Here is a 72,089-nt window from a genome sequence, read left to right as displayed (position 1 = left end):
GCAGTGGTTCTCAATGGGGGACAGTTTTGGCAATGTCTAGAGACATTTTTGATTCCCATGACTGGGAAAGGAATGTTATCAGCATCTAGTGGATATAGATACGGATGCTGTTAAACATCCTAAAATGCACCGGATCACCCTCAGAAAAAAAGAATTATTCGGTTCAAAATGTCAACAGTGCTGAGGTTGAGAACCCTGATTTAGAAGGACATGCTGTTTAGGCAGTGGTACGTTGCTTTGAACAAATCATAAGCAAAGCTGTTCTTATTCTGACTTTTTTCAAAGATTATTTTTTGTTCACATGAAAACTCTATTCTGATTTTTTTCAAAGATTATTTTTTGTTCACATGAAAACTCTTTAAGATTATCCTATTATGCTGTTATTTATTTCCTTTTATTATTCTTCAGCTTCTAATTGCCATTTTTCCCTGGATATTTTATTCATTATATTTTTAAAGCTTGAGTTGTCTTTTTTATCAGCTCAGGAAAGTCTCCACTGTTTTTTATTCAAATACCTTTCAATATCCTACCTCTTTAAAGACACCTTCCTCTACAGGTTAGTAACCTTTGTGACAACCTCCCCAACCCTGACCTGAATCAAATGTTCATAGCACTCCCTCTTCCCTCATTAACTTACCAAAAGTTACTCCATTTGAGGCCACTGTGTCTCTTGAGCATAGCCAGGATTTTTTTGACCACTTAATGTAAATCCACTCATCTTATTTAAAAAGAAAATGAAAACAGCAAGTTAATAGTAAAACCAAGATGAGACACAATGCTTCCTAACTCCCAGTTGATTATTATTTGTAAGATACCACATCACCTCCTACCTGAGAAAATGTCCAAATGCATTTACACTTCCTCATATTAATGCTTTTAATATAATTAGATCTAAAAGTAATGTTAAATATGTTCATTTTTAAATGTTTTTTGCTTCTTATATTTGTATATTTGCTCTGACACTAAACATATCTCAAGATGTTGTTTACAGAAATCAAAACTACTGATTTTTACTTATCACATTGCGCTACCACTGGCTTTATAGTCAGACAACATGAATATAGCCTTATAAAATTTTAATTGGAACATTTTATTTTTAATATAATAGTATTTAGTAAGCTTGGTAAGGACAGAGAGCATGAAGAAACTCCAGCATCCCAGAAAAAGAATGTTGAGAATTTTCACATTTCCTTTAACCTACTGCCCTGAGTTTTGACTTTAACTTAAATTTATTTGGGGGTGGCAGAAATGACAGGACGGAGGCAAGAAACGGGTAGTGAGGATGATGAAAGAAAAAAGACTGCAGATGAGAAAATCCACTTAAAGAAAAACAGAGGGAAACCAATCTGAGCAACTCAGAAAGCAAATGGCCCCGAATGTGAACTCATCACCACCAAACCCAGGATCTCCAGGTGTTTTTCTTTCCTTTTCCTACAGAGACAAGATTGTCAGAATGTCAAGCACCTGACTGAACTCTGCCGCCCTGCACAGTGAATTCCAGAGCTCTGTGTGTCATTCTGCCCATCTGTTTCTAATTTAACATGCTCTTTCTCTCCAGATAGCTTTACAAATACCTAAGCACACTTAATGTGGTGACCCAACCAGGAAGGATGTGTCAGACTGCTAGCTCTGGTGCTCCTTTCAAATGAGTATTCAGACAGGCAAAACATGACCAGCAGCTATTCCTTGCCAGGGATTTCCATGGCAATGAGCATGTCAAATCTTTATATGCTCTTTCTTGGGACCTTGGCTGCTGTTTCACTGTAATTATCTTAGAAGAACTATAGGTAAAATCTAGTCATCCTCATGAATATGAATTTTTATGGAAATGAACATCAAGTATGGAATGTAAGCATCTGTAGAACAACGAAGAAGCAACAGATGTGAATGAGCGAGAAGGGGAAAACAAGAGGAACCAGATGGTTAACACCCTTATGAAAAATGAAAACGAGATGCAGCACAATTGCCCTCTTGGTAGAAATAGAAAATATTGTAGCCTTAAAGAGAATCTGGTACCAGTTTAATCTTTTCCTGTCTCCTATTATTCCGCTTCTTGCCATTCTACTGTAATGCTGAATGTGAAACTTTTACAACCCCAGAGTGTAATATTTGTCATGGAACACTAAACCACACAATTAAAGAATACACTTAACCATGATGTCACATCATATCTGAACGGTTGGTTGAGCCTAAAAAGAATAGGAGCAAAGAAAAGGAGTAGAAGAAACACGCTTAAAATAATCCCTATCTCTTAAGGTTATTGTAAGGATTAAATAAAATCATGTATGATAAGTTCCTGGCAAAAAATAAAAATAAAAATCCCAGTAAAAAGAATAGCAAATATGGGAAAGATAAATGCACATGGTTTCTCTTCCTCACTTTTGCCATTCTTTCAAAGATATAAGCTATCAGACATCACATAATAAGATTTTAGATATAAAACATCTCATAGATATAAATTAGATATAAAACATCGAATAAGATGGTAATTATATCCGAAAGATCCAACAGAGGTAAATTTTGTTTTTATAAATTGACATTAAAAAGTCCCAAAAATAAGGACAGGGCAGTGGCCTCATGCCTGTAATCTCAGCATTTTGGGGGACCTAGGCAGGTGGATCACGAGGTCAGGAGATTGAGACCATCCTGCCTAACCTCATCTATACTAAAAATATAAAAAATTAGCCAAGCGAGGTGGCACAAGCTTATAGCCCCAGCTACTACTCGGGAAGCTGGGCTGAAGCAGGAGAATCACTAGAACCTGTGAAGCAGAGGTTGCAGTGAGCCAAAATCACACCACTGCACTCCAGCCTGGGCAACAAAGGGAGACTCATCTCAAAAAAAAAAAAAAGTCCCAAAATTGTATAAGGTAACCTCCAACAAATATGCAAACATATGTGTTATTGATGTAAAATCATAATACATAAATTATTCTATGTGTTCATTAATTTAAGATACAACTTTTTCATACTGCAAAACCACTGAGCTTATCATAACTGAGACTAAAAGACATCTTGTGCCTACAGAGTTCTCAAAAAAATCTCGCATGTGCCAAGGTTCCTTATAGACCTAAATGAAGTAAAATAAAATTGAAAGGAGAACCATGAAAGAAGGAACAAAGGCAAATTAGCTTTAAGACTTTTCTGTGATATTAATGTGAAGAGAGAACTTACACTACGTTTATTTAAAAAAAATAACTGACTGGAGAGAAAAGTGTATTTGACTCCAAATGTAATTGGTCTTAGACTGAAAGATATGATAAGGTATTACTTTGTATGACCATTTTAGTAAAGACACTATTTGACTTGTATTTTCAGGGGTGCGGGTGCCAGAGGCCAGTCATTTTTAACCTCAACAGATTTTTCTTCTTTTAAATCTTATTGGTCATATTGTGTCGCATGGCCATTCCTAGTTCTCTGGGAAAAAAAAAAAAAATGAGTATTTGTTTTAATCCTTCATGAGGGAAGGTGGCAACACAGAAGGGGTTGGCAATGGATATTTAGTGAGCCAACAATGTCTGCCACCAGCATCTTTTTAGTTTGCTTTCCAAATGAAGAGGTATTTGTGACCAGTGCTACTCTTCTGTCGCCTTCCTGCTTTGAAAGCAAATGTGATGCCCTGTTGTAGAAGGGACCAATATCACGGAGTGAGAAGACCACCTGCTAAAGAGAGTAGAGCAGAGAGGTGAAGAGCACGTCCGTCTTTACTGATGTCACCAAGCCACGGCACCAGCATTGACTTACTTCTTTCCAGACTTTTTCCTATGTGAGAAAAATAATCCCATATTTATTTTAGCTGCTGTTGCTCCTTTGCATGTCCAGGTGGTTCTGTATCGAATACTTTAACATGTTCCAGGTCAAGGCAGAATGCCATTCAAATGCCCATACACAGAGAATTGGCGTGGGGTGCGGGTGCCAGGGCAATAAGGGAGAAACAAAGTGGAGGCAAACTCCAACTCCCAGGGAAAAACATTAAAGCTAACAATGTACTTCAGGATGAAGAGACTAGGAAATCGGAGGATGGATTATAACATCTGAGGGAAGAAAGAATCCCAAACCACAGATAATTCTGTTGCTTAAATCCCACCATCTCTGCATGGATTTTGAAAATGTCTTATGTGCTTTTGTTCAAGATACCTATACATTAACATTGTGTAAGCAGGGAAGACAAAACAAAAGAAAAGAAAAGGAGATTGTCCAAAGTATTGACCAGAGAATGAGGTTTTATAAAATTACAAACAAAACACCTGAATAATTAAGAAGATTAAATATATGTGTCTCCCATACAAAAAAGGGCTAAAATCAATACAGAAACCATTATCAGGTTTCCGCTGACTAGAGACTATCTTCTGACTAAACTATGACAGGCGAAAGACAGTAAAATACCATCCCCTGGAAAACTCCAATTCTGTTACTGAGAGAACACCCGGTAAAATCCTTTTGAAACAACTAGCATGATATTGGAAAACGAAAATATTTACTCCAACTCCCTTATTTTACTGATGGGAGTTTACGAACTAGAGAGGCTACATTACCAACCAGAGTAAGGCAATTATTTGTGACATTATAAGGATCTTTGTTAAAAATAATAATCAACATTCACAGGTCAGTCACTTTTCTATCCAATTTATTCACATGATCTCATTCAATACTAACAACAACCCTATGACATCATTATCTCATAGTTACCTATTGTGACATCTATTTTAGAATTGAGAAACAGAGGATCAGGAGCTTAATAACTTGCTTAACATAAAACATGGAGTCAACTAAGGCTTCCATGTAACCAGGCTGTCAAACACAAAGCCCTCATTCTTACAATACTCTTCTAATGATAGTTCCATCTTTATGAACATTCCAGGTAATTTTATTTTGCTTTTCACTAAGAATAAAACAAGTTACAATTTGATAGCACAATAGGGTGACTATAGTCAATAACTTAACTGTATATTTTAAAATAACTTAAAGACTGTAATCAGATTATTTGTAACTCAAAAGATAGATGTTTGATGAGATGGATACCCCATTCTCCATGATGTGCTTTCTTTACACTGCATGCCTGTACCAAAACGTCTCATGTACCCCATACTTATATCTTATGCTGACTGCATTGAAATTGCCTCTCATTCTCTATGTATATACTCTCTCTATATATGTATATATACATATACACACATATATATAGGTGTATATACATATATATAGGTAGGTGTATCTGTGTGTGTGTGTATATATATATATATGCACACACACACACACAACTACTATGTATCCGTAAACATTTTTTAAACACCAAGTTACATGTAACACTGTGTCACAGATAATTATGTAATGAGTCACTTTCTAAAAATATAATTTTGACTTAATTTAAATTTATAATTTTAATAAAAGGAAACAAGAGGTTTTGTATGGCCTCATAGACTATCTTATGCTGGACTACTTTAAAATTGTCTTATTTTATTAATGCACTAAGATCTTAGATGAAGCCCATGTTTGTGAAGTTACCTATTAGGTCAGCATTTGTGCAATGGATCTCTCCTGGTAACCTGCTTCAAAAACCTAAGCATTTGTAGCAATCAAATTTTCACCTATTGTTTCAAAATTAGTACCATATTTGAGGATGAGATAAGAAAAATCAAGAATATGGGGTGTCTTCATCTTTCAATCTGAAAACACCAAAGTTGAAAGCCTAGCTGGCAAAACTTTGCATTCCATTACCTCTCAAACCATAAAAGAGCTTATGGAGCTAGGCAATGAAGTCAATTACCAATATCACTAATATAATTCTAACTATTCTGCATGGCAATCACTTGCTATAAGACCATGAATGTCAAAAAAAAAAAAAAAAAACACTAAGTTTAGGATTTGCAATTATCAGGTGCAGGTATGATTGGGTGGGGTAATTGAGATATTAGTACTTAGAGGAACCAACTGCCTATAAAACAATACCATACATTTTGTTTAGGCTATCTCTGAGAAAAAACAGTTAATGTAACATGGAGCTATAATTTAAAGTAGAAAGAAAATGAGAGTGAGAGAAAGAGTGAGAGAGAGGGGAGGGGAGCGAGAATGTACAGACTATGAACAGAAGGTTAGAATGCAAGACATACTGTTTTTGTGTAAAGCACATGTTGACTTGGGAAGAGTTAGTTGTCACCAAGCCACTGCAGCACACTTGTAACATGATGTCTTTTAAAGGGATCTCCCAGAGATGATGCGTAATTTACAAAATGCCACAAAAATACATGAATTGCAAATCAGTCTAAAAATTTAGAAACTTAAAACAGCTAGGTAACGATAGAAAATACAAGCATAAAATATGTCATCAAGTTAGTAAAAGAGGCAATAGCTTTAAAGAGACTCAACAAAGAAGTTGCCCTGGAGAAAAAAAGATAATATACTAATTTAAATATGTATTACCTTTTTTTTCTTATATGTTCTTTCTCTGTCATCCAAGCTAGAATGCAGTAGCATAATCTTGGGTCACTGTAACCTTCATCTCCTGCATTTAAGCAATCCTCTCACCTCAGCCTCCCAAGTAGCTGGAACTACTGGTGTGCATCACCATGCCTAGCTAATTTTTGTATTTTTCATAGAGACAGGCTTTCACCCTGTCATCCATTTCACCTTGTCATACATGCTGGGTGACTTGACTGCACATCTTTTTTTTGGGTAATGTTACTTTGTAAATTGCTTATCCAAAATATATTTGTAGAGCTGCTTCACAGAAAGATTGGGGATCCTTGCCTGTCATCTGATATACAGAGACAAAAATCAGAGTGATTCCTGTTGGGCCAGAAATTTGACAACCCTACTGTGGAAAATTGCTTATTGAAAATCCCAGCAGTTCATAAAACATTAATTGCATGCTGAATTAGATTACTACTTAAAAAATTTTAAACAGAGAATCCCAAAATTAATTCTTTCTGTAAAATGCTAGCAGATTCTCACATGAAATGGCTAGGTGGAGATGAAGAGAAAAGGCTGGTCCCAAAAATTGCATGCATGAGTGTGAATGGATGTCTCTATAGATTTTTTTAACATCTGATAGTCTCACAATTCAATTAAATGAAAAATCATTTAATTAATCACCATGCCTAGCTAACTTCTGTATTTTTCGTAGAGACAGGGTTTCGCCATGTTGTCCATGCTAGGTGACTTGACCGCACATCTTCTTTTTTGGGTAATGTTACTTTGTAAATGGCTTAGCCAAAATCTATTTGTACAGCTGCACACCAGTAGTTCCAGCTACTTGGGAGGCTGAGGTGGGAGAAACCCAAGGGTCAACCCAAACTCAATTTTTTCTTTTTTGTATTCCCAGATGGTCTTATGCTTTGCCACTATGCAAGGACGAGAAAAGGACAGTTTCTTTTTCTGTAATTACTGAAGTATCATTGATGTTGGTATAAAATAAAGTAAGCATATATAAAGTTTACAGGTAATCAGCTGTGGCATATGAATTCACCTAGGCAGCCATCACTACAATCAAAATAGTGAACATAATTGGTTTTCTGTTCCTGTGTTAGTTTGCTAAGGATAGTGGTCTCCAGCTCCATTCATGTCGCTGCAAAGGACATGATCTCTTTAATTTTTATGGCTGCACTGTATTCCATGGTGTTTATGTACCAGAATTGTTTCATCCAGTCTATCGCTGATGTGCATTTAGGTTGATTTCATCATGAGAACACAGGGACACATAAAGGGGAACAATGCTCACTGGGACCTATCATTGGGTGAAGGGTGGAAGGAGGGAGAGGATCAGGAAAAGTAATTAGTGAGTTCCTAGACTTAATACCTGGATGATGAAAAAATGTGTACAACAAACCCTCATTACACAACCTTACCTATGTAACAAACGTGCACTTGTAGTCCTGAATTTAAAATAAAATTAAAAAAGAAAAAAGCTTATCTATCACCCTCAACACTTCCTTTGTGCCTCTTTGTCATCCTTCCTTCCACTTCTCTACTCTCTGTGCCATCCCCAGGCCACCATCAATCTGCTTTCTGTCACTGTAGAATAATTTATATTTCCTGGAGTTTTTTATAAATGGGATCATACACTATATCTCTTTTGTTGACTGGCTTATTTTTTTCATCATAATTATTTGGAGATTCACTCATATTGTGTGTATCAACAGTTTTCTCCTTTTCATTGCTGGGCAGTGTTTCACTACATGGATATAACACAATTTGTTTTTTTCAATCACCTGTCATTGGACATTTAGTTTTTTTCCAGTTATTTGTTATTACAAATAAAGCTGCGATGAACATTCACATACAGGCTTTGTGTCCATGTGTACTTTCCTTTCTCTCAGGTAAATATCTTGGAATAGGATGGGTAGATCATGTGGTAACTATGAGTTTGACGTTTTAGGAAACTGCCAAATAAGTTTGTAACATGGTTTTACTCTTCAAATTCCCACCAACAGTGTACGGGAATTCCAGTTCCTCCGCATCTTTGTCAACACATGCTATGGTCAGTTCTTTAATTTTAGCCATTCTAATAGATGTGTAGTAATAGTATGACATTGTGGTTTTAATTTGCATTTCTCTATTGAGCATATTTTATGTGCTTATTTATTATCAAGGTATTTTCTTTGGTGACATGTCTATTCAAATATTTTTTTTTTTTTTTGAGACGGAGTTTCGCTCTTGTTACCCAGGCTGGAGTGCAATGGTGCGATCTCGTCTCACCGCAACCTCTGCCTCCTGGGTTCAGGCAATTCTCCTGCCTCAGCCTCCTGAGTAGCTGGGATTACAGGCACGTGCCACCATGCCCAGCTAATTTTTTGTATTTTCAGTAGAGACGGGGTTTCACCATGTTGACCAGGATGGTCTCGATCTCTTGACCTCGTGATCCACCCGCCTCGGCCTCCCAAAGTGCTGGGATTACAGGCGTGAGCCACTGCGCCCGGCCCTATTCAAATATTTTATACAGACTTTATTGGTTTATTTTTTTATTGAATTTTGAGTTTTATACACATTCTGAATATAAGACCTTTATCAGATATAAAGTTTACAAACATTTCTCACAGAATATAAATTGTCTTCCATTCTCTTAATGGATTCTTTTCAAAACAGCAAAAGTTTTAAATTTTTATGAAGTCTAATTTATTTTATATAGACTTTACTTTTAGTGTTGTATCTAAGAAATCGTTGCCTAACACAAGGTCATTCTCCTAAGTTTTCTTCTGGAAGTTTTATAGTTTCAGGTTTTACACTTAGGTCTGTTATTCCTCTTCAATTGAATTAATTATAGATATAAATGTGTTATTTTCATGTGAATATCTAAATTTTTAGCTCCATTTGTTGAAATTAAGGTGTTAGCAGAGCAGTTTCTTCTGGAGACTTTCAGGGAGAATCTACTTCTTTGCCTTTTCTATTAGGTTGGTGCAAAAGTAATTGCAGGTTTTGCTATTGAAAGTAATAGTAAAAACCTCAGTTATTTCTGCACCAACCTAATAGCTTCTAGAGGCTACCCACATTCTTTGGCTCGAGGTCTCATTCTTCTGTCTTCCAGCCAATATGCCAGGCCAAATCTTTCTAATATACCGTCTCTCTGGTTTTCCTCAACTGCCTTTCTCTTTCACTTATGAGGCAATTTCTAATTACATGGAGTCCACCTGGATAACCTGGGATAATCTCATCTCAAAGTCAGCTGATTTGCAAATTTAATTTTATCTACATCTTTAATTTCCTCTGCCATATAACCTAACATATTCACAAATTCTAAAGGTTAGATGTGGACATCTTTAGGGAAGGCATTATTCTGCCTACCACATGAATTTAAGTTTGCTTAAATTCATGTTCTCCTATTCTACAAACTATTCTCCATCCTTTACAATAGGTCTACTACTTTTACCAATGATTCTACCACTTGCCAGAAGCTAACCAGTTAGCTTTGCCCTATGGCAGTAAAATGAATATCCTGCTTTAATAAATGAAAGTCAATGCCAATATCATAATATACAATAAACCATGCATTTAACTTGGAAACTCATGCATCTATTTCTATTTTTTGAGAGGCACTATTGAACTAGCTAAACAGCCATCATGATAAATGCATAGGTAAAAACTGACCAAATAGCTATGATAGTAATGTCATTAAAATGTATTCCTTCATTGAATGGATTGTCATAAACATTAACCTTTCATGTAATTCTCAATTTTAAGCATATTTGATTGTGTGAAACTAAAATAATGACCATAGTTACTATTTACTTGGTGCCTTCTGTGTACCAGAGAGTCTATGAAGCACCTATTACTTTAATCAATCCTTATGACAAACTCCAGGAGGTAGGTTTTGTTATCCCCATTAGAGAGCAAGCTGAAGTACAAAGGTAAAGAGATGTTAAATAATGTGCCTATTGAGTAGAGAAGCTACTGCTTGATGTCTAGTTCATATTTTAATAACCATGATACCACAGTGCCCTGTAGGGGAACGCACAGTCTGGCAGGTACATTAGGAGAAACACAGAGACGAGAACTCTGGTTCTTAAACATCATCTTAAACTAGCCCCTGACTTGTCCATAATGTTATTGCTTGCTCACTTTTGACCTTTATTAATCAGCTTTTGTTAGGTTATGCTGCAGAAAAAAAAATGACCTCAAAATCCTTGTAGTTTTCAACAACAAAGATTAATTTCTCCCTCACACTGCATGTACCTCACTGGAAACACCTATCTGGAATAGGCTGATCACCTTGTAGAAGAAGAACAAAGAATCTGCAATGGTTCTTAAAGCTTCTACTTCAAAGGGGCATACATCCACTCCCTTATCTTTGGTCAAAGTAAGTCACAAGGTCAAACCTGATATCCACTAAGCAAAGACATATAATCCTCAAACAGAAAGGGGCAGCAAATTTGGAGAACAATCAGAAAATCTATCACAACCTCTTACTTCAACTTTCTGTTCCTCAAGCTTAATCCTAATCCTCACATTTAGAATCTTTACCCATTGCTTTCTCAGCTCTCAATCTCACCCCCATCTGTCCTTTGTCACACGGTGTACTGCTCTTCTCTTCCTCTCTGTCTTAGCGCTTGCCGGGTGTACATCTGCTAAATGAACCCCTTCAGTTAGGTCTGCAGATTTTCCCCTATAAATGGCTCTAACAGAGCCCCAGTGTCCAGGGATCCACTTCTTTGGCATTAGTTTACATAGATATTTCCTGAATTTACTGAATGACTTCAGTCTGAATCTCAAAAGCACATTCCATACTCAATAGCAGATAGTCTAAAGGAAAAGGGATCTCTACTATATGATGAAAATGTACTCTAGCTTCAGAAAAAAATTAATCATGAAGAAAACATTTTGGGGGCATAACTTCCATTTCTCTCTAATTTCTTGCACCTGCAAATGCTACGGTCATTATTACATATATGAGGAGAATTGCCATTATTGTAACCTGTGCTTTTTATTTTGATAAAAAATAGAATAAACTTATTCTGTGTTACTGAAACTTCTGTTGCTTTCAGTATCAATTTTAAGATTAGTTGTGACTTTGTGTAAGTCTACAGAATCTTTTAAAAATAGTTTATAACACAATCTGGTTTCTTTGTATTGTATATTTAAACTGTTTCAAATTATATTGTAAATTTGTCATCTGTCTGGTCAAGAAAAAGCTTTGATAAAATGTTTTGATAAATAGATGAGCAAATAGATTTAAAAAAAAATACTCCTTAGAGTTGCCCTGTTCAACATGGTAGCCATTAGCCACACATGGATATTGAGCATTTAAAATGTGGCTACTAAGGCCAGGTGTGGTGGCTTACACTTGTAATCCCAGCACTTTGAGAGGCGAAGGCGGTGGATCACCTGAGGCTAGGAGTTCAAGACCAGCCTGACCAACATGGAGAAATCTGGTCTCTACTAAAAACACGAAATTAGCCAGGCATGGTTGCACATGCCTGTAATCCCAGCTACTCAGGAGGCTAAGGCAGGAGAATCACTTGAACCCAGGAGGCAGAGGTTGCAGTGAGCTGAGATCATGCCATTGCACTGCAGCCTGGGCAACAAGAGTGAAACTCCTTCTCAAATTAATTAATTAATTAATTAATTCAATAAAATAAAATTTGGTAACTTCAAATCCATATATACTATATGTGTGAAATATACACTGGGTTTTGTAAACTATATATGGCCAAAAAAATTTAGTGAAAAGTTATATTGATTAAATAATGAAATAATGGTTTATATATATTTGGTTAAACAAAATACACTGTTAAAATTAATTGTAACTTTTTCTATTTGCTGCTATAAAATTTAAAATTACATACATGATTTGCATTATATTTCTACTGGAAAATGCTGCCTTAGAGAAATGGATATAAAGGTTAGCCAGGGCTGGTTAGCAAGGCTAATTACGTTCCAAGATGAAAAGGCAGGAGAGAGCTGTGCCCATGGCAACAATCTAATCAAGGCCTCTTCATGGTCCCATTGCTGAAAGTTGAAATTGGTCAGGAAGACTACTCAGGGTGTAAGAGGAGATATAGCTAATTGTACTATAGACTGAGAGTTTGTCAGATAATTCATCAGCAAAGGAGAAGGAGACACAACATGCCACAGAACTGAAGACGTCCTCAGCATTCATTGCTCCATGAATTATGCCAGTGGAAATCCGAACTCTAGGGGAGGCATGGGAGCACGAGCAGTAAAGTGTAACTCAGAATATAACGCAAACATTCACATAGTTGTGAGCCTGTGCTTACCATTGCCTTGGCACATGGTAGGTGTTCAATTAATAATTGTGAGATGAACAATGAATGAATCAGAGCCAAAGTAGGTCAACAAGGAGCCAGAAGCCTTGGTGAACTAGCAGCATTTAGTTAAATTTGACATAAATTTAGCCTCATTTAGCCTGCTGATTCATTCATTTCTGGTTCTCAAAGGGGCTGCTGTGCTGTGTGCCCAGATAGAAGTACATATGCTGAGGAAATGTTTACACGGGAAAATACGACCAAATTTTAGATCTCCAATGCCCTCGCTAAACTCTTGTTTTATTGGTTTAAGCTGTTTAAGTTTGGGTTTTGTTATTATTTTGCTTTGTTTTGCCTAGTGTTACTTTGCTTTGCTTAGACTTGAGTTCCAAATTCTGAAATTAGATGTGTAATAGTCATGAGATCTGAACAATAATTCTTGAATCTAATAAAGCCTAACTTACCCAGTGTACGGTGAATCTGGCAATGTTAAATATCCAAGAACAAGAAAGTAATCAATCAGTATTTTGAAGCATCAGTAAGGATGTCACAAAATCCATGCCTCAGCACCTATGCATTTAATTCATAGAAGTGAGTATGATATTCAGGTTTCTCTGCTGAAGAAAATTAAACTAAGAAATAACAATAGTTTTTGAGTTCTTACTGGACGAACACTTTATTGTATGAAACTATTATTTTCATTCATGTTCTACAGATGAGGAAACAGGAGATTGAAAAACTCGGCTTTGGCTGGGTGCAGTGGCTCACGTCTGTAATCCCAGCAATCTGGGAGGCCATGGTGGGCGGATCACTTGAGGTCAGGAGTTCAAGACCAGCCTGGACTGTTAGTGAAATCCTACTAAAATACAAATCTACTAAAAATACAAAATCTACTAAAAATACAAAAAACGAAATTAGCCAGGCATGGTTGTGTGTGCCTATAATCCCAGCTACTTGGATACTGAGTCAGGAGAATCACTTGATCCCAGGAGGTGGAAGTTGCAGTGAACCAAGATCACACCATTGCAGTCTAGCCTGGCCAAAAGAGTGAGACTCCATCACAAAAAAATAACAATTTTTTTAAAAATACAAAACCAAAAAAAAAAAAAGGAAAAGCTGGTCTTAAATCTTAAATTCATATGTGCCTGACTCCAAATCCAGTAATATTAAGTGTTATACTATGTTACTTCTTTAGCAGATTAGCAGAACCACTACAAAAGATGGACACACCAGAAGTAGATAAGAAGTGATAGCTAATGACCTGATAGAGCCTCTGCCTTTAAGTCAGGTCAAGTAAAAAACTAACTGCATTATAATGTGACTTAATGTTATGGTAGAGATACATATAAAATGCACAGTGAACTCATGGAGCAGCCAATCCAATCTGAATTTGGGAATGGAGTTGTGTGAAGAGTGGCTTCTTAGAGAAGTCACCTGGATGTGAGATTTGAGAAACAAGTTATTCAGATGAGACCATTAGGAGACAGTTACTCCAGGCATGCACAAGAACACTGGCAAAAGTTCATGGTATGTTCAAGAACTACTGTGGAATAGAATACACTGTACAAGGAAAAAGGAGGCATGAGAAAAGTCTGAAGAGACAAGTCAAGCTCAAGTTATTGTGGCTCTCACATATTAAACTGTATGTGATGGCCTAAAGGAGACACAGAAGCATTTAAAGAAGGTCATATGATTAAATTTGCATTTTCAAAGGATCTCTACATACAGTGTGAAAAAATAAGAGGAGAATGGAAGACTAGAGGCAAGGAGATGACAACAGAAATTGTAGTGTTAATCCAGATAAGATATTGAAAGCTAAACCAGGATTTTGGTAAGACAGATGGAGCGATGTGGATGGACCTAAATGCTACCCAGAAGGTCGAATTCAACCGTGCTTACAGGCATACCCTGGAAACATTGCAGATTTAGTTCCAGAACAACACAGTAAAGCAAATATTGCAATAAAACAAATCAAATGAATTGTTTGGTTTCCCAGTGCACATAAAAGTTATGTTTACACTATACTGTAGTTTAAGTGTGTAATGCCATTATGTATTTTTAAAAGCACATGCCTTAATTTAAAAATATTTTATTGCTAAAAATGCTTTCATCTGAGCCTTCAATGTGTTACAGTCTTCTTACTGGTGGAGGGTCTTGCCTCAATGTTGATGGTTACAGACTGATCAGGGTAGTGGTTGCTAATTGTTGGAGTGGGTGTGGCAATTTCTTAAGACAATAAAGTTTGCCATATCAACCAATTTTTCCTTTCACAAAAAATTTGTCTGTAGTATGTAATACTGTTTGGTAGCATTTTTAAACAGTAGAACTTCAAAATTGGAGTCCATCTTCTCAAGTTTTGCCATTTCCATGGCAGCTACAATTACCTCCTCCACGGAAGTCTTGAACCCCTCCAAATCATCCAAGAGGGTTGGAATCAACTATTTCCAAACTTGTGTTAATATGATATTTTGACCTTCTCCCATGAATTAATTACAATTGTTCTTAATATAATCTAACATGGTAAATCCTTTCCAGAAGGTTTTTAATTTGTCTTGTCAAGATCCATCAGAGGAATCACTATCTATGACAGTTACAGTCTTCTGAAATGTATTTCTTAAATAAGACTTGAAAGTAAAAATTACTCCTTTATCTAGGGGCTGTAGAATGAATGTTGTGTTAGCAGTCATGAAAGTAACGTTAATCTCCTTGTACATCTCTATCAGAGCTCTTGCATGGCTAGGTGCACTGTCAATGAGCAGTAACATTTTGAAAGAAAGCTTATTATTATTATTATTATTTTGTCTGAGTAGTTCTCAACACTGGCCTTAAAATATTCAGTAAGCTGGCCAGGCACAGTGGCTCACACCTGTAATCCCAGCACTTTGGGAAGCCAAGGTAGCTGAATCACCTGAGGTCAGGAGTTTGAGAACAACCTGGCCAACATGGTAAAACCCCATCTCTACAAAAAATACAAAAATTAGCTGGGTGTGGTGATGCATGCCTATAATCCCAGTTACTCAGGAGGCTGATGTAGGAGAATCGCTTAAACCCAGGAGGCTGAGGTTGCAGTGAGCTGAGATTGAGTCACTGCACTGCAGCCTGGGAGACAGAGTGAGACTCCATTTCAAAAAAAAAAAAAGAAGACGAAAAATCAGTAAGCAATGCTGTAAAAAATAAAGTAAAATAAAATTGCTGTCATCCAGGCTCTGCTCCACTTATAGAGCACAAACAGAGTATATTTAACATAATTTAACATAATTCTCTTTTTTTCTTTTTTGAGACAGATTCTCCCTCTATTGCCTAGGCTGGAGTGCAATGGTGCAATCTCAGCTCACTGCAACCTCCACCTCCTGGGTTCAAGCAATTGTCCTGTCACAGCTTTCCAAGTAGCTGGGAGTAAAGGCGCATGCCACCATGCCCAGCTAGTTTTTTTGCATTTTCAGTAAACATGGTGTTTCACCATATTGACCAGGCTGGTCTCGAACTCCTGACCTCGTGATCCATCCTGCTCGGCCTCCCAAAGTGCTGGAATTACAGGCGTGAGACACCACGCCCAGCCATATTTAACATAATTCTTAAGGGTCCTGGGATTTGGGGAATGGCAAATGAGCAGAAAAATGAGATACGCCTGTATTGGACTGTAAGTAATAAGGGAGAAAAAGATGACTCCTTGCAAGATGCCAAAATTTCTGGCCTCAAGATTTCTGTGTTTATTATGATGATATCATAATAAACACAGAGAGAACAATCTGAGAGAGAGAGTGATGAGCTCCCTTTCTGACTCGCTGAGTTTAAGGTGTCTCAGTGGTATCCAAGAAGAGAGATAACCTGTGAGCAGCTGGATAAATAGTTCTTAAATACAAAAAATGCATCTTGGCTAGAGATGCATAGATTTGGAACTATCACAAAGGGGACAAATGCCTAAGGGTTATTCAAAGATGATCATTAAAGGGTATCCAGTAAACCAAAAGATTCTTTCTTCAGAGATACTGTATATACAATGTCTTATTATACACAGCATTACAATTTACAAAGTACTTACATAAACCAATTCATTTGATTCACAACAGTCCCTTGTGGGAAATGATGTGCTGTAATTCTTACATTACAGATAAGAAAATTGAGTTTCAATTTTGTTAAGAGACTCATGAGAGGTTGCCCAACTAAAGTTGTGGAGTCAAGTCAAAATCATAATTTGAAGACTTCAGATGGAGTCTCTTTTCACTAAATCAAATTGCTATTTCCAACATTTAGTACAAATTCCAAGCCAGAGAAAGTATGAATTTTGACCTGAGTAGTGGGGCTGAAACATGTAAATGAGCCTAGAAGTTATCCACAACTAGCCAAATTTAGGGGCCTGTAGCCATCTAGATCAATATTGAAGATACCTGCTTAGACTTTTAGCCTTGTCTGCCAACACCAAAAACTAAAAGTGTATCTGCAGCCAGGCTGTCTTACAGATGAATAGGTCAGGCTGAAACAGCCAAAATTATCAACCTTCCAGGCTTTTTGACATGAAAGCTTTCAGATTTTTTCCAGCAAAGCCCATTAAAAGGATCTTAAGCCCTTGAGGCTGAAAACAAACGTGACATTCTGCTGCATTCAATAACTATTTGCTTCTGAGCATTTGTTTGCCATTATTTTCTGTGGCCCCTTTGTAGGATTTGTGCTGAGATTTCCCGTATTGACAGGCCAAAATGAATTCATCGTAAATTCTTTTGGTGTATGATTAATACTTTTCTGAACAAACTTCAAAATAGGGTAGGGTAAAGATAAGAATAGAAACAATAGAGAAGTTGTATTCTATTAATCATATTTTTGTCAACATGAAATTGGAAGCACAAGATTACTAACAATTATACAAGATTACTATCCCACTTAGAAAAAATAAATCAGAAATATCAGTTTAATTTCCTAGACTTTTTCATTTAAAAAAAATGAGATATCTAGAACAATATTTTGAATGTATGAAGTCCCTGAATTTATCTTTGTGAATTTCAAAGTATTAGTTAAGTAATAAGTTATTGTGGTTAAGCTTATATTGTAATTAATATCCTATTAATATGTCCTAATTAACAACCTTAAACTACTAAGTATTAGAAAATTGGCTGAGCAGCTTATCTCCATTTTAGAAGTTTTATTTCCCTGTATCTAATAACAACAAAATGCTGGATCCGTTACCTTTTTCTGTATAAAAAGAACTCCTCAAAACATTAAAACAACAACCATTTACTTATCTCCAAATTCTGTGGGTCACCTGTGTCATTCTTCTGATCTGGACCAGTTTGACTGCTCTCTCTTAGGTTCTTTTATGAGTTTATGTTTAGCTATTTGGTCTGCTGATAACTGTATAGCCTAGGACCTTTCACTCATAATGTCTGGCAATTAGCAGGCTATCATCCTGGATATTGGGGCAACTGGTTCACATGTTGCTCATCCTCTAATAGGGCAGTCTAGACTTTTACACATAGTGGCCATAGGATTCCAAGAACATCAAGAAAGAAGAGGCCTCACTGCTCAACTGCTTTTTATGCATCTGCTTGCACCATATTTGCTAATATCCCATTGACTAAAGAAAGCAACTGGCAAAGCCCAGATTCAAGGGGTAGGGTAATGGACATCATTTTCTTGATAGGAAGAGTGCAAAGACATATTGGAAAAGGATGCACCTATATGTATGGAAAAAATTTGTGACTGTCTCTTTTTTCAACCTACTACAAAGGCAAAGGCTAATACAGTGTCTTTAAAATCCAACTACAAAAGAAACAAAATGCTGCATAAAGACTCAACAACTAAACTCAACCACCTACCACAATTCACATTGTTGAAAGATAAAGTCCTGCGAATTTGTATTAATGCTCCAAATCTGGATAGAAGAACATTAAATGTGTATCCTTCTCTGTTCTTCTTCTTGTAATGAAATGTGCAGAAAGTTAAAAAATAGTTTTGACTTTCTCCTACAGAACTAAGAATTCTACTCCTCCTCCCAGAAGAGGAATCACCTGAAAGTTCCAAACAATTCAGAAAAGAGAATAGAACCCAGGTGTTCTAAAAGAGACTAAACATTTTCTCCCTCTCTTCTTCTCCTTTTCTGTTTTCCCCCTCTTTCCCATAATTGTAGTTTGGAGAATACAGTAATGTTGGAATAGAGTCAAGAAGTCACCCATTCTGTACAACAGCGAATTGAATATATAGACAAAGCCACCCAAGCATAATCAAATTCCCAAGAAATAACAGAGGAACTTAAAGAAATACAGAGAGGGATTATATTAAAAAGCCACACATGCAGACTGCAGGAAATTATAACTGAAGAACAGAAGAAATATTTTTACAATGTGATAATGACATTAATTCAAGATCATAAAAGCTTAAAAAGAAATAACAAAGCATTAGAATAGCACAGAAAGGAAATTCAATATATAAAATAATGAGGGTAGAAACAAAATATTTTTAGAATTAAAATATAAATTTCAAAGAGCATTGAATTCAGTAGTCACCACTGTAAAGCTAATTATTTTTACAGAGGAAAAGCTTGGGATAATCATGGAGGATGCACGTGGATAAAGAAATAATGGCATTTAGAAAGCAATTAATAAGTGAGAAAGCAAAGATGATTCAATTAAGGATACTTACAAAGTTAAAAGTTCAATAAATGGAATCAAATTTTTATTCACTGATGTCAAAAAAAGTTTTTGAAATAAAAAATTAAATTTTCTATTGGAAAAATAAATGTGATGTGTTCCAGAAATTATAACACTGTTCTCTCTCTCACTCTCTCTCTATATATATGATATATATATATATCATATATATAACACTGCTCTATATATGATATATCATATATATGTTAATATAAATATAGTTAATATATATATCATATATTACTTAATATAATCATATACATATATATATAAGTTAAGGTTAAGGACTTTAAGAAGGAATAAGGGAAAAGCTCTGCAAGCATCCAAGCTTTAAAGCAAATCATTTATAAGGAAAAGAAATCAGGTTGGCCTCAAATGTTTCCACAGCAATATTCTATGCCAGGAGACAACAGAGCACTAGCTATAAAATTCTGAGGGAAATTTGACACAAGAATATTATACTATGTTTAAATGGTGTTTATGTATGAAGGCAATAAAAAGGCAGTAATTCTCTTGAATTCATTGCTCTTTGAAATTTATATTTTAATTCTAAACCATTTTGTTTTTACTCTCAATATTTTATATTTGAATTTCCTTTCTTCGCTATTCTAATGCTTTACTATTTAAGTTTTTATGATCTTGAATTTGTGTTATCACATTGTAAAAATATGAAAAATGTTGGAGAATACCCAATTCATGAACTTTTCAGGAACCTGCTTGACAAATATATCTACTCAGAAAATAAATCTCAAAATAAAGAACTCAGGAATAATGAAGCCCTGATAGTAGTTTAAAACAAGAAATTAATTTTTAAAATACAGAAGTAAGATTATTGAAACAAATGAGTCTTAAATGCCTGGACAATGAAGAAAAACTAGGGAATTTATGATATTGGCTTATGACCAACTCTTTTACTGAAGAGAATCAACTGCTACTATCTAAAATTGAACCAAATATTATAGTTAGAAAATTTTAAAAACGCAAAGACTTCAACTTCTTCATATTCTTTCTATTTTGTTTCCCTATTTTCCTTACCTATTTTAGCAGAATCTTTTAGGAAGAATATTGCTTGTGATGAAGATATACACATTATAACTGTAGACATGTGTATGTATGTGTATACATGTGTGTGTGTATATATCCATATACATGAAGTTTTATGATTTATTTTTCAATTCAGTTTGATATTCTTATGTTTAATTGATTCAAATTAAATATAAATTTTTATTTAAAGTAATATCTACAAAATGATCCCATTTTGATAAAAGTATTTATATCTCTTCATCTCTCTTCTCTACATTTAAGTGAATAAAAAGATGTCTGTAATGTTCATGAAATGTTAATGATGTTGGATTTTGGGTGGTAGAAGTAGTTGAATTTTTAAAAATCTTTTTAAATTTGACTTTTACTGCACGGTTTGAATTCATAGTATGAGTTACACATCAATTCCATAAAAACTACATTGTGATTTTTTTTTGTTAAAACAAAAACCAATAAAAATGCAAAACAAATGCACTAAAATTGTCAACAATGGTTCATTCTTACTTGTGGGAAGATGAATTAATACTATGTTACACTTTTTCTATTGTAGTTTTCTCTAAATTTCTTAAGTTTCTAAAACAATTTTTGTTTTCATTTGAAGAGAAAATGAATATGTCATAAAATCTAATGCCTACTGATGTAAAAAATTGTCCTCTGTTGTAGCTCAACCCTTCAACAAGAATTTGAGTTCAATGTTTAGAATGTTCCTTCTCCCTCTTTGTTTCCAGATACAAAAACTTGTGCGTAAATGCCTAACTCAGCCTCACCAAGAATTAAACCATTGCATGGAAAAAATCTGCTAAACATTTGAAATGTGTCCATGTATTATACAATCTGGTTAATATGAAAAAGTAGAATATTTAGCTCAAAACCCTTTTAAAGAGATTCCTGAAGGCTAAATGATTAATGCAATGTAGACATTATAGGGACAGAAAGACAGATAGTTACTGGCAATATGGAGGAAAATATAAAAAAACTGCATAAGACTTTTGTCAGGTAATAAAATGTCTGTTGCTACAGTGAAATCATAAGCACCCTTGGCAAGATGCTGGAAGGGCAGTATATTAGTCTATTTTCATGCTCCTCATAAATAGGTACCCAAGACTGGGCAATTTACAAAAGAAAGATTTAATTTGACTTTCAGTTCCATGTGACTGGGAAGCCTCACAATCATGGTGGAAGGCAAGGAGGAGCAAGTCACGTCCTACATGGGTGGGAGCAGGCAAAGAGAAATGAGGAAGATGCAAAAGCGGAAACCCCTCATAAAACCATCAGATGTCATGAGATTTATTCACTACCAAAAGAACAGTATGGGGGAATGGCCCCCATGATTCAATTATCTCACATCCAGTCCCTTCCACAACACATGGGAATTATGGGAGTACAATTCAAAGTTAGATTTGGGTGGTGACACGGAACCAAACCATATCAGGCAGCATTATGAAAAAGAACAGAAATAACCACAACCTACTAATTATTCTGTTATTGAACTGCAAGTTGTATGCAATAAGTTTAAGTTGGAATGAAAATAAAATCATAGAGCAATAATGACTAACATCAGGAAAGAGAGAAGAAGTAATCTGGTAGGAGGCTGCCATTTAAACTTTCTTGGTTCTTTTCTCACTTCTGCCTCTGTCTCCCTGATGGTTAGAAGTTCTTATAGAAAATCATTATCTCTGGGAGGCAGAAATGCAAGTTCAATCAAGTTCAGAGACTGAGCATATGAATCAAAGAGTACCCTGTGAGAACTTTGAGAAAGTCAGGGACCCCCAAGCAAGTCCTGCATGAGACAATAAAAATACCATTACAGTGAGAAACTAAAATACAAACAGCCAAAAATGTCTCTGTATTGTCAAAAGAAATCAAAATAACATTAACTCCAATACTTCCTTCTATTTGGTAGTAAGAAATTGTGTCTTGATGAATGTTCTCTTCCAAGGCAGGTGCTTTATGTTGATGGGATCACATAATACTCTGATACAGAAGGTATTTACAAATATAATTCATGGAGAAATTAAAGAATGTACAGAGAAACTAAGCAATTTGCTCAAGGCAACACAAATATAGAGTTAGGATTCAAACCCAAATAGATCTGCTTCCAAAGCCATGCTCTTTCTACCACCTCACATTAGAAGTCAGTGTTACTTAATTATAAGCACAGAAATTTAGCTTATTTTGTATGTGATAAAACCGGAAAACCCTAGGGTGGAGCCCCAGAGAAATGCCAAGGATTCTTTTTATTATAATTAATCTGGATTTAATTCCAATTTTTAAGGTGGGGTTGTTTAATGGATGATTCAAATAATTAAATTGTGGTTTTAAAAAATATTAATTTAGTCAAAGTAGGGGCATATCCTGATGATAAAGGAATGATGTTGATGAAATAAATTTCTAGAATAGAAACTAATCTTGATGTGATCTAGACTGATTTTGACACAAGGATTTTAAACACATCTAACATTTGTTATAATAGAGTTAACTATCAACACATTTCCTTTAAACTTCTTTCAGATAGTCTATTTAAAATGACATAGTTTCTAAAGAAAAAAATATTCATTGTACAGCCAAGCCATAAATAACTGCATATTGGTCAAATCTGCCATGAAAATACTAGAATCACTTCTGAAAATCACTCTTTTCTGTAGTTATGAAAACAATCATGTACCAAAAAAAATGTGCCTAAGGCACCATCATATCCAAGATCAATTTTTAAAATTTTTCAAAATTTCATACTTGACAACATTTTAAGGTATTTGTATAGTTCGTCATGATTCTGCCTTGCCTAGGTATAGTACATCATATCTTGATTTCCTTTTCTTGGTGATCTTTAATTGGGAATGTTTTGCTTGACCACCTGTCTCACATTCTTTATACTCAGTTTTGCTCAGTCACAAGGAAGCTGCAGTATAACATGCGAAGATCTGGACTTGAGTTTTAAATCATATTTTTTAATAGTTAAATCAACAGAGCTATATAAGTTCATGGGGCAAGGACTTCTTGGTACCTAAATCCTAGTACCTAGAGGAATAAGTAGGCACTCAATCACTGTTTGTTAAAAGTAAAAATAACATGTTTAACCACATTATAGGATTATTAAAATTAAGATTAAATGAGGAAGTATTTTTTAATTAGTATTTTTAGAGCAGTTTTAGGTTTACAGCAAAATTGAGCAGAAAGTACAGAGTTCCCACATACTTTCTGTGCTCAAACAATTAAAATCACCCTCTCAGCTGACATTAGGCGCTACAATGATACATTTGTTACAATCAATGAGCCAAACATCCAAATGGTAATGATGTATCATTATCACCCAAAGGCCATAGGTTACATTAGGGTTCACTCTTATGATGTTGTGCATTCTATGGGTTTTGATAAATGTATAATGACATAAATCCACCATTGTAGTGTTGTACAGAATAATTCCACTGCCCTAAAAGCCCTTCGTGCTTTCACTATTCACCTCTAACCCCTGGGAACCACTGGTCTTTTTACTGTCTCCAAGTTTTGTCTTTTCCAAGATGTCATATAGTTGGAATCATACAATGATACAGCCTTTTTGGGTTGGCTTCTTTCAGTTAATACTATACTTTTAAGTTTCTTCCATATCTTCTCATGCTTGATACCTCATTTCTTTTTAGCACTGAATAATATTCCATTGTCTGGAGGTATCACGGTTGTTTTTTGTTTTTTGTATGCATGTCTTTTTTAGTTTAAGTACTTTTAAAGCATAAAAGGTAACACTAGTTATTACAAGTACTGTGATTGTTGAAGGTACATTTCAACATTGTCAGTTTGACTGTCTCAATTCTTGGTGCTGGAGTCACTAAGACCTACTGATTACTCATTTTTTGGCAACAGAAAAGAAAAAATATGTTCAAGTCTGATCGAGGCTCGCTCAAATCACATTCACAAAGCAGTCAGCCTGCAACTATTGTACCCATTACTTAATGTTATGCTAATGTTACTTAAACTTCAGGTCAAATGGTCAGTCACAAATCCTTTCACAGACAGATCATGCTAAAAGGATTTCCAGAGAAATGTTTCTCTTTGCTCTCCTCCATAGATCAATTTGGTGTCAAACAGAACCCTCATATTAAAAATTTGAAAAAGGCTTTAAAGATGAAATATCAATTTTGGTTTCTTCTTATATGGGCCCAAGCCAAAGACTGAGTATATCTTGAATTAGCACCAAACCCAGATTTTGAGCCTAGAGTATCACCAGATTCTCTATGATCTACCAAGCCAAGAATGACTGAATATGAATTAAGGGCTGCTTCTTCCCAGAGGGTAGAACCACAGTGTCTCTAGACATTGAATGAGAAGTATAATTCACTTTGCTAACTCACTCTGTGACATTTTTCTCTTGCAGAATTCTATTGGGTGCATTTTAATGAAATTCTGGGTTCTCATTTCATTTTTTTAGCATACTAAAACCACTTGAGAAACCAAATTTAACGTATACCTAGCAAACAATCAGGGTCCTTTGCTGGAGCAAACCCACACTATTAAGGAAAAAAAGCAGAATTCCATGAGAATTCCTCCTATGACCTGTGCTTTTCAAAATCCGATTGTTACCAAGTTTAAGAAAAGGTATTGAGACAGATCAAAAAAAGAGAAAGAGATCTCATAGAAACCAGAAAAATGATACTTCAATGTGTTCTCTGAGTCATTTTCCCCCCAGGCACCAGCACAACCTAAAAAACATTATTAGAGTAACTCACTCTCTTGATATTTAGGGTTTCAGATTGCATGGGAGATATATACATATATTTTTTTGCTACATTCTGTAGGAGAACACAGATGCTTCTCAACTTATGATGGGGTTATATCCCAATAAACCCATCATAAATAGAAGATATTATAAGCTGAGAATACATTTAATACCCAATAAATCCATCAAAAAGTAGAAAAATCGTATCAAACCATCCTAAGTCCAGATGTCCTTCAACTTATGATGAGATTTCATCCCAAAAAAGTCATTGTAAAGTCTAAAAATTTGACATATGAAGTCAAACCATCGTAAGTTAAGAACTAGCTGTATTTAGATGAGTCATTTATGTGTAACAGAATTTTACATCTCAATTTTTACTCAATGTTAAGTTGGCACACGCACTACTGGAAATGAAAATTATGAATTATGTTCACAGTGATGCAGGTGGTCTGCCTCAAGAAGTTAATCATTTTTGGAAGTAGGGAGAGATCCATGTGTTCTTTTAGACTCTCTAGTTTTAGAGCCACAGTTTCATTCATTCATTTCTACATCCAGTTTTCTAAATGCCTGCCAAAACTTTAATAGATGAGGCAGGAGAATGTAGTAATAGCTTTTGGTTCTCCTTCAATTATAACTGGGTTTCTAGGATAGACAAGCAGAGGTGAATTATGATTCCTAAGACGCCATCACTCTGATAATGATCATTGTGTCAAAACATCTGGGATATAATCCCCTATATACAATTTAACTACATCAACAAGTTTGTTTTCTGTGAGGACTACCTCAGACGAGCCCACTAACTCTGCAAAAATGTCACTGACTTAAAGGAATAAAATTTTATTTATATCATTATTACTGTCATTAATTTGAATATCTATTGTTAACTAATTTTGAATCTCTTTCAAACTTAGTGTTTTAGGATTTCTGTACCAAATATAGAATAATCTAAAATTTTATAGGAGTAAAATTTCCTCCAGAGTTGATCACTCCTAGGAAACAAAGCTAACCTTTATTCTTGCTGTTTTCAACTCTACTACAGAATAATAAACTCCCTCCTACTCTTTACATTATTCCTGGATGCTGCAAATACATTACATGGTTCTAATCCAGCTTAATACTGAACAGAAATATTTATGATGCTTTCTACATTGGAAATAACTTGTGGGAGCTAATTTGTGAAGTCATTATAGTCCCAATTAAAATCATTTAATGGGATTTCATTATATATAAAGAAAGGAATTTTCCATAATATAATAAAGTTTTGTTGTTTACTAATATTTATCCATTAAAGTTTCCAGAATTGTTTCTTCCATCATCTTCACTTTGTTTAATAACTATATAATCAATGAATATTTTGCTGAACCTAAAATGTGCCTTATTATCAATTTACTCCACTGCATAGTAAATACTGAGGTCATAGTTAATAATTTAAAACAAAAAAGAAGGGGATTTGGGGAAAGATTATGAATAAATTTCGAAGTGCTAGATTATTCGAGTTTCTTGTTCATATAACTGGGATTTTCTTAAACAGAAATTAGCCATGAGTTCACTGACCTCATTTCCATATAATTTCTTGCCTGTATACCTGAGCATTACCAGAAGTTTCATCAATCAGAATCCCTTTTCAATAAATTACCTCCTACAGGAAAAGAGTGTGTTAATAAGAAGGGGTCACTATGAACATGCTAAGCAAACACAAAAGAAGATGACAGATACCATTTTCATGATTAATGAAACTAGGTCTCATAATCTACCTCTCCTATATAGTTCAATTTCACTTTTCTACTTTTCTGATTCAAAGTAATAAAGCAAGTTAGGAAAAGCCAAAAAAGCAATTCTCAGAACACAGACAACAAAATTTAGAGAAGAGTGGTACAAACAAATGTTCTTAAATCAGAAAAGTATATTTTTGCCAAACTGAGCCAAGAAGCCAAGAATTTCATCCTTCTGCTCTAAGGTGTACAGCTCACTGTGTGTTTTTCTTTCTGAAGTCCAAGAAAACAAAAAAAATGTCAATTGTTGAAGAATTTGGAACCACCTAAAACCTATTTCTTTTCCCCAAAATGCCTGCAGAACTTGGCTCAGAAACCACTCTATCACAGTAAAAATAAATGAGAGGATTGTGCATAATTCCATAGAAATCCAAGTTAGTGGTGTATTGAGAGGGATCTGCTTTCCTATTCCCAGATGAGTGAATTAAGACATGAGCTGCAGGGAATACTTTCGAAATAACTGTTCATTATAGATGCTTTTGGAGGAAGAATCCAAAGTGCTCGAAATCCCAAGGGCTGCTCTGCTACAATGAGTGGCCTTTGGATTGACATTCATACTAGTCAACTTACAACAAGCCATAGCTCAAATCCCACAACAGTTCTGCTGGCCAGAATATTTTTATAGAAGAGAGGTTCAAGAAAATGGCTTGAAATAGGTTGATCTTGTATTAGAGTTACACTAAGGTGGGATATTTAAAACCCATGAATTCAATTTACCTTCTATCAGGAGTGTAATCAGGAGTGTAGAAAACACAATCATAAAATGAACATATACTGTAGTTCCAAGTTCCAGTCCAGCACATGATAGGTACACAAGAAATACATAATATTCAGCCAAAAGGAAGATAATCTCGGCCAAAATTGTGTTTTTATTGAAGAAATCAGTCACAGCCAAAATCACTTATGAATCATATGATTTACAGTACAAGATTCACAGTTGGTTTGTAAAAGGACATTATATCTTTAACTTCTACACCAAGATATAAGAAAAAAAGTCTTAGCATAAAGAAAGAATTTGGAAGCAATGTGATATTACCTGACGGTCAAAGTCATTCTCTTCATCCTACACACTCAAAATTCATAGTTTGTGTTTTTAGCTGTGACTCTTATACCACTGTATCTGCCAATACACTGTGACTCTCATTTCCTATACCATAATTCCATCTTCCTTCTTCTTCACTCCATGAAATAAAACAAATGCATATTCATCCTCACAGATTCAAAATAACATGTAGATGCAATTAGCTCTCTTCCATGATTCACGAATACTTGTTCCAAGAAGCAGTTTCTATCAAAAATCAAATCCTGTTATTGAATTCATCGGTTACCACTGACTTGAAGATAACACATTCTTAAGCTATCCGGCTCCAAGGGAATCTAACAATCTAAAGTTGTTTCAAGTTTTTCAAGATTTGTTCACATTTTTATTCTTATATAGGTAACATCTGGGTCATATGAGATTGGAAGAATCTGAGGGGAATTCCCTGCATAGTTGTCTAAAGCAGCAAAGGGACTTGTTAACAGGGGAAGTAATCCAATTAGAATAATTGGCATTTGCAGTGCATGGTTATGTCATGATGACTCAGTCTGACTTTCACCCTTTTTCACCTCTTATCACATAGGCAAGGAATCTGTACTAATACTGAAAAACCACAAGTCTCCAGGGAGGTAAAATGAATTTAGGTTCATTTCTGAGAATTATTCTTTTCTACACATAAAAGCCAATTGCTCCAGTTAACCACTCTGAGGGTGAAAAAAGAAGATTTATATTACAAAAAAAAAAAAGGAAAAGATTAGGGGTTTTGTTTTGTTCTGTTGTTGTTGTTGTTGTTAGGCTAATCTACTCCTTTTCATCTCTCAAAACTTTTCTAAATTTCATACCTTTTTAATGCTATGAAATCATAGTTTCTTCATTAATGGTTGCATAAGAAGAAATTACATCATGAAAGTAAAGCAACTCATACCCTAAGATGTGACCAGCAGAACATTTCAACCTCCCCTGCACTGTCTGACTGACTCAGACCTTAAACTCAGAAAGTATATCTGTTTCTTCTTCCTCACTTAGAAGTGAACACACTGTCAACACTCAATTAATAAGCAATGATATGAATTCTTGGGAGGCAATTTGTGGTCCACTCCTGGACATCCTTCCCTTTGGCATGGCTCACTGTGCAATGATAGATCTGGCTGATGTTTACACTGAAATGATGAAAAATATCTGACACTTCACTCAAGTGGGAGGTAAAATCCTCTATGAGGAACCACCAGCTTACCAAGAAGGTAAGCCATCAGAAAAACAACTTCTTTTCACTGCTTGTCAGAGACAGTAAAATTGTACATAACTTTTGATAAAACCTTGAAAGATACATTGAGAAGGATTTATATCCTCATATATCCAAGTGGGTTTGTCTAAGGGATTATATGCTGCTTGGAAAATTAAGAGACTTCTAAAATATCAATATGGCATGACATGGTAACCAGTCCCTCACTAAACACCAAGAGCATATGTTACAACACATAATTGAAGTTTAAAAATTCCGGGAGTTGGGGAGGGATAGCATGGGGAGAAATGCCAGATATAGGTGAAGGGGAGGAAGGCAGCAAATCACACTGCCACGTATGCACCTATGCAACAACCTTGCATGTTTTTCACATCTACCCCAAAACCTAAAATGCAATAAAAAAAAATATCGAATACAAAAAGATCAAGCACAAAAAAAAAAAAAAAAAAAAATTCCAGCCACTGGATACAAAGTATTTTCAAACATATAGGCAACATGGATAGTTATTTCTCCTTAAAATAAGGGTATCTCTTGCCTTTGGTGTGTGCTTCTCAATGAGATTTAAAGAGCAAGACCCCGGAGTTAAAATTTACAAACTCATCTTTTATTTTTCACTGTTTTGCTTAAGAAGCAACAAAACAGAATATTCTTATCAAAATCACACATAATAAACAACAAGCAAATCATGAACTTATCAAGATAGGACACTAATTTATCTGAGTACTATTTTAGAGGTACCTTCTTGACCTAGGTCTGCCCTTCTCTGAGAACTGCCTCTACAACTGTAGTGCCTCCCATTGTCCTCCGGCTAAAGGTGCCTAGACCAAAGATGGGAACCTGCCCTATTCAGATTTTTCTCTTTTACTAATTGAAATTGAGACCATGGAATGCCAGTGAGCCAATTATCAGCAGTGGAGCACAGAGAACACGGAATGCCAGTGAGTCAATTATCAGCAGTGGAGCACAATGTCACCGCATAGCTGGAGCAGTCATTTCCTATCGTAGAGGAAGCAAGAGAGAAAGAGAGGGAGTGTTCAAAAAGAGAAATATGAAAGGGTGTAACTCCAGAGAGAACCCGAAGTCGTGGTTGCCTTGTTTTCTGATGCCTTTTGTTTTCTCATTTATGGCCCTTTAATTTCTTGATTTTCTTATAGATTTCTACTGTTTTTAGACTAGTCTGAATGGATATCTGGTGTAACAAGAAATAATTTACCATATGTATTTTGTATGTATAAATAGTTGTGATAAAAAGCACTCTGCAAGGGATTGTGGAACAGTTGATGGATGAGAAAAAAATTTTTCTGCTCTCAAGGCAAACATATTTTAAAGTAAAATGCAATACATTCATTTGTAAGTGTCATAATAAGAGGCACAAGAAGTGCTTTAGTCACTAATGATAGAAGTATTAAAGTTGGAGTGAGAAATCTTGCAACTGAATCCTGCCACTTACCAGCTGTGCATCTGTTAACCATAAAGTGACGGTATTAATAATAGTACCCAACTTTTAGTAAGTGCACAGTAAATTTTAGCTGTTATACTTCCAGAAGAACAGCCAGAAAAGTGGTAATTGTGCATTGTAAGAAATTTGTGGCTAGAACTCACAGAGGTTCAGCTGAACATTGAAAGATATACAAAAAATTCAGAAGAAAAGATACTCTAGGCAGAAGAAATTGAAGAAGCAAAGAGAGACATGAAAATACACATAGCCACGTTGCCTACAATAGAAAGCTGTAGATGTACAGGGTGATGAGGTCGAAAACGAAACAAGTGGTAAAAGCCTTTTAATGCCAAGTGATGAGAATTCAACATTATTCCAAAGAAAGTAGAATGTCAAAGACTAATCTTTCAAAATTAGAAACAATGCTGTTATCAGAAAATAAAAATATTAATATATGATAATATTGAGGACAGACTAAAGACAATGAGATCAGTTAAAATGATTTTGCTATGACCCTGGAATTTTCCTCTAACTGCAACGTGATGGTTCTTACATCAAGCAAATACAAAGTTGATTTCTGCATTTGAGAACCAGATGTTTAAAATACCTAGGCTTACCCAAAGGCCATTTTATTCATGAATTTCTACATCTAAAACATATGTTCCACTCTTTAACACCCAGTTCAAGATACCCAGGGGGAAGAAACCATCCAAAAATGGGCTTCCTCTATCCAGGCCCTAATAATAGATAACAGATCTGCCTTAATGCCCCATATCCAGGATTACCAGAAGTTCCTTAAACCACACCTGGCATGTGAAAGACTGGTACTAGAAGGATACTTTATTATTTATCTTCTGTTTTGTCCCAGGATGATTTTTGAGGCAATATATCCTAAAGAATAAATGAGTACAACCCACAGTTCTCTTGAGAATTCAAGAACTGCCATAAAGGAAAGCGCCTCTAAGTTATAAGCCCATCCTAGATTCCTGTTCTGAGAATATCATCCTCTGGGAAATTCATGCAGTCTTACATTTTTGTTCTTTGGAATGAATAATGGCAAAAGAATAAAATAAAGGATTAGATTAAAGGAGATTGGAGCGCAGTTAAGGAAAAGATGAAAGAGACTAAATGGAGTCATATGCCCAAGAAAATAGTAAAACGAGGGAAATGGAATGGAATAAGTCATTACAAAGAAAGAGTTTTGCAAAGGAGAACCAGATTAAAAAAAAACAGTCAGAAAAGATAATATAAAAAGAAAAACCCAAAGCAAAAATCATAAAATAAATGCAAAAAAATGCCTGTGGGCTTTTTACAGAAACTAATTCTAAATTCTTATTCTGATACATAGAAGCTAAAGTAGGCAAAACAATTTTAAAACAGTTTCCAAAAAAACAAAACAGTTCATAGATTTATAGTACCCAATTTCAAAATTTACTATGAAGCTACTATAATCAAACAGTGTAATATGGGCATAAGTATAGCCAAATATACTAATTAAACAGAATGAAGTTCATAATTTTATCCACACATATGTGGTCAAGTGATTTTTGACAAAGACAGAAATGCAATTTTGTAGAAAGAAAGGTAACTTTTTAAATAAGTGGTGTTAAAACAACCACTCACAAAAAAAATCTTTAAAATTTTGACTCAAAATACACCATAAAACTGACTGTAAAACCTAAACTATAAAATTTCTAGAAGAAAATCTTTTGACCTTGCATTAGCAAGATTTCATAAATACAATGCCAAAATCATGATCTGTAAAATAAAACTTGGTAAGTCGTTCCTCAAAATTGAGAACTTCTGCTCTTTGGAGGGAAGTTGTTAGGGAAATGAAAAGACTTGCAACAGACTACAAGAAAATAATTACAAACTATATGTTTTATAAAAGACTTGCATACAAAATATGTGAAGAATTCTCAAAACTCAATAATAAATAATTTAAAAAATTTTTATTTTAGGTTTGGGAGTACACGTGAAGGTTTGTTACATAAATGTGTGTCACAGGGGTTTGTTGTACCTATTACTACATTACTCAGGTATTAAGCTCAATACCCAATAGTTATAATTTTCTGTTCCTCTCCCCCTTCTCTCAACCTCCACCCTAAGGTAGCCCCCAGAGTCTGTTGTTTCCTTCTTTGTGTTCATAAGTTCTAATAATTTAGCTCTTTATACTTATTATAAATGAGAACATGTGATTTGGTTTTCTGTACCTGCTGAAGTTTGCTAAGGATGATAGCTTCCAGCTCCATCCATGTTCCTGCAAAAGACATGATCTCATTTTTTTAGGGCTGCACAATATTCCATGATGTATATGTACCACATTTTCTTTATCCAGTCTACCATTGAGGGACATTTACCTTGATTCCATGTCTTTGCTACTGTGAACGGTGCTGCAATGAACATTGACATGCATGTGTCTTTATGGTAGAATGCTTTATATTCCTCTGAGTATATATGCAGTAATGGATTGCTGGATTGAATGACAGTTCTGCTTTTTGCTCCCTGAGGAATCATCATACTGTTTCTCACAATGGTTGACCTCATTTGCACTCCCACCAACACTGTATAAGGGTTCCCTTTTCTCCGAAACCCCACCAACATGTTATTTTTGACTTTTTATTAATAGCCATTTTGACGGGTGTTAGACAGTATCTCATTATGGTTTTCATTTGTATTTCTCTAATGATAGGTGATATTGAGCTTTTATTATATGCTTGTTGGCCAAATGTATGTCTTCTTTTGAGATGTCTCTGTTCATGTACTTTGCCCACTTTTTAATGGGGTTGTTTTTGTCTTATAAATTTAAGTTCCTTATAGATGCTGGCTATCAGACCTTTGTCAGATGCATAGTTTACAAGTATTTTCTCCCATTCTGTAGGTCATCTGTTTACTCTGTTCACAGTTTCTTATGCTGTGCAGAAGCTCTTACATGTAATTAGATCCCACTTATCAATTTTTGCTTTCATTGCAATTGCTTTTGGTGTCTTTGTCATTAAATCTTTGCCTGTTCCTAGGTCCACGATGGTATTGCCTAGGTTGTCTTACAGGGTTTTTGTAGATTGGGATTTTACATTTAAGTCTTTAAGCCATCTTGAGTTGATTTTTGCATGTGGTGTAAGGAAGGGATCCAGCTTCAATCTTCTGTATATGGCTAGTCATATCATTTATCCCCACATCATTTATTGAATAGGGAATCTTTCCCCACTGCTTATTTTTGTCAGCTTTGTCAAAGATCAGATGATCATGGATGTATGGCCTTATTTCTGGGCTCTCTATTCTGTCACCCAAAACAGCAAAGATGGTGGCCCACTCCTTCCTCTGGGAGTGCCATCGCAGGGGATTTCAGATCTATGTCAGCTGGAGAGCTCTAGCAGAGGTGTCTGGAGGCCCTGGTTGGGAGGTCCCACCCAGTGAGAGAGAACGGGATCAGGCACCCACTTAAAGCCACAGCCTGGCCATATTCTAATAGAACAGCTGTGCTATGCTGAGGGATCCCTTCCACCCCAGGTCAGCTCATACACTCCAAAGCCTTAAGGCTGGAACAACTAAGTCTCCCGAACAGCAAAGATGGCAGCCCTTCCATCCCTCCAGGAGTTCCTTCTTAGGGAGGTGCAATGGCGCTATTGGTAGCTAGCTGGAATTCTAAGCCAGTGGGTCTCATCTTGTGAGGTGCCACGAAAGTGGGGCCCGCAGGCTGTTGCTGCTCAGCCCCTTGGATTTAGCCTCTTTCTTAGGGGTATGTACAGGAGTCTAACCTCCCACTTTGTGAGAGCTGCAGCTACTTTTGCTGGAAAGCCCAAGTATCCAAGGCTCCAGGTTCTCCATGCATGCCTGAGCAGCTGCTCTGCTGAAACTCCATGTAGCTCTGTCTGTCAGACTGAAGATTAAAGGCTCTGATGGAGTGGGTTCACAAGGAAACCTCCTGACCTGAGGGTTGCAAAGATCTCTGGGAAAAACATGGTTTCCGGGGATTGTTCATTCACTTACCACTTCACTGGGTAGGGGAAGATCCCCTGGTTCCATGTTGTTCCCAGGTGGGCCGTTGTCCTGTCCTGCTTTTCTTTATTCCCTGTGGGTCGTGTTGTTGCCTTGATTAACCTCAATGCTAGTACTTGGATGAGTCATTTGAAGGTGTTGTACTTACTTGCCCCTTCTATTCCTCTCCATGAGAGCCACACACACTACCTGCTTCTAGTTGGCTATGTTAGCTACCCAAATCAATTTTTTAAATGGTCAAAAGATTTGAATAGGCATTTTAACAAAAAAGATGTATAGATGGCCAATAGCACATGAAAACACATCCAACTTTATTAGTCATTAGGAAATTCAAATTAAAACCATAGTGAGATACCAGTACAAATTTTTTGAATGTCTAAAGTTAAAACAACTAACTATACCAAGTATTGACAAGGAAGTGGAGGAACTGGAACTCTAAGGCACTGCTTCTGTGAATGCAAAATGGTACATCCACTTTGGAAAACAGTTTGGCAGTTTCTTAAACTATTAAAACATATACCTATTTTATGACCCAACAATCCACTCCTGGGTATTTATGCAAGAGAAATGAAGTATATCTCCATACAAAGGCCTGTACATAAATGTTGATAGCAACTTAATTTGTAGTAGAAAAGACTGGAAACAGCCCAAATATCCATCAATAAGTGAACAGGTAAACATATTGTGATATATCCATGCAGTGGAATACCACTAAGCAACAAAAAGGAATAAACTACTGATACATATCACATCATGAATGAATCTAATAACAGTTATGCTGAGAAAAAAAAGCCAGAAAATAGTAGAGTAGATGTCTTACAATTGCATTAAGAGAAAATTCTAGAAAATCAAACTGCAGTCATGACTTGATATCCATGGAGGATTGTTTCCAGGACCCCCATAGATATCAAAATTCACAGATGCTCAGGTTCCTTATATAAAATGGCATAGTATTTGCCTATAATCTATGCATATCCTCCCATATACTATATAGCATATCTAGATTACTTATGTAATACCTAATACAATGTAAATATTATATAGTTTTAATATTTTATTTGTATTATTTTTATGTTGCATTGTTACTTTTTAATTTTTTAAAATTTTTTTGATTTATAATTGGTTAAAGCTGCTGATGTAAAATCCACAAATTTGGAAAGTCAATTGTAAATCATAGTAATGAAAGGCAGATCAGTGGTTTCCTAAAGATGAAGGAGATGGGAAAAGCCAGGAAAGAGGAATTACAACAGTACATGAGAATAATAGCTATATTAATTACGTTGATTGCAGTCATGATTTCACAAATGCATTCCTATGTCTAAATTTAGTAATTGTGCATTTCAATCGTGCAATTTATATTAATTATACCTCAGTAAATTTATTTTTAAGATAAAACCCATAAAAGGATACTACCACAAACACACTAGAATTACTACAATTTTAAAAAGACTGACAATGCCAAATGCTGGCATGTATTTTGAACAGCCTGAACCCTCATACTTAGCTGGTAGAGTACAAAATGGTAACAATCGCTTTAGAAAATATCTAGGCAGTTTTTTATACAGGAAACAATGCATTGACTTTATAACCTAACAATTTCACACCTAGGCAATTACAGGTTAAGTATCCTTTACCCAAAAATCTGAAATGATCTAAAATCTAAAACTTTTTGAGTATTTTCATGACATCCAAAGGAAATGCTCATTTGGGTTACTTCAGGTTTCAGGTTTTCTTAATTAGGTATGCTCAACCAGTAAGTATAATGCAAATTTTCCCAAATCTGAACAAAATTTAATATATGAAACATTTCTGGTTCCAAACACTTCAGAAAAGGGATAGTCAACCTGTCTCCAAGATAAATAAAATTTCTTCCCTCAAAAAATACTTTGTGAAATACAGTTCATATAGCAGCTCTGTTCTAGTCAAAAACTAAAAAGCACAAATGCTATCAACTGGAAAACAGCTCAACAATGGAACGCTCCTTGGCAATAACAAAGAAATAATCTCCTGACATTTCAAACAACATGGATGACTTTCAAAACCAAGTTGTTGATCAAGAGAAGTCAGATACAAGAGTACACAATTTTTATTCAAGTTACATTTAGTTCAATAATAGGGAAAACTTATCTATGATATTTAAAATCAAAATAATATTTACCTTGGACAGAGGGAAGAAAACAGGCTGGAAAAGGCATAAACTAAGTTTTTGTGGTTATAGATTTAGGGGATACAAGTACATAAATATATTGCATAGTGAAGTCTGAGCTTTTAGTGTACCCATTACTAAACAGTGTACGTTGCATCCAATAGGTAACATTTCAACCTTCAAACCCCTCTCACCCTCTGGCGTCTCCAATGTTTTTTTTCCACTCTGTATGTCCATGTGTGCCCATTTTTGAGCATTTATCAAAATTCAGAATTGTATACTGAAAATATGAGCACTTTACTATATATAAATTATACTTCAATATATAATAACAAAAAAATTATTTTAAGGACTACAACTATGTGCCATCATGAGCAATATATATATATGAATAGATATATATACATATATTCTCTATCAATATATATACATATATACTCTCTTCTCAAATATATATATATATATTTGAAGAGAGAATTCCAAATACATATATAGAAGATATACATATATTTATAGAAGAAGATATACAAATATACATTTATTTGAGGAGAGAGAATTCTGAAACCACTGAAAAACTATTACAACTAAGGAACAATATCAGCAAGGTTTTAGGATATAAGATCAATACACAAATGTAAATTGTATTTACATACACTAACAATAAACAATTCCAAAATGAAATTATGAAAACAATTATTTGCCATAACATTAAAAGGATAAAAATGGGAATGAACTTAACAAAGAAACACAAGATTTGTCCACTGAACACTATTCATATTGTAGGAAAAAATTGAGATAAATCTAAATAAATGGAGAGATATCACAGGTTCAAGGATCAGAAAACTATTTTAGTTTTTATTGCATTTGCTTTTGAAGTCTTAATCATAATTTCTTTCCCTAGGCCACGTCCAGAAGAGTTTTTCCTAGGTTTTCTTTAAGAATTTTTATACTTCTAGGTCTTATATTTAAGACTTTAATCCAGCTTTAGAAATTTTTGTATGTGGTAAAAGGTACAGGTCTAGTTTCATTCTTTCTCATATGGCTATTCAGTTTTCCTAGCACCAATTATACAATAGGATGTTCTTTCTCTAGGGTATGTTTTTGCCTGCTTTGTCAAAGATCACTCAGTTGTAGGTAAGTGGCTTTATTTCTGGATTCCTTATTTTGTTCAATTAATCTATATGTCTGTTTTTATACCAGCACCATGGTGTTTTGATTACTAAAGCCTTGCAATATAATTTCAAGTCAGCTAATGTGATGCCTCCAGCTTTGTTCTTTTTGCTTGGGAATTTTTTGGCTGTTCAGGCTCTTTTTTGGTTCCATATTCATTTTAGGATTGTTTATTCCTAGATATCTGAAAAATGACATTGATAATTTGATAGAAATTGCAGTGAATCTGTACACTGCCTAGGGAAGTATGATGATTTAAAAAAGATTGATTCTTCCATGAATATGGAATATTTTTTTATTTGCTTATGTTATCTATGATTTCTTTCACCTGTGTTTGTAATTCTTGCAGAGATCTTTTAACTTCTTGGCCACATGTATTCTTAGTATTTTTTTTGTAGCTATTGTGAAATGAACTGAGTTATATATAAATGGTTGTATAGAACTGCTACTGATTTTTGTATGTTGATTTTGTATCCTGAAATTTCACTAAATTTATTTATCAAATCTAGGAGTTTTATAGAGGAGTCTTTGGGGTTTCTTAGGTACAAAATCATATTCTCAGAGAACAGAGATAATTTGACTTCCTCATTTCCAACTTGAATGCCTTTTATTTTTTATCTTGCCTGATTACTCTGACTAGGAATTCCAGTACTATCTTGAATAGGAGTGGTTACAGTGGGCATCCTTGTCTTGCTCCAGCTCGTAGTTGTTGACTGTGGCTTTGTTGTACATGGCTTGCATTATCTTGAGGTATGTTCCTTCCATGCCTAATCTGTTGAGAATTTTTTATCATGAAGGGATACTAAATTTTCTCAAATGTTTTTTCTGCATTTATTGAGATAATCTGATCATATGGTTTTTGTTTTTAATTCTATTAATGTGGTGAATCACATTTATTGATTTGCATGTGTTGAAACAACCTAGCATCCCTGAAATAAAACCCACTTGATCGTGGTGTATTATCTTTTGAATGTGCTGTCAGATTTGGTTTGCTAGTATTTTGTTCAGGATTTTTGAATCTATGTTCATCAGGGATATCGGTCTGTAGTTTTCTTATTTTGTTTGATTCTTGCCTGGCCTTGGTATCAAGGTAATACTGGCTTTGCAGAATTAGTTGGGGAGGAGTCCCTCCTCCTCAATTTTTTGGAATAGTTTTGGTAGAAGTGATATCAGTTCTTTGTATATCTGGTAGAATTAGGCCGTGAATCTATCTGATCCTGAGCTGTTGTTATTTCTGTTGTTGTTATTGTGAAATATTTTATTAGTAGTTCAATCTCACTACTCATTATTGGTCTGTTCAGAATATTGACTTCTTCCTGTTTCCAGGAATTCATCCATTTCCTCTAGGTTTTCCAGTTTGTGAGCACAGAGGTGTTCACAGTAGTCTCTGATGACCTTTTGTACTTCTGTGATATTAGTTGCAATGTTTCATTTTTAATTATTGATTGTGCTTATTAAAATTTTTTCTTGGTCGATCTACCTAGTATATATTTCAAAGAACAAAAATTTATTTTTTTCATGCTTTGTATTGTTTTATTGGTCACAATTTCATTTAGTTCTGTTCTGATATTTGTTATTTATTTTCCTTTGCTACCTTTTAGTTTGGTTTGTTCTTGTTTTTATAGTTCCTTGAGGTGTGATATTAGGTTATTAATTTGTGATCTTTCTTGTTTGATATAGGCATTTAACTCTATAAACTCTCCCTCTTAGCCCTGCTTTTGCTTTATCCCAGAGGTTTTGGTATGTTGTGTCTCCAATTTCATTCATTCCGAAACTATTTTTAATTTGGGTCTTAATACTATCATTGTCCCAAAGATCATTCAGACGCAAGTTGTATAGTTTTGAGAGTTCCTCTTATTGACTTCTGGTTATATTCCACTAAATGTCTGTTAGGGTCATTTTGTCTAGAGTCCAGTTCAGTGTTTTGTTTTGTTTTGTTTTCTGTCTCAATAATCTGTGTAGTACTGTTAGTGGGGTGTTGAAATCCCCCATTATTGTTACATTGCCATCTGTCTCCTTTCTTTGGTCTAGTACTATTTGTTTTATGAATCTGAGTAGTCTAGTTTTGGGGTACACATATACCTAGGATGGTTATATCTTCTTGTAAAGTTGATCTTTTTATTATTATAAATGACCTTTGTCATGTTTTTACTGTTACTGATTTAAAATCTGTTATATCTGATATAATTAAGGTAACTCCTGCTCACTTTTGGTTTTCTGTTTGCATGGAAAATCTTTTTATACCCCTCTACCTTGAGTCTATAAGTATCATTATCAATGAAGTTGGTTTCTTATAAGAAGTGTATGGTTGATTCCTGTTTGTTTATTCATTCCACCAATCTTTATCTTTTAAATGGAGCTTTTAATCCTTTCATGTTCAAAATTAATATTCATATGTGATCAGCTAAATGGATTAGCAATGCACTCAATACAAGGTGTATTGCATGCACCTGTTGTCCTAAACAAATAGGAACAAAGTGTGTTCCTGTCATGATGTTACCTAGTTGCTTTGTAGTCTCAATGGTGTGATTGTTTTATCAGACCTGTGAGTTAATACTTTCATGTGTTTTTATGGTGGCAAATATCAACCTTTGATTTCCACATTTAGAATTTCCTTGAGCATTTCTTGTAGAGTCGATCTAATTGTTACAAATCCCTTTAACACGTGCTTGTCTTAACAAAGATTTTATTTCTCCCTCAGTTATGAAGCTTGGTTTAGCAGGATATAAGATTCATGGTTGACATTTTTTTCCTTTAGAAGTCTGAAAACAAAATCCCAATCTCTTGTGGCTTGTAAAGTTTCTCCTGAGAAGTCTGCTCTTAGTCCAGTGAGATTTCCTTGATAGCTGATGAGACGTTTTTTTCTGGCTGATTTTAGAATTATTTTTCCTTAATGTTGATTTTAGATAGTCTGATTATTATTATAAGCCGTGGTAAAGTTCATTTTGCAATGTATCTGCCTGAAATTATCTGACTGTCCTATATCTGGGTGTCTACATCTCTAACAAGACTATGGTAGCTTTCCTCAATTTTTTCCTCAAATAGGTTTTCTAGACTTTTCACTTTTTCTTCTCCTTCAGGAATACGTATAACTTATAGGTCCAGTCGTTTAACATAATACCATACTTCTCTTCAGACTTTTTTTATTTTTAAAATTCTTTATTTACTTTTATCTAATTGAGTTAACTTGAAAGACCTGTAGAGGAATTAATTTTGTTAGCATCTATAGATTCGACACAATCCCTATCATAACACCAGGTAGCTCTTTTGTAGAATTTGTCAAGGTGTCACTAAAATTCACCCGGCAATTCAAGGAACTCAGACTATCCAAAATGATTTTGAGAAAGAAGAACAAAGCTGGAAAATTCAAATTTACTAATTTCAAAACTGATAACAAAATTACAGTAATTAAGAGAGTGTGATACTCTTATATGTGGTTGACAGAAAAATGACCTCTTCAAAGATATCCATGTTCTAAACCTGAAGATTCTGGAAATACGTTACTTTACAAAGCAAAAGAAAATTTGTGGATGTTATTAAGTGAAGGATCTTGAGACCAGGAAATTATCCTGTATTATTCAGGTAGGCCCAATGTAATCCCACAGGTTCTGATATGTGATTAAGAATGAGAGAAAAGTGAGAGTCACAGAAGATGTGACAATGGAAGCAGAGATCAGAGTAACATAATTACTGACTTTGAGGATGGAGGACAGCCACATGTCAAAGACTGTATGCAGTCTATAGAAGACAAAAAAGGCAAGGCTCTCCCAGAGCCTCCAGAATGAACAGAGCCTGCACACAATTTGGTTGTAGTCCAGTGAACCATATCAGACTCCTGACCTCTAGAACTGTAGGATAATAAATTTGTGTTGTTTTAAGTCATTAAGTTTGTGGCAATTTGTTAACACCCCAGTAGGAAGCTAATACAATAAACATGTAGATAAACAGAATAGAATGTGACATCAAAACCCCTACATTGTTGATGTTTCACAAGATGCCGAGAATATCAATGGAGAAAGAATAGTGTTTTTATTAAATAATCCTAAGACAGCTGGATAACCGAAGAATGAACTTGGACCCCCTACCACATTCCATACAAACAAATTAATCCAAAATATATTATAAACTGAATTGTAGGAGCTAAAATTATAAAATTCTTAGAAGAATACATAGAAATAATTTTTATGGTCTTGGGTTTATCAATAGTGTCTTGGATATAAAACCAAGTTTACAAGCAACAAAAGAAAAAATAAATGTATTGAACTTTAAAAACTTAACTTTTGGCGGGGCGCAATGGCTCAAGCCTGTAATCCCAGCACTTTGGGAGGCTCAGGTGGGCAGATCACGAGGTCAAGAGATTGAGACCATCCTGTCCAACATGGTGAAACCCCATCTCTACTAAAAATCAAAAAAAAAAAAAAAATTAGCTGGGCATGGTGGCGTGAGCCTGTAGTCCCAGCTACCCGAGAGGCTGAGGCAGAAGAATTGCTTGAACCCAGGAGGCAGAGGTTGCAGTGAGCCAAGATTGCGCCACTGCACTCCAGCCTGGCACCTGGCGACAGAGCGAAAAAAAAAAAACAACCTTAACTTTTATACCTCAAAGGAGACCATCAAGAAAATAAAAAGGATAACCCATAGAATGGGAGAAAATATTTGTAAATAATACATCTGACAATGTATTCATATATAGAATATATTTAAAACTTTAATCAATTCAGTAATAAAAAGACAATAACCCTATTTAAAATGAGAAATCAAACTTCTGGTTCCAAAGCTGTGGTGTAGAAGCATGCTGGCTTCATTTCTCCCAACCCCACCACTCCCGCCAAAGAAAACCAGAAACAAATACATAGGACTGAAATTAGCACCAGCAGTATTCCAGAAACTCAAATACAAGGATGAGACAGTTCACGCAGCCACAGAGAAATGAAAAAACTCCAAGCATATGTTAAGTAAATCTAACTCCCATATTCACAATGCCCCTCTCTCCAATTTGCTCAGCACCAAGCATGCAGAAAATTTCTCATAAACTCACAATTTCTATACAGGAAAAAGTGAGATAATGTGGACAACCAGCTCTTCCCCGATCTTGAGTCTCCTGACAGGAGACCTGTCTCTGCCTTAACCCATGGAAAGCATCAAGAGTGTATAAGGCGAGAAATATCCTGAGGACAGCCAGAAAAAAAGAGGGGAGGTGGGACTACCATCTCCAGCCCTGGAAACTCCTTTCTGTAATTCAGCCAAGGAAGATGCCAAATCAGAGAGGCTGGTTTGTTCCACAGTCTCCTGAGCAAGAACTCTCCACCAGTCTTACCACACTACCAGGATATCCCCTTTGGGACCTCCCCAGTTTGGGAGCGGCAGCACTGTTTACTAGAACCAAGGCAAACCTGGGCCAAAGGCACTGTCTAGTGTTATAATTTAGGAGACAGCACCCTACTGGAAAATATTTTAAAATAAAGAAAACCAACAAAGAAATTACAAAAAAATTATAAGCAAGCATATCTAATAAAAGCCAAAACAAGCCAGAAAAGGAAGACTGGCATAAATAACTAATCCTTCAATCCAAAGACATAGATTTACATCCACAAGAAACAACAGCAAACATGGAACCATGACCTCCTTGAATGGACAATGCAAAGAACCAATGATTGACCCTAATTAGACGGCAATATGTGAACTCTATAACCAAAGAGTCAAAATAGCAGTTTTAGGCAAACTTAGTAATCTTTAAGATAACACAAAAAAGCAATTCAGTGGTTTATCAGAGAAATTCAGCAAGATTAAAATAATTTTTAAAAAGCAAACTGAAGACAGAAACATGAACTAAAAAAATATATTAGAAGCTCTCAACAGAGGGAATGATCAAGCAGAGGAAAGAATCAGCGAGCTCAAACACAGGCTATTTGAAAATATACAGTAGAGGAAAAAAGATAAAAATAAAAGGAATGATGATCACCTATATAATATACAAAATTACCTCAAAAGACCAAATCTAAGAATTATTAGTGTTCAAGAGAGAATTGAACAAGAATAAGAGGTAGAAAGCTAAATTAAATAAATAATAACAGAAGACTTTTCAGAACTTGAAAGGGAGAGAAATATTCAGATACAGGAACTTCAGAGAACACCAAACAAATTCAACACAATTAAGACTAATGCAAGGCATATAATAATCAAACTGTCAAAGATTAAGGGCAAAGAGAGGATCCCAAGTGCAGCAAAAAAAGAGGGATAAATAACAAAGGATTGTTGATGTATCTGGCAACAAACTTCTTAACAGAAACCATACAGGTCAGTAGGGAGTGGATCAACGTTTTCAAAGTACTGAAAGAAAAAACTAAACTGCCATTCAAGAAAACTGTATCCAGCAAAGCTATCCTTTTATGAAGGAGTGTTAAAGTCTTTCCCAGACAAACAAAAGCTGAGAAAATTCACCACCACCAGACCCATCTTGCAGAAATGCTAAGGAGAGTTCTTCGATCTGAAATAAAAAATCACTAATATAGAAAAAGGAAACATTTGAAGGTAAAATACACTGGAAAAATTAAGTGTACAAGCAAACTCTGAATGAACACTCTATTACTGTAATTGTGGTGTGCAATTCACCCATAACTCTAGTATGAGGCCAAAAAGACAAATCTATCAAAAACAATAAATATACAGCAACCAGTTAGAAGATAGGCAATATAAAAACATGTAAATTAAGACAACATAAAGTCAAAATATGGGGTAAATTGAGTTGAAGTATATTCAAAATATTTATCTTGTTTCTATTCTTTTCTTAGGATCTAAGCTAAGTTGTCATCCTTATAAAATAATTTGTTATATCTACAAGATGATCTACATAAGCCTATAGTAATCATAATGCAGAAAAACTATAATATATTCACAAAAAAATAAAAAGTAATAATTAAAACATACTGCCAGAGAAAATAACTTAACCACAGTGGAAGACAGTATGAAGGAAGAAAGCAAAATGTCATACACCAACCAGAAAACAAACAATAAAATGCCAGTACCAAGTCTTTACTCATCGATAATATCATAGAACGTAAATAGACCCAAATTGATAATTAAAAGGCATACAGTGGCTGAACAGATAAGGAAACAAAACCTAGCTCTATACTACTCTCAAGAAACACACTTCAAATATAAAGACACACACAGACTGAAAACGAAGAGGTAGAAAAAGTACTTCATTCTTCCGGAAACCAAGAAAAACCAGAAGCAGCCATGCTTATATCAGATAAAATCGACTACAAAACAAAGATTGTAAAAAGAGATAAAGGTCACTACGTGATGAAAAAGAGGTCTATCCAGCAAGATATATAACAATTATAAATATATATGGACCCAACAGAGGAGCTCTCAAGTATATAAACCAAGCATTAATAGGTATAATGGGCGAGATAGATCACAATACCATAGTAGTAGGGGATTTGAACACCCCATTCTCAGTAATGAACAAATCATCCACATATTTATTTCATCAATAAAGGAACATATGAGTTCAACTACACACTAGATCTAATAGGCCTAACTTGATAAAAATTAATATTCCTTTATGATAAAAACCTTCAACAAATTGAACATAGAAGAAACATGCCTCAAAATAGTAAAGACTATATATGAAACCCATAGATATCATAGACATGAAAGGAAAAACATTCAAAGCCTTTCCTCTAGGGAAAAAAAATAATAATAATGCCCATTGTCACCAATTTTATTCAACATAATACTGTCAGTCCTGGCAGGAGCAATTGTAACAGAAAAATAAATAAAGAGCATCTAAATTAGGAAGAGGTTAAATTAGCCTTGTTTGCAGAAAACATGATCTTTTACTAAGAAAGATCTGGAGTCTCCAGCAAAAAACTTTCATAACTGTTAAATCTGGTAAAGTAGCAAAATAAAAAATCAACACTAAAAAAATCAGTAGCATACACACACACACACACACACACACACACACACACAGTCAGAAATATACATATGCTAATAACAAACAATGTGAAAAAGAAATCAAGAAAGCAATCATGGCTGGGCACAGTGGCTCACACCTGTAATCCTAGCACTTTGGGAGGCCAAGGCAGGCAGATGGCTTGAGTGCAGGAGCTGAAGACCAGCCTGAGCAACGTGGTGAAACCCCATCTCTACAAAAAGTACAAAAATTAGCCAGGCATGATTGCATGCACCTGTTTCCTTAGCTACTCAGGAGGCTGAGGTGGGAGGATTGCTTGAGCCCAGGAGGAAGAGGTTGAGGTTGCAGTGAGTCGAGATCACAGCACAGCACACCAGCCTGGGCAACAGAGCTAGATCTTGTCTCAAAAAAGAAAGGAATTACACTTACAATAGCTACAAAAATAGAATATACTTAGGAATTTATTTAATCAAAGAAGTGAAAGATCTCTGTGAGGAAAACTACAAAACACTGATGAATGAAGTTGAAGAGGACACAGAAAAAATGGAAAGATGTTCCATGATCATTGATTAGAATAATTAATATTATTATAATGACAATTCTACTCAATTTATAGATTCAATGCAATCCCTATAAAATATAAATGACAGTCTTCATGGAAATAGAAAACAATCCTAAAATATATGTGAAACCACAAAAGACCCTAAATAGCCAAAGCAATCCTAAGCAAAAAGAACAAAGCTGGAGGTATCATATGACCTGATTTCAAATTATACTACAAAACTATAGTGACAAAAATCAGCATGGTACTGACATAAAAACAGACATATAGACCAACAGAACAGAACAGAAAACCCAGAAATAAATCCACATGGTTACAGCCAACTAATTTTCTACAACAGCATCAAGAACATACATTGGGGAAGTGAGTCTCTTCAATAAATGGTGCTGAGAAAACTGGATAACCATATGCAAAAGAATAAAACTAGACCCTTACCTCTCACTATATAAAAAAAATCAAATCAAAGTGTATTGAAGATTTAAATGTAAGACCTAAGTCTATGAAACTTCTAACAGAAAACATTGGAGAAATGTTCTAAGACATTGTTCTGGGCAAAAAAATTTTTGTGTCGAAAGTACAGGAAACCAAAGCAAAAATACACAAATGGGATTATGCCAAGCTTAAAAGCTTCTGCACAGCAAAGAAAACAATGGAATAAAGAGACAATCTAGGGAATGGGAGATAATATTTGAAAACTATCCATCTGACAAGGGACTAGTGACCAGAATATATGAGGAGCTCAAATAACTCAATAGCAAAGAAACAAATCATCTAACTTAAAAAAAGGGCAAAGGACCTGAATAAACATTTCTCAAAAGAAGAGATATATATGACCTGTAGGTATATGAAAAAATGTTCAATATCACAAATCATCAGAGAAATGCAAATAAAAACCATAATGAGATATCATCTCACTCCAGTTAAAGTGGCTTTTATCAAAAAGATTGAGCATAACAGACGCAGGAGATGATGTTGGGAAAGGGAAGCCTTCTACAGTACAACTACTATAGATAACTGTATGAAGATTCATCAAAAAAACAAAAATAAAACTACCATAAGATCTAGCAATTCCACTACTGGGTATATATCCAAAAGAAAAGTAATCCATTTAATGAAGAGACATATGCATTTCCAGTTTATTGCAGCACTATTCACAATAGCCAGAATACAAAATTAACCTAAGTGCCTATCAATAAATGAATAAAGAAAATGTGATATATGTACACAATGGCATATTCTGCCATAAAAAAAGAGTAAAATCTTGACATTTCCAGCAACATGGTTGGAACTGGAGGTCATTACGTTAAGTAAAATAAGCCAGGCATGGAAACACAAACACCACATGTTATCACTCATATGTGGGCCCTAAAAAAGATCTCATGAAGATAGAAGTACACTGATGGTTACCAAAACCTGGGAAGGGTAAGAGGGGAAAGGGAATGAAAAGACATCGATTAATGGGTACAAATATACAGTCTGATAGAAGAAATAAGACCTAGTGTTTGATAGATGGGCAGGGTGACTATTGTTTAAAATATCTATTGTATATTTCAAAATAGCTAGAAGAGAATAATTCAAATGTTTCTAGCATAAAGACAAATATTAAAGGTGATTGGTATTCCAATTACACTGACTTGATTTCTACAAATTATATGAATGTATTATCACAGGTACTCCCCAAAATATGTAGATTTATTATATGTCAATTAAAAAAATGTTAATAATCAAAGGGCCTGAATAGACATTTCTACAAGATATATAAATGATCAAAAATACACAAAATGATGCTCAACGTTATTAGACATCCAATGCAAATAAAAAACACAGTAAGACACCACTTCACACCCACTAGAATGACAAATCAAAAGACAGAAAATAACAAGTGTTAGTGAGCAGATGCAGAAGTTGGGATACTCATACATTGCTGCCGAGATTGTAAAATGATGCAGCCACTTTAGAAGACACTTTGACTCCTCCTCAGAACATAGAGTTGCCATATAACTCAGCAATTTCATCATTTACCAATACACCCAACAACAAGGAGGAACTGTGAAAACATCAGGCTAAATGAAGGAAGCCACTCAAAAAAGATCACATATTACATGATTACATTTACATAAAGTATAATAAACAAATCTAGAAGGGCTGGAGAAAGAAAGCTAACCAAAGTTATGGGAAAAAAATATGCACAGTGCTAAGTTCATAAAATTGAGCAGTACGAACACACGTGAATGTATGAGTTGAACTATTGGCCTTGAATTGCCTACTTAGAGGTGTCAAGAAATAGGGTTATGGCTCTGATTTTGGGTTGGATTACTAAATGATACTAGGACAGTGGAAGGATAGGGGTTCAAAAAACTCAAGGATACTTAGTGGGAAAAAGGTCATACACTTGTCTTTCCATGGAGTAAGACTGAACAAGAAAGGTAAAGTGCTCTGGAGGAGGTTCGATGATGGGAGAAAATGGCAGAAATCCAGAGACCGAAGTGTTGTTAAGAGCAGTTATAGTAGTAACAAGCATGAAGGAAATCTTAACAGAGAAGAGATTTTGGTTACAATAAGATATATAAAATTAGGATCTTCAAACATTCATGTATTCAAACAATTCATAATGGAGCCTTGAAAATGAATGGCACCAATAGAGCAGAGATAAAATTAACTACAGAAAAGAAAGGCTAGAATTTTAAAACGTGATTGCTTTCTACAAGTGCACTGGCTTCAGTTCTGACAGGAGATAAAATAAAGAGGACAATTGGGAATGTGCATCATCTCAAAGACTCCAACGGGTAAAGGGAAATGATCAAAAAATCAATCAATAACATCAATAAGGAAGAGGAGAGAGTAGTATTGCCTGATGGCATGAGACTCAAAAAAGAACAGGCTTTTATCAGAGGCTGGAAAGGAGATGCTCTGATAGGTGGTTCATAGAGGAACAGCAAGAGCCCTGTTCTGGGGCGTGGCACTCTCATGATGTTCTGAGCCTTGGCAGATGCATTATTTTAAAGAGAGACAGCTCACCATTTAAAAAAATACTTACAGGAAGAGTAAGTAGAATTTTAATAGAAAAAGGAGAGTTGGTGAGCCAAACAAAAAACTCAGACTTGGAAACAAGAAGTAGCTTTGTGTTGTTTGGGGAAGTTGTTTAGTTTTATTTTGTTTAAAAAATAATAAGTGAATCTTTTATAGTAACAAACTTGATTTAATAAATTGAGTGAAGCCAGATTTTGAAGAATTTTGCTTTAAAAGCTAATAATAAGTTTTTTTATGCCGAGGTCCATACATTCATTGAATATTTTTATCAAGGAGGTAATACACTGAAATTAGTGTTTAAACTTGTTGCTTAGAATGAAAAAAAGAAAAGATCAACAAACTACTTAAAAGACATAACTTAAGCTGGAGAAAGAGGAATAAAAATAGAAAATAATGAAGCCAAATGCAGTTCTAAGAAGAAACTGTAAAATATTTTTTAGTGGAACAAATTAAAATGTTTTATTGGATTGTTTTTACATATTATGTTTCCAAAAGGTTTCATAAATTAGATCAGACCTAGAGCTTAAATTTCCAAAACTGTCAAACCAGAGCAAACCTAAAATATCAAAATATTCACTAAAATGACCTATTTGTCTCATTCATTTACCTAGTCACCATCTATTTGGTGCCTATTATATGCAAGGCTCTATGCTAGATTCATTTTTCCTTTAGCAGGTAAATTATTGGTGACCTGTTCCTTAACTGCTTGTTACCAAATCCTAATTTCAAAACCTCAGGAAGGGACTGTGGAGGAAATTTTCTATATTTATCATAGTCTAAGAAGATAATTAAGACGTAGTAAGGAGAAATGTACAATATTTTTAAACTATTAACAAGTCATTTCGTTCATTAAAAAAAGTTGAAAGATAACAATTGCTTGTGTCTTTCTCATTCAACTTTTATCTTTTGATCAACTGCAAAATTTACTCCAGGAAATAATAATCTCCAAAACAAAATGAAAAAGCAAATTCAGAAATGTTTAAACTATTCTTACTCAAAATCTGATATATTTGTTTTAACAAATTACGTTTGCCTCTGGGAGAAAAGTCACCATTACTTTGTTCTTTTTAATAAAGAGTTCTTCAGTAAATACAAGACGTTAAATCAAATAGTTTTTGCAACCAAATAAGGCAAATATAATCAATAGAATGAAAAATATATCTTTTAAAAGGGAAATGAATGTATTAGAAGAATTCTTAGATATTGTAATCACCAAATACAAAAGACTCACAGGTTTTTAGAAGCAAATGGATTCAGTTAGAAACCAAAGATCTGGCCACGAGCCCAACATTCAAACATTAAAAAGAATTCTGATGACTCTGTAAATTACAAATATATCTGCCTTCCATAACTCCTAAATACCATTCTCATGAAGTTTAAAATAAATATTTTAGTATAGTAAAACCCACTAGAAAAAAACCCATTAAACTAAGATTAAAATAAAATAGCTTTTTGCTTCAAAGTTCTTTTTCTGACCAAAAACATGGAAATTTGCCTTTCTGGGATTGTCTCCCACCTGGGCAGAAGTTGGTATTCTAGTGTCAATCTCTTGTTACAGAACCCTCATGTACTATTTTATTCCTTACCTCATCAGCAAATAGGAAAACCTACAGGCTCAAAACAGAGACTATTACATTGGACTCAGTGAACTTCATGATAGCCAGTGCTGACTTTATCTTCATCCACTGTAATTCCTGATCTATAATGGCTCCATAAAAATTCACAATTTTGTTTCTAGTGTACAAATGGAAATAATAATGAGAGCTCTGTTATATGACATGGTAAAGAATGGAGTGCTTTGTTTAATCAGAGAATTTGACTAACATAGCATTGCAAAATATACAAAGAAATGTACTGACATAAAATCTACATTAAAAATGTATATTTTTCTAAATATTTAAAGGACATTTAAAAATATTTAGTGATAATGTCATCATTTTACAAATCAATAGTCAAAGATAGATACCACAGACAGATTCCAGATTTTTTAAAAAATAATAATGCCTTTACTATAGTCTAAGACTACTGGGTCAAGGCAAATTTCTGAGCACCAACCAAACTTTTTGAGAGTGGAGGACAAACAGTTCTACTAACATGATTCGACAGACAGAAAACTGGGTATACTGTGGATAAAGAGTATGGACCAAGGTTCATTTTCTGGCCTTGCCTATATTTACTTCAAGAAATATCCTAACTCCTTCCTTCTAGGGAGGCTCCTGAGCCACATGGTAAAATCATCTTTGCAAAACCCATTAACTGAGACAATTATTACAGTAAAAGAGCTCTAACCTAACTGACCCCATCTCGCTTCTAACCTCCATGCTGTCCTTGTTCATTCTAAGGCATAGGCCGAATTAACTTTGGGAGGAACTTACAGTTTGAAACAAAGACAATAACAGCCCCTTCCCAAAACAAACCCCCTTTCCAGCCTGGGGACTAGACTGCCTTTGTAGGACTAACAAATTAGGCACAAGATTAGAAATTATGGTTTAGGAGTCATGCGGCTGGAGCCTGCAAGACTCTAAACCTCCCCAAATTACTCCTGGCAACAACATTACTACTGTAAAACCTAAGATAAGTGCTTGAAATATTTTACAGATGGTGCATGTAATGGATCAGCTAGCACAACCCAGATTGATAAACTGGCTCTTCAGGTCTTGTGGCCCCCAGGAACTGACTCAGCACAAGAGGACAGCTTCAACTCCCTATGATTTCATCTCCAGTATGACCAATTCTAACTCCCAACTCACTAGCAGCCCACCCACCAAATTATCCTTAAAAACTGCAACCCTTGAATTTTCAGGTAGACTGATTTGAGTAATAAAATTCCAATCTCCCATATAGTTGGCTCTGCATAAATTACTCTTTCTCTATTGCAATTCCCCTGTCTTGATAAATTGGCTCTGTGTAGGCAGCAGGCAGTGTGAACCCACTGGGCAGCAATGTGGTGCACCTAAGTTTTATAGGCTGTTACTCAGTGTTGTGACTTCTCTGGTTGTGAGGGTAGTGTGTTCCTGACTTTAAGTCCAAGGTTTTTTCTTCTCAACATTTTTTCTTGCTAAACTGAAGCATAGAATAATAACTGCTTGATTCCTTTGCCAGCTTTCTCAAAGCCTCTAAGGGAATTCCTTATCTTATGGAATGGAATGTTTGCAAACGATCTTCAAATCAAAATTCACCATAGCTGTATAGTGATTGAGGTGTGGTCTGCTCCTGCATTGCACTGTTGAGATCAAGCCAGTTTTGTATAAGCCTTCTGTAAGGACCTTACAGCAAGTTACACTGACCTGCCAGGTTTTTCATCGTTATACAGAAAGAAAATTCCTTACGTACTTGGAAATCTTTGTAACGACGTTCTGGAGTAGGGTCACATGCAAGAAAATTTTGTGCTTACCATAAAAGAAATTTAGAAACAACTCAAAAATTTTATTTACATTTCTCTAAAAATTAAACTGAACTCAAACATACAGTATACCTATTGAATTATTTATTTGCCTTCTTAATTCTCTGCCCTAAAAATCTCTTGGGACTATCATACCCCAAGAAGGGAAAATGTATCTAACCCATTTCTTCTCTACTACCTTAGTCCTCATCATTTATGCCCATATAAGCCTTTTATCCATGATGCGCCTTCTAAATGGAATACTCCCCTCCCCCACGGCCCCCAAAAGGCATAGTTTGGGCCTTCACTGGCACTGCTATCTTGAGAATCAGTCATAGTTCCAACCCCAGATAGCCCTCTCTTCCTGTCTTCTCTCTTCATTCTGGAATATGAACAATCAGAGCCCAATACTACTTTACTTTTTGGTAACTAAGTAGATCAGCAATGCACTCAATAGTGGCAAACTTTGGCCACTTTGATGAATGTAACCCTCTATATCCATTTCTAAGACCCTAGAATTTTTCTTAATGACTGAATCATACTGGCCACCACATTCAGGAACACCACTATATGTCTATATCTACTTTACCACAACTGCTCTGTTTAATGCTAACTCAGAGGCCACAAGAAAAGAAATTTAGTTGAAAATGACTCCATTTAAAACATCTTTTTACGAAGTTTTTTATATGTCTCTTTTCAAGATGTATAGATGGAAGAAGGATTGGGGAAGGGGGTTTGATCTACAGTGTGAGGAATCTGTCCTGCTGAAAAGATGAAAACAATCTCTGCTTTTCTCACTGTCAGCCATGCATGCTGCTTACTGGGCTTCTCCTTGAAAGCAGTTGATTTGCATGATTAAGTGCTTACTTGGTTTGGTGGGGTTTTTTGAAACTCAGAGGACTTATACTGAAACTCTATTTTTGTTTGCTTTTGAGTGGAATGTATTTATTTGGTGGATGTAAACTTCTGGGATTTGTGGTAAATTTGAACTCTTTATTCTGTTACATACTCTTGGATGAGTTATTTTGTTGAAGATGTATATTTAGCTTGAGATTTAAACACCTAGATTCTAATAATTTTTTGAATGCTAATTTCATATCTAAACTGTTGATGCATAGTCCAGATGTTTGGATATTTCATGTGAGATACTTGATACAAATATTTGGCTGCATATAAAGTAACTGGCACAGATTCCTTTGTAGAGATGGGAAAGTTTCTCTTCTTGCTTGAAACTACTCATTAACTGTGACTGAATCCACAGTAATAATATGTTTGCATCTTAATTTTTGTCAAATGCTTTTAAATTATTTACTTTCTTAGCTATCTCATTTACATTACTAACAATGTAATATTACAATATAGTTGTACACCCTTTTATGGTATCCAAATAGACATTCAATTCTTTACTCCATTAGTCCCCCAAAGCAGTTCTATTAATGAGCGGGTTTAAGACTTCAGAGACATCATTCCAATGAGCTCAACTTTATCATTTAATGTTTATTTCTAGAGAACATATAAGAACAATATATTTTTCCCTTGGAATTATTTTTTAAGGTATTTATTGCACCAGATTCACTTTTCAAGGAATATCTGATTTTCACTTACAAAAATGAACCTCCATTTAGTTGTGCACTGAAGAAGAGAGATGTGCTGGCCTGTGATGGCCACAGAACATTCTGAGCTGAAACCTGAACTAAGTGTGTTTAACTAGAGCCTATTACTTGAGACTCTATCAAAAGCTTTTTATGTATCTTGCAACCTGGATCTATCCCTACTTCCCAATGTAGGGATAAACCCAAAATAGATCCTTATCACTACATTGGAAAGGGGTCCCAATCCAGACCCCAAGAGAAAGTTCTTGGATCTTGCACAAGAAAGAATTCAGGGCGAGTCCACAGTGCAAAGCAAAAGCAAGGTTATTAAGAAAGTAAAGTGGTGAAAGAACCACTTTCACAGCTATTCCATAGAGTAGGGCATTCCTAAAAGTAAGAGGAGGAATATGTCCACCCTAGGTACAATACTTGTTCATATATAAGATTTTTTAAAACTCATAGGGAGATGTGCTCTGCTACAAGAGTTTGTGATAAAGGATTAATTTTCTTAAGTACTGTATTTTGTAAGAATTGATACTGTTATCTTCAAAGCAAAATAAGGAATGCTTCTGTTCTCAAGATATCAGGGTATCAGAACACTCCCAAGTCTGAGTCTGTTTAGTAAGCATTATAAATCTGTTCTCTTAACTGTAAATATCTAGAGGCTATGAATACCCAACTTTGTGGGAATGCAGCCCAGCAAGTCCCAGCCTCATTTTCCCAGCTCTCACTCAAGATGGAGTCACTCTGGTTTGAACACTGCTGACACACCCATGGGCCTAAAGCCCACAAACATGAAGTCAAGGAAAGAGGGCTCAGAGAAAAAAAAAAAGAAAGAAAATTTATCTGTGTCTGATCCAGACCTGGACACTAAAGGACAACTTCTGTGCCATGCGATAGCCAGATATTAAACAAATATGAAACTCATCTACCATTCTTGCATCAATGAAACTGCCTTTGCAAAACTCATACCTGAGGAAATATGACAGTGAAAAAGACTAGACCAAACCAACCCCATCTTGCTTCTAACCTTTAAGCTGTCCTTGTTCATTCCTGGGCATAGGCTGAACTAGCATTGTGAAGGAATTTAGTTTATAGTTTAAACTCTGAAAGAAAATTGATAAAAGCCCTTTCTCAGGGGTGGTGGGGGAACCTTCTTGCCTGGGGACCAGTCTACCTCTGTAGGTCTAACAAATTAGCTACAAGATTAGAAATTATGGTTTAGGGGCCATGCAGCCTCCAGCTGCAAGAGTCTGAACCTCCCCAAATTGGTCCTGGGGATAACATTACTGTTGCAAAACCTAAGATCAGTGCTTGAGATATTTTGCAGACCCTGCATTCCAATGCAGCAGATGACACCACCCAGACCAGTAATCTGGCTCAACCAGTTCTGCAATCCCATCCAGGAACAGAAGTCAGCAAGAAGGAATTCCCTTTAACCCCCTATGATTTCATCTCCAACCCAATCAATCAGCAATCCTCACTTCCCAAGCTCCTATCTGCAAAATTATTCTTAAAAACTCTGATCTCCAAGTTTTCAGGGAGATTGATTTGAGTAATAATAAAACTCCAGTCTCCCACAAAGCCAGCAATGTGTGAATTACTCTTTCTCCATTGCAATTCCCCTGTCTTGGTAAATTGGCTCTGTCTAGGCAGCAGGCAAGGTCAACCTGTTGGGTGGTTACATCAGTGGCCATGAAAGCCCTTCCTATAATTTCCTTAGTTCGTCATTTCTTCTTTGCTTTAAGAAGCTTAGTATTGTCTACAAATTTGAGATCTAACTGTCAACACAGGTTTTGGATTGTCCCTTACCATTATTGAACAGTCCACCATTGCTCAAGTACCTGTGATGAAATCTGTTCTAGACAGATGTGTAAGCATAGGATTCTTTGGTAGCTCTCAATGATGCCCTGCTAATAAGTTGTCTTTCCCTAGGTTAGTGCTACACTATCTTCACTAAAAATATCGGAAAATAAGTTATGATACCTGATACAGCAAATCCACTTGCCTTATGACACTTGTTCAGCAATGTCTTGACTAACCCTAGGACTTTGCTCTTTCACAGACATTATAGAATCAATGTATCAATTTCCTATAAAACCTCTATTTATATATGAATTAGAATTGTACTTACCAGATACTAGTTTAAATCTTTTGACATTAATATTAAACTGTTTTTTACCTACAAAGATGACAATTTCATATGGTTCTGCTACTGAATAGATAAGAGAAAGAATTAACTTCTTTCTGATAGCTACTCGTGAACATGATGTATCTCTCCATTTACTTAGGTTTCCTCAATATCTTTATTAAAGTTGTAACTCCATACAGGTATTGAATACATGTTGTAAGATTTACTCCTAGATATCTTGCTTTTTTTATTTTTTTATTTTTTACTTATTTTTTTCTGTTGTAAATGGTATCTTTTTCTTATTATTATACTTTCAGTTTGTATATACGTGCTATGGTTTGAGGCTTTGCCCCCTTCAAACCTCAGGTGGAAATCTTGTCCCCAATGTGGCAGTGTTGAGAGGTAGGGCCTGGTGGGAGGTGTTTGGGTCCTGGGGGTGGATCCCTCATGAATATGTAACCAGGGCGGGGCTGCATAGCTCCCTCCCCATTTTGATGAGGTCCTTGGCCTCTCTTACCCTGAAGAATGGGAAAAGGGGCCCCAGAGACATGGGGACATTACTGTTTGAATAAATATCGTGGACCCAAAGAGTTTTGCAGAAAAGCTATTTATTAGGCAGAGAGAGAAAAAGAGAGAGAGCTCCCATGCTGTTGTGTAAGGGGAATCTGGAGAAGGACATCCCTATATGTAAGAAGCAGTGGAGTTTTAACCCTGGAGTTATTCCCTCCTCATTCATGTTCTCATCCAATGAGAGGAGTTCTTTCAAACTTCCTCTGGGGTGATTGATCTTTGACTCTGATACTGGATTGGCTATTTGGTCCACAACAGAGCCCCCTCCTCCCAGAGCTCTTAGCAGGCTTTTTGCACAAAGGAGCCCACCTGGATTTCTCTACCTACCCAGTGGGCGGGAAACCCAAAGAACTTTACGTTCCCAGATGGGGGCATGGATGGAGGGAGGCATGGCCCTGGGAAACTCCTGCCTTTTAAACCACACCCCTCGTGGACCTGCGAAGAGAAGTGTTTTCCTTAACACAGTCCCTCAAATAGATTAATGCCCTTTTTCTCAGGGTGAATGAGCTCTCCCTCCATTAGTTCCCCTTGAGGACTGGTAGGTAAAAAGCACCTAGGGCCTCCCCTGCCACCCTAGTGGCTTCCTCCCTTGCTATGTGATCACTCTTTGCACTGTTGGTAAGGAAGTGTTCCAGACCCAAGGCCCATTCTTATGCAGCTACGTGGAGGTAGAAAGGTATCAGACACAGGACTGCGGTTCCCGATACTCATCAGTCAGAACTTCTATTGGATTCAACCAATTCTCTTTAATCTAACTTTACTCCTATTACTTATGTAAGCTATTTCTTTTTCACACCTTCTTTCATACAATGCAAGGTCCTCAGAGTGTTTGATTTTAAACACTACCTCCCAGACTCCATATTATGGTTATTTAGAATTTCAGTTTAATTTTTTTAATGTCATGCTAGATAGACATTATTTCACATTATATTTTTGTCAATGTTTATTTGGATTACACTTTTTTTTTACATGACACGGTTCTTTGCACTCTACAGCCTTATTGATTTCATTCTGAATGAAGAACATCCTTCAATATGCTTTCAGGTCTTTGACAAACCCCCTCAAAAACAAAATTAAATGTTGTTTATTTTGCCCTCAGGCTGGAATGATAGATTTGGATAGGTTTAGAATTCTAGATTGATGGTTGCTTTTCCTTGTTACTTTAAATATATGATTTTATTGTCATCCAATGCCCAGTGTTGGTGTTGTTGATGAGAAGTCTGCTGTCAGCCTAATTATATTCCTCTCTAGAAGAAATACCTTTTTCTATCTGAATTTTTGGGCTTTTTTCCAGAAAAAAAGATTTTCATCTCACTATAATGCATGATGGTATGGGTTGTATTTTTTGTTTGGTTATTTATATTTGGAGTTCGGTATTATTTTGTTTTTGCTGCTGAGGACCAATTATGCTCTTTCAATTTCAGGGTTCATTAATTTAATTCTAGAAACTTCCCAGCTATTATTTCTTAGGATACTTTTTCTCCCGTATATCCATTATTTTTTCTTCTGGAATATCTCATTCTATCTCTTTATCTTCTTTATCTCTTAACATTTTCAATAATTTTTTAATCATTTTATCCCTCTGTACTCCATTCCAAGTGGTTTACTCAACTCTTTCAGTTCTCTGATTCTCATTTTCATTGGCATTAATATGCTATTTATCCAATCCATTTAACTTACTTTTGTGTATATTTTTAATATCTTTTGTGTAGTATATTTTTAATATCTAGAAGTTCAATTTGGTTCTTTTTTCAAGCTGACAGTTTTTCAAGCACCCCTGATGTTTTGTTGTGCATTTAATTCAATTTTTTTATTTTATATTCTTTTATCTCCATAATCCTTTTAAATATATTTATATTATAGTCTTCTTTAAGATTTTTATTGGTTTTCATCTTCAATTTTGAAAAGGCTAATCTCTTGGATATAATGTTTGCTGGCACTCCATTATAATGGATCTTTTCTCAAGTTTTTTAAGACATTAATACTCTGTCCTGTGGTAGCTGCATTTGCTTTAGGTTATATACATGTACCCACAGAATCATTCCTCATTTTTTTCTGCTAGGCTCTAGGGTAATAACATAATAGCCAATAGCCATATGTAAATTTTAAAATAGAAATTACTTAAAATTAACTAAAATTTAGTTTTGCAATCTCACTAGACACATTAAGTGCTCAATTGCCACATATGGCCATTAGTTACCATATTAGATAGTACAGATATAGAACATTTCCATATCACAAAAGTTCTATCATACAGTGTTAATGAGTTTACACAGTCCAAACTAGCTTTTGTGTTAATTTCTTTGTTCTGCTTCCTAACCCTTGCAGGTCATTAAATTTTAATCCCTTTAGGTTTCAAAGGTACAGAATTTTGATTAATTATGATTGACTTATTTTTTCAATCATGACCCCCAATAGATAGCAAGTGACCTTTACATTTCTCCAGGCCATTAATCAGATATATCTAGATTCCTTTAAATAAGTAACTTGGTAACCCTTCAAGACTCTGGACTTTATTCAGAGGGCTCAATTCCAGTTTTCCATCTTGAATAGACCTGTAGCCACATCTTTCTCCCTAGTGGGTATTAACAGCACTTTACATATATTCCTTCTATAAACCCTGAGTAGTCAAAGGGCCTACTTCCACTTGCTTTTCTGGATTTGAATCCTTTCTTATGACCTGTCACCTGGAGATTTCTCTTTCTATTTTTCAAGCTGCTTTGTATAATTCATATAAAAAAAACATCGTATTTCATCTAGCATTTCACCATGTTTGTGGAGAAAAAGTGTCTACATCAGCTAAATTTATCATCTGATCAGAGATATACTGATGTTGCATTGCATGCTTTAATATTTTGAGAACTAATAAGATATGTCATGTTTAAAATAACTTTCATTGTTAAGAAGTCTGCTCTTTGATATAATTACTCAAAAATTTGTGTCTAATTGTAATCTGGAGCTTGAAGTTCTACAACTTCACCTGTAGGTGATTTGTTTTTCTTATTGGAATGCCTCATAACAAATCTAGATACAAAAAATATTTTTTTTAATTGACATTTTTTAAATGACACCTCTTATATCAATCACTTCTTTCCAATATCATTTTACTTTTGCATAGAACCTGATACATTCTCCTCTAAAATTGTAATGTTTATTTATTATAACTGATAAAATAATATGTTTAAAGAAAAAAGTAATCATCCCTCTTCTCTACTTCCTTTCTACTCCTTACTTCCAGACAACCTCCTTGCCAGATGGTCGGTGATATCAACACTGTTTCATATTGCCTCAGTAGTTTTCCATTCACTTTTAAATATACACAAACATATGAATTTATAATTAGTGGTCCCTGTCCTTGATTATTTTGACCAAAATGAGTATTTCACTAACTAAACACTAGAACATTTCTCTAGTAAACATATATAAGCCTAATACATATTTTGAAATACTTTTATATTATCCATAGTATAAATGTCCATGATTTATTAATCTTTTCCCTCTTGATGAATACGCAGGATGCTTCTAGTTTGCTGCCACTATAAATTATAACACAATAAACATCCTTGAGTATATGATTGCATACTTGTAAACTTGGATTTTTATATAACCTTACTCTAAATTAGTATAAAAATATGTTATCTTTCTTTACTAAGACTCTCAATTCTATCTCATATAAATCTAAAATAATCTTTTTGTACCAAATTTTCATTAAAGAAATTAGATTATAAGAATATTATCTAAAACAAAAATTTATTATAGGTTCTTCTGTCTTCAGAGCAGACTGGCATAATTCATGTTAGTAGGAAGATATGTCTCTATATTTACTTTCTACCGATTAAGTAGATTGGCAAAAGAGAGAAGGAAATAGTGAACTCTCAATGTCTACGCCAGAGGGACTAGATGAGGTGACCCTCTGTTTAACAGAACATATTGTGGACCCTTTGTTTATACCAAGCCTAATAGGGCCTGGAGAGCAAAATTTTCTCAATGAAGACTGGAACTGAATTTGGAAGAGTAGTTTCTGTAGGGAAATGTAAGAGAGAGAAATCGACAGATGAAAAGAATTAGTGTTACAGAGGGCGTGAACCCAAAAATGGCAGGAGGCTGGAAACTACATAGAATGAGAAATGTCAGAGCATGGGAAGGGTTTCAAAATTGTATTCCTTTACTTTTGAACCCCCAAACCCAGCACAATGCCTGTCACAAAGTAGATATTCCAGGAATATTACTAAAATAATAATTAGGGATGTTTAATATTCAACTTTTAAGTGGTTGGATTTTATGTTGTCCACAAGAAACCCACTTTAAATATAAAAACATGGGGCCAGGCGCAGTGGCTCATGCCTGTAATCCCAGCACTTTGGGAGGCCGAGGTGGACATCAGGTCAGGAGTTCGAGACCAATCTGGCCAACATGGTGAAACCCTGTCTCTACTAAAAATACAAAAATTAGCCGGGCACAGTGGCGGGCACCCATAATCTGAGACACTCTAGAGGCTGAGGCAGGAGAATCACTTGAACCCAGGAGGCGGAGGTTGCGGTGAGCCAAGGCACCACTGCACTCCAGCCTGGGCAACAGAGTGAGATTCCATCTCAAATACACACACACACACACACACACACACATAGCTAGATTCACTAGTTCTGAAGTGGCATAGTGTTATTTGAAAGAAAACTAGATTTATTTATAAATGGGCAGCTACTTTAAAAAGTACAATGGGCTGCATTGTCATAATGTAAAGCCTTTCCCTATCATCTCAAACTTTCAGTGAAAACTCTAACATCAAAACACGTTATTAAAAAATAGGGGGTCAGCATTACAAAATCAAGAAAACAGATTGAATTACACCTCCTGGAGAGCCCAGAGCTTAGAGAAGCCAATAGTCTCCAGATCCGATAAACGTGTTAAGAATGAGAATTCCCCTAAAGCAGGAATTTCTTGTAGAGGTGATCATGGAAGTGCAGGCCCCTAGGAATCTAGGATAATTGTTGGAGAACGTTACATATCCTACAGAACAAGGGGTAATGGCTCAAAGTAATATTATGATGGGGTGACCAGAGCAGACATTTGTCAAACAGTGAATCATATAATCATAGAAAATGTTTAAAACTGGAAATCAATCATCTAGCCCAGTGATTATGAACACTTTCAATGTCATGAGCTATTTCAGTTGATACCATCTTTCTGGAATGCTAAGTTGAGCAGAGTTCTGAGACTGGAAACTAGGCTGGCAGTGAAGATGGTTGGGAATTATCAAAAATCCTAGGGAAATGCAACGTGGGGGAAAGTAAAGCATGTAAATTTCCAGATCGCAAATTTTTTGAGGAAAGATGTCATTTGTTTTTCGTTCCTTGGTTTTTTTCACACCTTTCCCTCCTCACAACTCCATCAACTATTCTCAATGGGACATTGAAGCTGATTTAGTCTAGCCCTGAGTTAGCACAAGCACTTCATTCATAAGGAAAATACTTATTTTTTAACCTACTAATATTGAATCAGGAAGAAATAGAAAGACCGAACATATCAATAACAAATAAAGAGGTTAAAATAGTTATTAAAATCCTCCTCCCAACAAAGGAAAGCTCAGGACCAAATTGTTCAGAGGAACAACCAGTCAGTGAAGCATTCAGAACATACACAACATTTATCAATTAAGTTTACTGTCTTATAAGGGCACAGTTCATGATGCCTCAAAACAATTAAAATAGTAACAAAAGATCACTAATTACAGATCACCATAACAGATATAATAATGCAAAGTTTGAAAAATTGCAAGAGATACCAAAATGTGACATAGTGTCACAAAGTGAGCCCATGCTGTTGGAAAATGGTGCCAACAGACTTATTTCACACAGGATTGCCACAAACCTTCAATTTGTAAACATGCTGTAGCGGTGGAGCACAATAAAGTTCAGGGCAATGAAACAAGCATGTCTGTGTCTATCAAAGGGAGACAGAATTGCTCCTTCAGAGAGTCACTAAATAACTAAAAACATGCAAATAATTACACAGCGCCCGTTCTGTTATTGACAATTACAAAATGCCTTGCAACATTTTATATTGTTTATTGTACTGTTTCTTGACTCTTCTTTGTTTGTATTAATATTTTTACAACCATACGGTAAACTCCTAAAATACAAATATTTTATCTTATAGAGCCTTCTCATTCCTATATACTTTATAGGCAGTCAATAAATATCTGAATCAATTAATGCTCTGAATTTTACCTCTCAAACCAATATTTACTGAGAAAAAAAAATGTATTTTATTCATGCTTTTCCCTCCTCACAATTCCTCCATCCATGATGCTTAGGAGGTTACTGAAAGCATACATGAAATGTATAGATAAATAAATAAATGAGTTTGATAAATTATTAAATGTGAAGAATAACTCTCGGGAACATAAATCCTTTCTCAGAACTGAATTAAAAATTGTTAAAGGAGGCCGGGTGCAGTGACTCATGCCTGTAATTCCAACACTTTGGAAGGCTGAGGCAGGCAGATCACTTGAGGTTGGGAGTTCGAGACCAGCCTGATTAAGATGGAGAAACCCCATCTCTATTTAAAATACAAAATTATCCAGGCATGGTGGCCCATGCCCGTAATCCCAGCTACTCAGAGGCTGAGGCAGGAGAATCACTTGAACTTAAGAGGTGGAGGTTGTAGTGAGCCAAGATCATGCCATTGCACTCCAGCCTGGGCAACAAGAGGGAAACTCAGTCTCAAAAAAAAATTGTTAAACTCAGGGAAACTCAGTCTCAAAAAAATTTTATGAAATTTTTGAGTTAAAATTTACTGCAAAAAAACTGATAAAATTTACTGCAAAAAAATTTCATTACCAACTATTTTCAATTACACATCATGATCTTCAAATTTCCTCCTAATTGGATATTTTACAGCTTCTGCCTCTTTATAATAAAAGTTGTGTGTAAACATAACTATAGGTTTTTATTGTTTTGCACAGTAATGCATATTTGCCATGTTGAAAATACTGTTTAACAAATAAGTGTGCAACACTAGGAAGGAAACTCCTTGTCTCAAGGAAAATAGTGATGAAAGTGGCAGAGAAAAACACTGTTTTTTTTTATTAAAACCATCACCTCATTTGATTTCCATGTTCTGAACATGAAAAAATATTATCCACTCAATAAACATTTACCCAGCACCTGCTATGTTACGTCTGAGAGTCACAAAGATGAATGATCATGATCTATCTTCAAGATTCATTGTTTCTTGGAAAAGGCAGACACATCAGCAAACAGTTTGTGACGAGTGCACTCTGAGGGAGATATGCCCAAGGTGCTAGGGGACTACAGGGGAGTGAGAAAGAAGAAAAAGCTCAATGAAGGAAGAACAAGTTTCAGGCAGGGCTGGTCCCTCCTGATGAACAACACATGATTGCTAGTTCAGTTATGACAGGCAGCCTCAGGTTTCTGAACAAATTGGTTTTGGATGTGATAAAGGAAAATTCCTTTGCCACTTATTCTACATATTCCATGGCCTTCCTAGTGACTTAAAAAAACTCTATAAAGTGTTTATGCCCATTGCTAAAGTTGAATTACATGTGTGTTGGAGCAGGGATTCACTCAGGTGCAGTCAAACTCAGCTAGAGAGCTGTTGAAATGAAAAGTAACTAACTTCCCCTTTTGCCAAGAGCAAGTAAGAAGTTATAAGAAAGGGGACCTTCTGCCTAAAGTAATACAGCACATGAGGACAGCATAACCCTGGCATTGTCCTAGAAAGAAGTCTCTCATTACTAGCTCTCTAACCATAGGGTCCTGTTTTGTTCTTTGGGGTTGTGTTTTTATTTGCTTGTTTTAATACATAAGAACTACTTTTGGGGAAGAGATGGAATGGTGAAAATAAGGAGATTAAAAAGCCACTCCACTGGCTAGGCATGGTGGCTCACACCTGTAATCTCAGCACTATGGGATGCCAAGGTGGTAGTATCTCTTGAATTCATGAGTTCAAGACCAGCCTGGGCAACATGGCTGATATGGTTTGGCTGTGTCCCCACCCAAATTTCTGTTCCTTTTTTCTCTTTTTTTTTTTTTTGAGATGGAGTTTCACTCTTGTTGCCCAGCCTGGAGTGCAATGGCACCATCTTGGCTCACTGCAACCTCCACCCGCCGGGTTCAAGCGATTCCCCTGCTTCAGGCTCCCAAGTAGCTGGGATTACAGGCATGTACCACTACGTCCAGCTAATTTTTTTGTATTTTTAGTAGAGACAGGGTTTCTCCATGTTGGTCAGGCTGGTCTCGAACTCCCGACCTCAGGTGATTTGCCCACCTCAGCCTCCCAAAATACTGAGATTACAGGCGTGAGCCACTGCGCCTGGCACTCCCACCCAAATTTCATCTTAAATTCTAGTTACTATAATCCCCACATGTTGTGGGAGAGACCCAGTGGGAAGTGACTAGATCATGAAGTCAGTTCCCTCATGCTGTTCTCATGATAGTGAGTGAATTTTCACAAGATCTGATGGTTTCATAAGGGGCTTTTCCCCCTTTCTCTCTGTCCTTCTCCTTTTTGCCTCCATGTGAAGAAAAATGTGTTTGCTTCCCCTTCTACTATGTTCTCACAAGATCTGATGGTTTTATAAGGTTCCCTTCCTTCTGTCTGCCCTTCCCCTTGTTACCACCATGTGAAGAAGGATATGTTTATGTGTTTGCTTCTCCTTCTACTATAAGTTTCCTGAGACCTCCCCAGCCATACTGAACTGTGAATCAATTAAACCTCTTTCCTTCATAAAGTACCCAGTCTTGAGTATGTCGTTTTTAGCAGTGTGAGAATGGACTAATACAGTAAATTGGTACCACAGAGAGTGGGGTGCAACTATAAAGATACCTAAAAATGTGGAAGCAACTTTGGAATTGGGTAACAGGCAGAAGTTGGAACAGTTTGGAGAGCTCAGAAGAAAACAGGAAAATGTGGGAAAATTTGGAACGTCCTAGAGACTTGGAGGGCTCAGAAGAAAGGAAGATGTGGGAAAGTTTGGAACTTCCTAGAGCCTTGTTGAACGGCTTTGACCAAAATACTGAGAGTGATATGGACAATGAAGTCCAGGCTGAGGTAATCTCAGATGGAGATGAGAAACTTGTTTGGAACTGGAATAAAGGTGATTCTTGCTATACTTTAGCAAGCAACAGACAACCAGTGAGGTGGAATGCATAAGCCGGGAAATGGCATGATGCCATGTGAAGAGATTTTACTTGATCTAACAGTGTAGAGCCATTGAAAAGTTTTGAGCCAATGGACAATCAAAAAAATTGCTATGGCTACAGTGCAGATAAGGGGCTGGGATGAGAGAGGAAGGGCAGGAGTGAGTTCAATTAAAAGCTGTCTAAGTATTTCAGGGAGGAAGCACCATTACCTGGACTATAGGAATGGCAGCAGGTATAGAAAGAAATTGGTTCAGAAGAGGTTGAGGCCATACATGTAATGGGACTTGGAATTCCTAAAGTACCTATCTTTAGTCTTATATTTCATTTTTCCTTTATCAATCAATAATCTCGTCCCTTGTGCCTTCACACTGCTTTCAACTCCCTTTTGGTTTCTTTGGAATTTTCTTTTAGATATATTGACCACATCTGCTAGGAGTAGACATTCTGAACATGTGACAGGCAGAGAAGTAAATAGAAATGTACGTGAGTAGGTAAATGTAGCAGTGTCAGTGCTCATTTATTTAAGCAGATTGAATTGTCTATAGGCATCTAATCTCTGAAAACTGTATCAGGCAATCCTACCTGTTCTTCTACCTCTAGGAAGAATTATACCCAGAAAAGATGAACTTCTCTTCTATTCTTCCAAAGTTTCAGCAAAAGAGACCTCTACTCCCATTATGTACCCTCCAGTAGGAAATGAGAATAGAAACCTTACAGATATATGCCTAAACATCTCATATTATCAATATTGCATTGCAGAATCATCTCTCAAGGGTCCACGTCCTTTTATGCCTAGAGATTACTCCAAGTTCTTCCACCTAGGAATGAAAGATCCAGAAACACTTTATTTCTAAAATTTAGTATTAGGTATCATATAATTTCACCATTAAAGCTTGTATCTTGCCGTGAAAATGCCTTAACACTGCCTCAAATCCTTCTTTTTTGTATTATTTTGCTTAAGAAAAAAAAGTGGCCAGAAGTTTTGACCTAATTATAACATCGAAAATATGGTATCAACTCTGCTAAACTTAAAAATTTTGTTGAATCATTTAGGAAAACAGAAGAAAACAAAACAAAACAAAACTCCGTCTTCATAGATGAAGGCCCATGCTTTTCTAAGAAAACCTTTGAAACAGTTGTCACATTACCAGCCCCCACTTTGGTCACGCATTAAACCTCACAAAAGCTCTGCGCGTGTGGTTTCGTAGCTAAGTTATTGGAAACAAACGTTTTAAAACCAATCAACCACAAAGAGAAGAAAATGAAACTAGCCACTTATGCCTGAAGTGCCAATTTCCACCATATGTAGTCCCACAAAAACCAAAAGGGAAAAATAATCAAAGTAAAACCCAACTGTGCTAGAATCACAGAGTAAGGGAACGGAATTTCTAAGGAGTTTCACCCAAACCGATGAAAATGAAAATCACTCTGTTTTCCACAGCTGGCCCCCAGGCCCTGTAAAGGAATACATTACTGTGATTTGCAGTGATCTGATTAGTGTATTTACAGAATGCATCCTTCCTTCTACACCACTCCCAGTCAGCTGGACATCCAGCACATACAGTTCTGGAGTTAGAATCAAGTAAACACTCCCAAAAGTCTTTTGTCTTCTCCTATACAATTAAAACAATTTGCAAACTTGTATGCATCAAAATGGGTTGGCTTTGTTTACAAAATTATAGATTTTATTTTTTATTCCCCAAATGTTGACAGTTTGTATAATAAATTAGCTTTAAGCACAAACACACATACACTCACAAAGTCCTTAATAGTGTAGAGGGAAAACTGTAAAGAAACTAGCACACTATATAGAAATTGTCCAAAATTACAAAGCATTATGTTCTCTCAGGGTTCAAATAAAGCTGTTAACTCAGATTCCAAAGTAAGCACAGGAAAAGGAATGAGAAATAGCAGAGCAGACACATAAATTAGAATATGTTCATACGCACAATACCTAGTGAAAATCAGTCCAAGTCTAAAGGAAATCCAGCAGAAGACTTAAAAGGAATCAATTAAATACTCTTTGGTAACCTACCATGTACCTTGTTTTTCCTAGGAAACAGTGAGTGTCTAGATGTGGCTGATGTAGGTGTGAGACAAGCTGGAATCTGTAATGTGTGCTGGCAGGAGGAAGTAGAACGTCTCCACCACAGTGAAGGATGGAGAATTAACCAACCATGCTGCAGAAGCAGGGTTATGTGGTAGAAATTAACAACATCTAAAATTTATTTCGAGTACCTATGTCACAAATTAGAAAACTGAATTTTAAAAAGACCAAGTAATTTATGAAAAAAATCACAAGCTAGTAAATGACAGTCTGAAATATAAACAAGGTCTGTATGACTCCAAAATCCATGCATTCTATTCCACAACACTAATACTTACCCTAAAGAGTTTGACCCTGGGTCTATTTTATGTATCCTTCTTTTATATTCTGTTCACCTGACAACTTTGGAGAGCTAGTAACAGGATCCATCTTTAAGGACAAAGAATGATCAAGAGCTTAGTAGGAAACTGATGCTCCAACCATCGGCTAGGATTTAGTGGGAGAACTGTCCAGTCCAGGGAAGTGAAAGGAGAAACACTACAGAGTGTGAGATCAAGGCAGAAGTCTGATTCTATGGAACAGATGAAACTTGGAAATGGCACAGGTGCCTGGGGCCCAATTGTGGTTCCCAGGTTTCAGTCTGATTGCCTGGGAAAGAAAGAATGGGAAGAAAGAATGAGAGGCATAGAGTTGCTGAGTACTTATGACTGTGGAATGTGCTCATGTGAGGACTATTTATATACTTCTACCTACTGCGGGAACTGGCAAAATAAGTAGGCCCTTTCACAAACTAAACTATTAGATCTTAGAAAGAAAGGAACAAAGGAAACAAACCAGATGATAAATAAACAATTAACAGATAGAACTCTGTTTTATCTTAGCACAGTTAGGAAAATCATAGTAATAAAGATAACTCCAAGGCACAGAATATAAAATGTACACAGCCAATGTACGATTTGTATAAACTAAGTGTTTCACTTATCTGTCACTATATAACACATAATCTAAAATTTGAATCTCTTAAAACCATCAATAATTTTTTCCTCACAATTTTGTGAGTTGAGTGGGTTGAGTTGGGTAGTGATATCTCACAACATGACATCGCTGAGATCCCTCATTTGACTATTCAGTAGGGAGCTCAGTTGATGCTGAACAGCCAAATAAATGGCCTCTCATCCTTCAGGATCTCTCTCCACATGATCTTTTCTTATTCAGCAGTGAAGCCCAGTCTTAAGACTACATCAGTCAATTGAGCTATATAATTGGCTGTACTTCCTGTACAGGCTAACTTCTGCAATTTTCATTTTTATCTAGTAGTCTCTTTGGCACCTTTGCCTACAGAACATACCTATCTGCCTACTATAGTTTGTTATAATTAAGGAAGGGTGTTGTAAAGGAAATAGAAGAGTTGTCCAGTCTTGTCACATTGCCCAGTTAATATCTCCCAAATATAGAGAATGTCTTCTACAAACCTGATAGCAAAGATCACAATGGCTTCCAGGAGTAGTTCTGCAATCAGTACTTCTCCATTTAATTGAAATATTAGAAGAACACTGACATGAACATTCCACCATCAGAAGATGAGAATATTAGATTTTTCATGGATTTTGTGGATATCTGTTTTGAATTTGAACAGGGAAATCCATAGTATAATAAAACACTTAAAAAAATGACTTCTGGTTCTATTTCAGCCTTTAATCTGCTGTGTGACCTTGAACACATCATTTTACCTCTTTAATCCTCAGAATCCTTGCTATGGACTGAATTGTGTGCCCTCCAAAATTCACATATGAAGGCTCTAACATTCCATGTGATTGTATTTGGAGAGGGAGCCTTTGAGAAGTAAGTAGGATGAGACGAGGTCATGAGGGTGTGGCTTCCTAATGGGATCAGAGGCTTTTTAAGAAAAGAAGAGAGATCTCACTTTCTGTGACATGTAAAGACAAAGAAAGAAGGCAGTCATCTGCAAGCCAGGAAGAGAGCCTTCACCAGGAACCAAATCAGCCAGCACCTTGATCTTGAACTTCCCAGCCTACAGAACTGTGAGAAATAAATGTCAGTGTGCAAGCCACCCCATCTATGGTATTTTGTTGTTGCAAACTAATACAATCCTCTTTCATTAAATGAGTCATTGAAATGGAATTTCTATAAAATTATTTCCAACTAAAATTATATTCTGTTATTTTTCTGTAAAGTTGTATTATTAAGTAAATATTGCCCAATTAATGTTAAAGGAAACACTTAAAAAATTAATTTAAGCTGTCTAAAGAGTAAAAATGTCTTTCATTCCAAAGCAAAAATTTGGAACTCCTTTTAGAAGATATAGATAAGCTCATTTATTAAAACTTTCAGAAGCAGGCAGCAAATCAGTAAAGACATAATCAAACTCATCACCACCACCAATCAACTGGATATAGTTAACATTTATAGACTACCTGAAAACAACAGAATAAACATTCTTCTCAAGGTTACATGGAACATTCACCACAATAGACCACATTCAGAACCATTAGACACACCTTAACAAATTTAAAATAATAGAAATAATATAGTGTCTGCTCTCATACTGACCCCAGTGGAATTAAACTAGAAATGAGTAACCGTAAGGTAACTAGAAAGTCCGAAATACATGAAGATTAAACAATACGCTACTAAATGACATGTGAGGAAAAAAGTCTCAAGAGAAAATTAAAAGTATTTTGTACCAAATGAAAATGAAAACACAATTTGTCAAAATCCCTTTTGAGATTCAGTGAAAGCAGTGCTTAGAGGGTAATTTATAGCACTGAGTTCGTATGTTAGAAAAGAAAAAAGAACTAAAATCAATAATCTACATTTCCACCCTAGGAAGCTAGAAAAACAAGAGCAAATTAATTCTAAAGCAAGAAGAAGAATAGAAATAATAAGAATTAGAGCAGTGGCCAGGGATAGTGGCTCATGCTTGTAATCCCAGCACCTTGGGAGGTCGAGGTGGGTAGATCACTTGAGGACAGGAGTTTGAGACCAGCCTGGCCAACATAGTAAAACCCCATCTCTACTAAAAATACATAAATTAGCTGGGCATGGTGGCACATTCTGGAGGCTGAGGCACCAGAATCACTTGAAACCAGGAGGCGGAGTTTGCAATGAGCCAATATCATGACACTGCACTCCAGCCTGAGCAGCAGAGTGAGACTCTGTCTCAATAAATGAGAGAAAAAGAGAAAGAGAAAGAGAGAGAAAGAAAGAAAAACAGAGGGAGAGAGAGACAAGGAAGGAAGGAAGGGAGGAAAGAGGGGAGGAGGGGATGGGAGGGAGGGAGAGAAAGAAAGAAAGAAGAAAGACAACAGAAATCAATAAAATTGAAATCAAGATATTAATATCAAAAATCAACAAAACCAAAAACTGGTTCGTTGAAAAGATTAATAAAATCAATAAACCTCTAGACAAGCTAAGAGAAACAGAAAGGAAACAAAAATTGCTAATATCAGAAATGAAGGAGGGGACATGTCTACAGATCTTATGGACATTTAGAGGATACTAAAGGAATACTATAAGGAACTCTATGATAACCTCAATGAAATGACACTAAAACTACACAAAAACATTACAAAAAAAGAAAACTATAGACCAATATCTCTCATAAACACAGATGCAAAAATTCTCAACAAATATTAGCAAATTGAATTCCACAATGTATAAAAGGAATTATATATTATGACCAAGTGGGATGTATCGATCTGAAAGGCTATGTCAGTATTAGAAACTCAGTTTATATGATCCGTGACATCAATAAGCTAAAGAAATCACATGATCA

The sequence above is a fragment of the Aotus nancymaae genome, unplaced genomic scaffold, assembly GCF_030222135.1.
Source record: "Aotus nancymaae isolate 86718 unplaced genomic scaffold, 86718_ANA_hifiasm-v0.15.2.pri h1tg000033l, whole genome shotgun sequence".
NCBI classification, from domain to species: Eukaryota; Metazoa; Chordata; class Mammalia; order Primates; family Aotidae; genus Aotus; species Aotus nancymaae.
Note: the sequence above shows the minus strand (reverse complement) of the source record.